Source organism: Alnus glutinosa, chromosome 7 (genome assembly GCF_958979055.1).
Source record: "Alnus glutinosa chromosome 7, dhAlnGlut1.1, whole genome shotgun sequence".
NCBI lineage: Eukaryota > Viridiplantae > Streptophyta > Magnoliopsida > Fagales > Betulaceae > Alnus > Alnus glutinosa.
In genome coordinates, this window is record NC_084892.1 from 19,954,161 (window position 1) to 20,026,249 (window position 72,089).

The window sequence follows — 72,089 nt, forward strand, 5'->3', positions numbered from 1 at the left end:
CAAAAAATGTAAATATGGGTAAAAATTACTGATCCTCCTTTTCTTTTGGGGCTGTGATTATGTGTATTGTGTACTATAGCGTCTATATACGAGTCATTACTACAAGAAAGCTGCATGATAATGTATTTCAAAATTGAAATGGTGTAAAGTTTGCTTAGGAAAAAAAGAAGAGAGAAACGGTGTAAAATTAGAAAATAGGAAAATGTACTTGAAAATGATGTAAAATTTGCTTACAAAAAAAAAAAAAAAAAATGGTGTAAAATTATTAAATAGAAAAATAAATAGAGACCTCCCATTTTATTCCCACCCCTTTACCCTTTCGATGTGGCAGTGCGATGTGGAGTGGAGGTGCTAGACCATCCTCCAAAATGCATTACTGTATGTGAGTCATGTGACGTTGTAACTTTGCATTGTCACGTCAGCCTAAATTTTTTTTTTTTTTTGCCAAACCTCTCTGATAGGAACCGTATAGGGGGTGCAGCAACTCTCTGACAATTACTATTAAAAGAGCCTTTTTAGTCAAGAATATTGTTTTAAATTGTTTACGCAACCGAATGAGAGAACAATGGATGGATTATTACCTAGTTACGTACATTGAGATCAATGGATAAATAGGATTAAAAACCGTTTACGCAATCGAATGGGAGATTAGTGTTGACGTGCAATCTACTAGTTGCGACCATTTTGTATGGTGGTTGGGGGTAGCGCCGACCTAAAGAGGGGATGTTCCTGAAATAATCAATAAGTACTACACATGAATATTGATAATATATGGTAATAATAATTATTGTCAATTGTGCACTATAGTGTCTATTACGAGTCATTGCTACAAGAAAACTGCATGATATTGTAGTTTAAATGGTGTAAAGTAGAATAGTGAAATAATCAATAAGCAAAGTACATAAAGCCTGATACCATATGGTAACAACAATCATTGTCAACTGTACACTATAGCAATACTGGAAAGTTGTGCAATACTGTACCCCCTTTTTTTTGTTTTTTGTTTTTTTTTTCAAATATTGGAATAGAGGGGTTCCTAAATCTAAAAGAAGAAATAGAGGGGGTGTAATATCCCGTCTCACAACTCGGATTAAGGAAGCCTAATAAATGCCTAACAGATGATAATTTAGGTGTTTAGGCGCAAAGTCCCAGAATGGAGGAAAATGGGATTTGGGAACACTTCAGAAAGTTTTGGCCTAGCCGCCTAGAGACGTTCAGTTCTAGCTTCCTTCTAATTGGATGTTGGCAAATGCCTCCACTAGTCGATTTGCCATTGCTTCCGATGTTTGGGTAGTGTCCAAGTAATTCCTCATCTTCTCATCAGGCTAAGAGGGCTCCTTTAACGAGTAATTAACGCCCTCAAAATAAATTAACTCAGAGTGTCACCACTAAACCATAATCATGAGTAAAGCAACATTTATTTATTTTTTATTTTGTAATTATCAACATTTATTACAACTAGAGCATCTACTAACTAACTATCGTATTAATTAAAATCATTGCACAATATTTATCATTGCCACAAAGTATATCTTAATATACGAAATCATCTTAAATCATTAAGTCTTTAACTTCACCCAAAGGCACTAGTTACCAAGAGTTATCTATGTGATTCCATAATAAGTCCTCAAGCGATATAAGGTTGATAATATCACGTCAAGCAGCCGCATCTACCTCTAGATTTCCCTTGCTCAAATTCTGGTGTTGGCTAAAACAAATTGTTTGTATAGAATGAAACAATAAGTCCACGACTTAGTAAGTAAACTCACGTGAAACTCTAATAAATGATTTTTTGACTATACCTATTTTGATATGAAATGTGCATCTTTGTATTGTCATGAAATGTTTAATGATTCAATGTTTTGAGCCTGAGTTTCTAATAAAGTTAAATGATTTTTGAAATAAATGACTTAGTGACTCTCGCATTGCTATTAAATAATGTGAAACTTATCATGAAAGAAATCAGTAGCATGTGCATACTAGACTATACAGATTTAACCTATGTCCAAGTTTTGTTAGGAATGACTTTTACTCTAGATCTGAGGGTTATTGTGATCGGAGCAACTACCTAAAAGGTGGGATCACTCCTTGTGGCATCACTAGTTAAGTGGATCACCGGGAGTCATACCTAGTCGAGCAACTAAAGGTGGCTGGCTATGTACTTGTAATACCCCAAACATTAATTAGGGTTAAGCATGTCTAATTATAACTTAAGGATGCTAGGATTTGTTCTCAGTTGGTAAAGTGTGAGATTTTGGACTTTTAAGAATTTATGTGCTTGCCGAATGTTCGAGTAGGACATTGAACGCTCAACGACGAACTTTCGAATTAAGTTTCAAATGATCAAGGAGACATCGAATGTTCGCTTATATCCCTAGACCCCAACGTTCGATAGTACAGCTAAACGTTCGCTTAAAACCTTAAGACCGTTGGTCTGATGGTACACCCGAACGTTCGATGGCTGGCAGTACTGAAAAATAACACCTCAGCCTTATCCATTGCGTTTTTTAGCCTATAAATACCCCCACCGTCGCCCTTTCACCTCATTTCCGCCCATTCCATTAGTGTGATCCTATAGTGAGAGTGAGAGAGGGAGCTCTCTTAGTTCTTGGTTCTTGTTCTTCAAAGGAGATAACTTTCCTTGCCTAAATTATTTTTACTTGAGCTATTAGGCTGTTATCTAATTTCTAACCTATTGTTTAGTTAGTTTTTCATGCCTTACCTCATGGTTTTGAATCTCTAGTTGGTTTTGTGGTTTTAATACAAGATTAACGTTGGATTAATGACCTAATGATGTTGGACGTAACATATTCTGCATGAGATTGTTGTTGTGGTTTATGAATGCGTTAGAGATCATGAAAGGATCTCAATTCATGTCGGAATGAGGCCTGATTGATATTTTGGTTTAGAATGAGTTTCTGTCCAGCATCGAATGTTTGATCCTCTCTAGGACAAACGTTTGTTGACGTAATTGAACGTTCGGTCTGTTATGTCTGAACGTTCGATGGTCAAGCAGTAAGCTTATTTTTAGCATATTAGGACTTAAGGCTTGATTTAGCTCGGTGTTAGAACTAATGGTAGGTCTTTTCTTAGATTTCGAGGTTGTGGAGCCCTAGAAAGACCTTGTGGAGCCTCATAAAGATTTTTGGTGAACCTATCACAAACGTTTGTGAAAAACCTAAGGCTAGATGATCGTTCAGTGTACGACCACGATTGTTCGTGTTACGGTCTGACACACGCTGAATGCGTGAGATGTACTTTATGATACACAGTATAGCACTTCAACAATCGTTCATGGTGGGGACCATGATCGTTCCTGAGGGGAAAAACATGAATGTTCCTGGTTCGGTCAACTCAATAACAAGTAAAAAAAATCCCAATTTCCTAATTAGGACCTAATAATCCTTGATAACTATATGGGGCACTACAAATTCTCTTATTGTCGCATATACTATATCTATATCGCATCCATGGACATTTTGTGAAATGTGGAATTATAATTGTACCTTGCTACATGTGATTTATATTTTAAAAATTTGAGTTCACCATATGATAACATATACATCATTCGTATTTATGCTCACTACGTCATGAACTTACGTTTGTATCTTTTCCACTTATCAAACATGTGTTACTCTAGAGTTAGTTTCGGTGATGACAATTCCAGAGAATATGATGGTACGTTTAGACAATTTGATACGAATTATCTTTGAGGAGCTGGACCCAGTTTGGCATGTGGGATGGAGATGCGGGCACCCATCATTATATGATTAAGATTGTTCATCTCATGTACCTCCTTAAAACTAGGCCTTAAATCTTTATGTTTATTTATGACCCTTATACTGGATTTGCAATATTTATGCTATGTTGGAGACTGGTCTTTGATCGTAACATTTGGAGACTTATCTATCTTATGATGTTTTAGTTTTGCTCTGGTTCTTCATATTGTGAATTGTGGGTTTTAATTGATATCTCTGTGTTATAAGTGAAAGTCTTCCACTTCAAACTCTTTTCGAAGAGGATGATACCTGTGGTCTATTTCTTATAGAATAAGAGTGGGAGACGAACGATGAAGTTAATTACTAGTTAGTTAATTTCACTGGGGCGTTACAAAGTTTTAGTTCTTCATTCAACAAGATTAGCATGAATGAAATATAAAATAGTATATATTGTAATAAGATAATCATGTCATTTTTCAACTCCATATAGTCTATCCAAGCCCTTAACCAATTTTTGGTAGGGTTAGCGTTGTCCTGAGGGACCCATAGTACAATACTGGTGCCCCGGATATTGCCTCATACTGTCATATATTAGCAACCCGACCGAGTCCGAGCTCGGGCGGCCCACGCTATTAGCAAAGCCATCTTGGTGACCACCAATCAAACATGGTTGCACTGGTCACAAACAACCATTGGATCTAAGGACAAACATAAAAGTAAATTCTTTGACCATAGGGTTAACTCAAATAATAGTAAACCCATGGCCGTTATCCCGCACGTGCTGGTGTACCATGTCATACTATTCAACTTAATATTCACCATCTTTTATGTTCATGCATTTACAAACTCATTATTTTTATTATCTTGTTATTCATCAATCATTTTCACAAAGTAGAGTTCAGATTAATTTAAAATGCATTTCATGTAAGTTGTAAACATGTGGATTTGATACATAAAATAATTATGCGATGCAAAAAAATAATAACAAAGTATCCCTGTGTTTCTTGTTTTAATTCTAGATTAGTGTTTGATTAGTAGATTTTACATACCTAGTACTGCATAGAAATGATATTGAGGTTAGGACTCTATTAGAGATCATGTTGAGATCCTAGAACTTGCTTACAACCGGTTTTATGGCTGTTAGGTTCGAATTTGAGGTCTGCACGAGCATTGAATATTCGCCCTTCATTGGACGAACGACGGCGTTTGAGATGAACGTTCGCCATTCATTGAACAAACGATCGCGAGACAAACATAAAGCTTAATTTGAGTTGATTAGGATTTTAGACCTGTTTTAGCTCAAGCTTAAGGCCGATGTTAGGTTTTTCTCAGATTTCAAGGTTGTGGAGCCTCAAGGAGATTTGTTAGACGAGCCGCGCGATACAAGTGTGTAATACTCACATGGATACTTTTTGTTATTATTTTTTCGCATAGCCCAAAATATGCATTACAACTCACGTGAAATGTCGTTTTTATTGTTTTGAACGTTATTTTGCAAAAATGTGTGATTAAGGGCAAGATAATGTAATGATGAAATTATGAAAGTATACATGTAAAATATGGTTAAGACTAAATTGCATCGTATGACATGATACACTATTTAATGCGATAAAACGGGCATGGGCTTACTATTATACGGGTTATTTTTTATGGTCAAATGTTTATAATGTGTTATGATAGGCCTTGGATCTAATGAATGTTTTGTGACATGATAAGCGCTGAATGTTGTATATTCATGCCCCTTAACTCACATATGTTCATTCTTTAGCGTTCTTATTTGTTTAATTTGTTTGTTATCATGTTTCAGGGCTTTATATGATAGTTGCAAGAATTCCATGAAAATTTGGCTTAAAATGACACTTTGAAAGCATGCTAGAGACCCTGAGATCGAGCACACTGGTAGAAAGGCTCGAGCGCACCTACCATCTAGGCTCAAGCTCATCAGAGCTCGAACGCCCCATCACTTAGGCTCGAGCGCACATCCTTTGTGCTCGAGTGCATGCGGGCTTACAGTACACTGCATGAGTCCTTTTTCATCTTGGATTGGAATTTTAGAAAAGAAAAAGAGTTGTTCTATTTCCACTCAGACTAGGAGTAGAGCATAATCATACATAGTAGTTGACGTAGGAAACTAACCATGACTCGTCTGACATTTGGCAGGAATCTTGTAGCACCCTGGCAGAGCCTACAGACGTGAGAATCACCAAACATGGGTATCTGCCAGAAGTCCTTGATCCCAAGTGTAAAATTCTGCCAAATCTGCCTTCCTTGGCTTCTGATTCCACCCAAGCTGAGATTCCAGAATGTAAATCACCCACCGGTGGAGTGGATTTGCAAGCTTATATCCCTGGAGGAATTGTAAATGAGGACCACGTTGAGGTCTTTGAAGATGTAAGCTATTCAACAGAAGCTTATGGTTCTCTCGTTGCCAAACAAAATATCAATGAAGAGGCAGAGGAAATAAAAGAGATTGACGAAGGAATATTGTTGTCGGAATTTGACGCAGTTGGGGACTTTAGTGTCAAAGAAGTTGTTGGCGGAGCAGAGGAAATTAATTTTTTTTTTGTAGACTTTTGTAAATGACTCGTGTCGCTTGTGACACATACATTTGTTTAGCCATTCTTTTGGGTATGTAAATAACATTATGATTTAAGTCTTAAACAAATAGATGATGTAATAGATCTTTTATTGTAATTAACAGTTGTTAGTTGTTTAAGAGTTGATTTCTGCTGTTCATGTTTATATTTTTCGCTGAATAGATAGATATGATATTTTGATATACCAGGTACATATTATGGGATGTGTACCATATGTTGGCTTTGTGACTAAACGCCATGTCATTGTAATGACTCCATTTGTATTTTGTATATAAAAAAAAAAAAAAAAAAAAAAGGGTCGCCACAACTTCGGCTCCCTTTGCAATACATTGTAGAAGCAACTTCGGCTCCTTAAACTCTTATACATAATCATGCTCGTGCTTCATGTTACTTTAGCTTTCATGTCTATGTTTCATTAAATCACAGTCCTCTTACATAAATCGTTAAACACATCATAAAAGCCTTTACTCATACATTTGAAATATACAATCAGATGAGAATATGTAGATAAGGATAGGTGTGCTATCCTTTATCATTTAATAGTTTGTTTATCATTTGATAACTAAGTGTTAATCAGTTGTTGATCTTCAGAAGATAACTAGGCGGCAACTGGTTGCTGATCTTCAGGAGGCACTGCCTTATCTAGTGCTTCAACAGAAACAAATTCGTCCTCTATTTTTTTTTTTTTATTTTTTTTTTTTATATCTTTTTCTTCGAGGGAATGATATCTTTTGTGTGAATGTGAAATTTGTGTATATATATTGGTACTTGGGGTTTTGATTCGTTTTTTTTCTTCACTATTTTTGTATTCTACATTTATAGTAAATTTCTTCGTGATCATCTCTATACGTGAACGTGACTCACATTGAAGAAATCAAATAAATTTGAAGTTCTTGTGTGCGATCATTTTATCTTATTTACCGTAATTGTAGTAGTATCTTATCCCTCATTCTGCTTTGTTCATTCCCATACCAGTAGCCAAAAGAGCCGTTGATCGTTCCATATAAGCTACGGGTCTAACCAGTAGAAACGAAAGTTGTACCCAAGTATTGGCAAAAACAACTGAATTTGGAAAAAGGGTAAAATAATATTCCTATCGAAGATGTGGTAAAACTTTAACTTACCGTACAAGTATCTTCTATCAGTAACGGTGAAATTATTCAATCGATCACATACACGCATTAAGACAATGATGGCAAAAAGTAAGTGATGTGGACACCCTAAAATAAAAAAAATAAAAAAAACTTTCTTCGAATAATAATAAAATTAGATGTTAATTAAAATTTGGGATCGATGATGATAACTTAGAATCTATGAATAAGATAATGCAAAAGCAGAAATTAAAGTTTAGTTTGGCGATAATGGGAGCAGGATATTGGGCTTGTTTGATAAGTTACAGAACAGATAAGCATAATGCTGATACTGTTTATGTACTTTTTTTTTTTTTTTTTAATCATTTTTTTATATTTTTAACCACCAATCAACATCAAAACATTTTCACTTTTTATATCACATCAATAATTTTTTATTACTATTCAAATTAAAAAATTCACTACAATACAAATTTTTTTCACATTTTTATACAAATTCTTTTTATTTTATATCATATCATCACTTTGTTCTGTTCTGTTCTGTTCTGTTCTATACAGATAGGAGTTGACGGCCATGACCTGTCCAAGCCAAGCAGGATTCAAATCCAAGCTGTCCCATTTCTTGAACCAGACCCTAAATCCAGTTCGCGGAATTAAAAGGCAAGCCCTGCTGCCACTACCGGAGGAAGAGAGACCTGTGGTACACCTTTTACCCGCATTGACAAGGGACGTGAAGCAGGAAGCTCCAGCTTCATGGGTGGCCTCTGTTTAGATTGTGAAGAACAGAGTGAAGGTTGCGGAAGGAGGCAACGTGGATGTGTTTTTTTAACCTCCTTTGAAACGGTACCGGTGTTAAGGTGTTTTTCATCAAAACGTTTTTCCACGACGTCATTTGAGTTAAAATATGTTAAAGATGAATCTGGACCGTTACCTTTTTCTACCGCAGACGTCCGGAAATTTTCTTTACAGCATGGATCCGTCACAAACGGAGCGTGCACGATAAGATATTCTTGTATTGTTTTGGTTTTAGGGGTCGTCTAGAGGGTTATTTGGGTGCCTCCAAGTGGCAAGCCTTCGTGCCTTCACGACTTTCTTTGTCGAATGTTTGACTTAGTTAAGGTAACACAGAGATGGAGACGACAAATTAAGGAGTAAGCATCTCTCGCTGGGATAAAATATACTCAACCACCTTTGTCTTCCAAATTCTATTTTTCCCATCTTAGGGCGACCTTGGGCTTGTGTAATGACTTTTAATGTCCCTGTAATGCCAAACCTAATTCCCTATTTTAATTGTCATTTACCTTGGCGTAAGCACTTGCATATTATAAAAAAAAAAAAAAAAAAAAAAAAAAACCAAACGGCTCATTTCAGTTGTATAACCGTTTACTAAATAACATTATTATTTTTCTTTGAGTAATACTATATTAAATATAATATTATATAACTATTATACAACTTGATGATGTAACAACAAAAATTAGCCCTTAGATCGATCTGTACTTGTAAAAAAAAATAAAAATATATTTCCAATATATGGCTTGTTTTCAATGCCACACGTCATGACAATTATATGACAGTTTATTAAATAATAATATTGTCATTTAAGTTGGCATAATTTTTCTTCTTCTACTTATGGATCTTGGTGTTCGTGTGTTACGATTTGAAGTATTTTATATAATTTAAGTATAATGTTAATCATGTGTTTATAAGTTGTTGGTCACCCTTCCTTTATAAGCCGATTTTTAAAAATAAGTTATATTCGAAGTTTGTATGAGGGTGATTCTCTTATTATTTGTTGCGGTTGATTGAAGACCCTATCAGCTGTTCTCAAAATTGAGTTTTTAATATCATGAATTCAGCTGGCTTAGATGCTTCATGGAGGTTTTTCAACGGTTTAGATTTAATTCTAAATTTTTTTATGAAGAAAAACTACAAAAGAGACTTAAGCCAAAAATAAAAAATAAAAATAAAGGAAGGTTAGATTAGTCATTTTGGGAATGTCAAAGCAAGGGTATACGAGGGAGAAAAAAGCCTTAATTGACTGATATTTTGTCCACATTACTAATGATTCTAACATAAGATGACAAGTAGAAAACAAAACCTGCCAATACGTGTTAGACCAACTGCTTATAGAAAATTCAGATATAAATCTCCATTAACACTCAAGCAAGAACATGTAGACGAGCTCTCCACTACCTTTTAGAGCTAAAATACTTTCTCTCCTTTTTTCTGTCTCCCTTCTTTAAATCGAAATCCTCTCAACCAGCTTATTGTCTCGTGGAAATCTGCAATGGAGATTCAATTCCAACAACAAAAGCAGCATATGAAAAAGGCAGGCATTCCAATAAGCAAAGAAAGCAAGTTCAAGGGAGGAAGAAACAGAAGCAGAAACACAAACAGGTTTGTCGGGGTGAGACAAAGGCCTTCTGGGAGATGGGTGGCTGAGATTAAAGACACGACACAAAAGATAAGGATGTGGCTCGGCACATTTGAGACTGCTGAAGAAGCCGCCCGAGCTTACGATGAAGCCGCTTGCCTTCTTCGTGGATCCAACACTCGCACCAACTTCATCACCCATGTCTCCTCGGATTCTCCTCTCGCTTGTCGGATTCGGAATCTCCTCAACAACAGAAAGGAAGCCAAAGAACAACAGGTTAACGTAGATGCTACCATTTCCACAATTACTAGCAGTTCTAGCAGTAATACTACTAGTTCTAGTACTTCCAGAAGCAGCGACGGAAAATCCGCTTCTTCTGAGGTATTCCAAGATACGCAGTTGTTTGATAATGCATATAAACCAGATTTAAGAAACTGTAGCGAGGAATTTGAGCTGGGTTCTTCTCAGTGTGGTCCTTCGTGGGGTTTTGATCGGTTTTTGTTTACTCAAGAAGCGTTGGATTTGCCAAAGAACATAGCTTTTCATGACGCGGCGGAATTGGAGATTTCAGAATTTGAGAGGATGAAAGTTGAAAGACAGATATCAGCTTCGCTATATGCAATGAATGGAGTCCACGAGTATATGGAAACTGTGCATGATCCTGCTGAAGCTCTGTGGGATCTTCCACCGTTATGTTCATTGTTTTGCTAAACGTGATGGGAATATTAATGGCCTTGAATTTTATTTTTCCCTGCTTCTCAGCCTTTAATTTCTTTTTGTTCCCTTTTAATTTGACCCAAAAGGTGGTATATGATATGGCTGAGGATGGGTTGCAAGATTACATTAACAAGAGAATTTTAAATATAAAAATGAAAATTTTATTTAATTGTTTGATAATGCAATTTGCTTTTTTTTTTTTTTTTTTTTTTTTTTTTTTTTTACATGTTGGAGGGGATGGAGGATTCGAACTAGTGACCTCCGCTTCATGAGGCGTGGTCCCCGACCGATTGAACTACCTCTTGGAAACAATTTGCTGTTAATTAGTAATGATCATTCAATCGTTAAGGTTTCTTATTATTGTGGTCCATTTATCTATTGAGTTTTCAATAGAGTTAATGTTTTTAAAATGCCTCTCGAAAAAAAAAAAAAAAAAAAAAAAAAAAAAAAAAAAAAAAAAAAAAGAAAGGTGAAAAAGTTGGACATGATTTTAAAAGGCCTCATCAATCAGCACTCTCAATCTCTATGAAGTTCAAACAATCATGTTGATTTAAATATTATCATTATTATTATTATTATTATTTTGTTTAAATCACCATCATGTTGATTTAAATATTCCCGTATTTCACATTGTTTAAAATATCTCCCTCTGATTGGGAGTGCAAAGAATATAAACAATATCTTACAAATAAAAAAAATACAATTGCATCTCAAATAGGAAAGTTTTAGAGCCTTACAGCCATTACCTACAAGTTGCAGTATTAATTTGCCTAAGTAAAAATATCTCTTACTATATATGCAGTTTACTCTTCTTCTAAATAATAATACTTATCTTCTGGTTGCCTTTTGGTCACTCGCACTGGGCATGGCTATCTAATCCTTATGTAATCCTTGCGTTAAGCATAAATAATCCATCTTATGTATCTTTCTATCATCCTAGGTATATATATATATATATATATATATATATATATATATATATATATATATATATATATGTTTGTTTCTAGGGATAACAGTGGCGGAACCACGTTCAAGACTAGGAGGGTGGGGGCCATTGCACCCACTGAAATTTCACACAGTTTTGGGAACTAGTTAAAATGTTTCTCAAGTTGTTAACTTGCTTCGACTAATTAAACCAGAAAAAAGAAGTAAAATAAAAAATTCAGTGGTATTCCTTTTTGAATTCCACCTTCAAACAAAAATTACTAGGATACCACTGTTTATAAAATACTTAAAAAATTAAATTAAGACCCATGGCGTGGCCATGGGTCTTAATACGGCTTAATATCAAACAAAAACTTGAAGAGTACGTCAATGGTCTCAGTATGTTCGAAATGAGACATGCATGATTCTTGCATGTGCAATTGTTGTGCAGGATTCAAGAGATATGGGTGGGTCTCACGTGAAACTCACTCGATCTATGTTTCTTGTCTTTTGCACAACTGTTGTACAAGAGACATTTCTAGTTCGAAATAGGCATTTTTATGAAGCGCTAGGCAGTTATGCATGCACAAGATCATGAAGTGAATGTTGAAGTTCAATTTGACAAAAACCCACTTCTATGTCATAGGACAAACGGTAATCAACTCATTCTAAGCCAAAAATTGAAAAGAAATCAATATATATAGTTGTCTCAGAAACACTACTATCGTGGCCCTTGACTGACTCCTCCTGGCGACGTTATGGCTCATCGTTGGCCCCGACCACGCAGTGGATCATTTTTTCCTTAAAAAAAAAAAAAAAATTAAATTAAATTAAGGGTATATTTGTATTCTTAAAACTTTTATAAGGGTATAAGAGACATTTCACGTACAATTTAAATATAAATATTTTTATCTGAATAAGATTATATATATTATATAATTTACTTGCTTCCACTAACAAGATTGCCCCAACTGACTCCTAGAAAAGGTGAGGATTGTTAGAACAGCTGATTAGGATTAGGGGCCGAGGTAATGATCCGAAATGCCTGAAAAGAAAGGAAAAGTTTATCACAAGAGCATAACGGAACGGGCCGACGGGAGATAACTCTGATACTTAAGACAAATCATACTTCATCTTAGTAGTTAGGTGGACGATCCGTGCCTACTGAAGATGGGTTATTCTTATTTCTTATTAAAAGTGTTTTCTTGATGATATTGTTGGGTGCTTGACAAGCACACACGAGTCATATCATTCATGTAAATGAAATTCCCATGTTAACTACGGTTTACTATCATTATGAGGTTAATAGTGAAGTCAATCCCATATATCTTCTTCATCTTATCTTTTACTTTTATGTTTTTATTTAGTTTCAATTGCAAAAGAAAATCAATTATCTTTTTCTGAATTAGATTAGAATTAATCTTGATAATTTAACAACTAAAACCTATAGTCTTTGAGGCTCGACACCCTCATATAGACATATCCTACAAAGATTCGTATTATTACGAGTGATAATTTTATTATTGATATACACATACACTTAAATCTACATCATGAGCTCTTTTGGGGTAAAACCCAAGAACAAAACCGTGCAAGCTTGGCCCAAAGTGGACAATATTATACCACTTGGAGAAGGCTATTACATAAACAAATGATATCAAAGTCACCTAGTAATGCCAGACCATGTGGTATTGAAGCATCGCATGACGTGGTCATGATGAAGACGTTAAAGGTTTAAGGGAGTGAGTTTGTAACACCCATGTTCCACATTGGAAAGATGATGAGTAGCCCCACATGAAGTGAGTTGTTTATAAAGATAGTCATGAATACTAAGTCCTACATTACTTAGTTACTAAATGAAATTGAGCTTTATAAGGGATTCTAGGAAAGCTCTAAATTGACTAGCCAGTTTGAGGTGATAGCGCAGATGTGGCTAGCTCTTTTCCTTGAGTCGTTAAAATCCTGAGTTGTGTTGGGATGAGCTTTTAAAAGGTATTGATAATAGCTTAAATGTACACATTTTCTTTAATTAGAGTAAGCATTATCATACATTGCTTTGTAGTAATTCTTGTATTTTATATTTAATTGTGGAATATTATTCAATTATTAAAGTTGAGCTTAAATAGATATTAATGCAATGTATTATGTTTTCATTGGAATTGAAAAATTCAAAAAAATACAAAAGCAAAGCAAAGCAAGGCAAATAAAAAAATGCAAGCCAAAGGGGTCTTTAAACTGGCGTTGCTTCTCTATATGCGTGGGAAAAGGAAATGTATGTGTGGGCTTCATAAAATCCAAAAGAAGAAGGAATAGCAAATAGTGTGGATCAAGTAAGAACTAAATGCAGCAAATTAGGAAGCCAAAGTCAAGCAACGAAGAAAATGTCAAAAGTTTAGAGGAAGGGATTTTTCGTTGGTCCGGCTCTCTAGGGTATCGTCGGTCTGAACCATAGCAGAGTTGCCAATTTTTTTGTCTCCTTCCTGCCACTGTGATAGGAGGTTTATGTCCCACCAATCACCACTGGTTTAAATCTAGTTGTCTACTGGATTTCGTTTCATGGCTGAGGAGTGTGGGGATCCTTATGGTTGTATTCCTTTAACAAAAGGGGAGCAGCAAGGTATTACAATTGGCGACGATGAGACGGAAGAACTGCGGGCAAAGGGGTCAAAATGTTTGGTGGGCAGGTTGGGGGTTCCCAAAAAACTCAACAAGGAGGCATTCAAATCCCTTTTATTGCGCATATGGAGGACAACATGAAGAGTTTTTTCAAAGAGATACAAGATAATCTTTGGCTTTTGAGTTTGATGAAGACAGTGATCGAAAATGTGTCCTGGAGGGACGACCATGGTGTTATGAGCGTTCTTTGCTCATTTTAAATGAATTTGACTGGAAAACTCCTCCATCCCAAATGGAATTCAACTCCACTCCGATCTAGGTGCAAATACATGATATGCCATTGGGATGTATGAATCGTGGTGTCGGAATGAGGATTAGAGGGTCGATAGGGAAAGTGGAGGATGTGGCCATTGCCAAGGATGATGCGGGCTGGGGCCGATGCCTAAGGGTTAGAGTATCCATTAACCTCTACCAACCTTTGGATCGTGGCCGTGCGCTAATATTGACTGGAAACTCCTGTTGGGTGTGTTTCAAATACGAAAAACTACCAGGGTTCTACTTCAAGTGTGGATGCATCCTCCATGATCAGAAGGGCTGCACTGTCCAGTTGGGGAAGAAAATGAATCATACAGAAGGTAAGGCAGCATGGGGATCATGGCTTGGGGATGAGGACTCATCCCAAGGTTTCGGTGCACCGAAGGAGAACAGAGCAGCGGGTTCCCCCTCTTCGATGTCATTGACAGCGAGGGGTGGAGGTACAGAAGCCTGGGCAAACCCCAAAAAGGAAAGGCATCATGCTAGGGATGCCGTACATGAAACGGATACCCCGGAGTGAGATTTTGGGGATATTCGTGATTCAAAACGGGATACCAATAAATGGGATGATACACAGGAAAGGAAAGAGGAGCTAGAGGGACAAGCTGAATTAGGAAGGGGAGCGAAAATCCAAGGGAACAGAAAAAGAAAGAATCTAATGGAGGCGGGAGGGAGCCAGAATACTTATAAGGTGATTTCAAATTCAAATCACTCACACGAATTGCTACCTATCCCCAAAGGGCCGAATCCTGGGCCGAGGCCCAGTGATAGAGTGACTCCAAAAGCTGCTATGTCAAACGAGAGGGAGCGGGCCCATGATGTTGTGGAGGTCACTAAGAAGCCCCGATTTGCGGATAAGCCAGCCCAAATCCGAACTATTCCACAGGAAGCCCAAGGTTGGCATCATTCTTTTGAGCTTTCTCTGGAGGATTCTTATTCAAAGTCCAAGGCACTATCTCATAGTGTAAAAAGAAGTATGTAGAAGAAGGTGATGTGGCAGGAGGACCAAACCCTGTCTCCACTGGGGTGGGGGAGTCTCCAATTGAGGGGGGAAGGCAGTGGAAGAAGTTGTCTCGAAGAACCTTGCCAGAAAACCCGAAGGAAGAGATTCCTTGCAATGAAAGTTACTACGGAGGATGGGTTTGTTATCGAAGCTTTGAGGTATGAACCAATTGTTTCCAAGGGTGACTGTGTTTCGGCAGTGGCTTCAGAGCAGCCCCGCCAATCATTCCGAATCTCCTATGTTGGAACTGCTGAGGGTTGGGGAACTCCTGGGCAGTTTGGGAGATTCACTGGTTGGTGAAAGTAAAAAACCTCGCTTTTTGTTTCTTATCGAGACAAAAGTGAAGTCAGATAAATTGCAATGGTTACGGTGCTCCCTCGGTTTCAAGGGAATGTTCCAGGTGGATCCTGTTGGACATAGTGGTGGTTTGGTTTTCTTCTGGAAATTTGAAAAGGAAGTGAAAATTGTGAACTATTCTCAAAAACATGTCACAGCGCTAATTACCATGGTGGGGGGGAATTTCCCTTGGACTTTTACTGGCTTCTATGGGCACCCTGATCGGGCACTACATAAAAGCTCTCGGAAGCTTCTATCACGCCTTAGCTCTCTATGCTCCTCTGCATGGCTTTGCATGGGTGACTTTAATGAAATTGTGAGTCATCACGAGAAGGTAGGGTGTGCGATCAAGAATGAAGCCCATATGAGGTTTTTTCTGTTAACACTGGAAGATTGCAATCTGAGTGATTTAGGCTATCGTGGCTCTAAATATACGTGGAGTAACAAACGGGATTTGACAGTTTTTGTCAAAGAAAGGCTGGATCGGTCTGTCGCCTCCCCAGACTGGTATGCCAATTTCCCTAACTTCGTAGTAGATGTTCTTCCAGTAAGTACCTTAGATCATCGTCTTCTTTGGTTACAATTCGATTCTAGAAGCCGTATTCCTCCCAAACTTTTCCGGTTTGAAGCTAAGTGGAATTTAGATGAAGAGTGTTTGGTGGTGGTTAATGAGGCGTGGAATAGGGAGGGGGCTGTGAGTAACCCCTTGGGTAGCATGTGGAATAATCTGGTAAATTGTAAAACTAGATTAAAAGAGTGGAGTAAGAGCAAGTTTGCTGATGCTGATAGACAAATAGCTACTCTTTCCAAGAGGCTTGACAGGCTACAAAATGCCGAGCACTTAGGGAACTTGGCTACCATAAAGCAAGTGCAGGGAGATCTCAATAAGCTCCTTAAGATGGAGGATATGAAATGGAGGCAGAGGGCCAAAAGAAATTGGTTTGCTGGGGGGGGGGGGGGGACAGGAACACACAGTTCTTCCACTCATGGGCCAATCAATGCCGAAGGTCTAATTTTATTGGTTCTACCAAAGACATGGCATGAATGGAATGGAGTACCTTGGAGCAAACTGGGGAGGCTTTCAAAGGATACTTCCAGTAGCTGTTCACCACAAAGGGGGTTGAAGGGATTACTGATTGCACAGACGCAGTTCTGGGTCGAGTATCTCCTAAGTTGAATGAGAAGTTATTTGCTGAGTTTGTTATCGAGGAAATCAACCAAGCCCTGGCACAAATACACCCCCTCAAATCTCCGGGTCCGGATGGATTTGGAGTGAGCTTCTACCAACATCACTGGGGAATTATCAGAGACCATGTAAGGGCTGCTACTCTTCATTCTTTAAATGGGGGTACCTTTGATTCTGCGATCAATGAGACTTTTATTGCCCGCATTCCTAAGTCCCCTACTGCTTCCTCAATAAGTGAGTATCAGCATATTAGCCTCTGTAATGTACTGTACAAGTTGATAGCAAAGGTCCTAGCGAATAGACTCAAATTGGTGCTGCCTTCTATAATCTCCCATAATCAAAGTGCGTTTGTTCCTGGCCGTCTGATCACTGATAATGTGCTGGTTGCCTATGAAGCCTTGCATTCGATGAATACCCGAATGAGGAGCAAGAAAGGCTTCATGGCTGTGGAATTGGACATGAGAAAGGCATATGATCATGTGGAGTGACCTTTCCTTGAGGCTATGATGTGGGCTTTGGGCTTTGAAGAGAAATGGATTGCATTGATCATGACCTGTGTGAAAAGTGTATCCTACTCGGTCTTGGTGAATAGGGTGCCGTATGGGAAAAATTTCCCTCAAGGGGGCTCTAGCAAGGGGATCCTCTATCGCCGTACCTGTTCCTTATTGTGGTGGAGGGGCTGAGCTCATTACCATCAAAAGTGGAGGTGGAAAAACGTATCACTAGAGTTCCACTTTCGGCAAGGGGATATAGACTAAGCCATTTGGCAGATGATTCTCTTCTTTTTTGCAGGGCTACCTCGGAGGAGTGGAGCAATATCTCCCGAGTCTTGTACACTTATGAGCATCCATCAGGGTAACAATTGAATGCAGCCAAAACTGCTATCTTCTTTAGCAAGAGCACCGGGGCTAATTGCAGGGATTCAGGTCTCCAATTGTTTTGAGAAATATTTAGGGCTCCCCTCGATGGTAGGTCGATCCAAGACACGTACTTTCGCTACTATTTGTATTTGGGTCCAAAAGAGGTTGGACGGGTGGAAAGAAAAATTCCTCTCTCAGGTAGGGAAAGAGATCTAGATTAAAGCAGTTCAAGCAATTCCAACGTATAGCATGAGTGTGTTCCAACTGCCAAAAGCTCTCTGCAGATCTCTCAACTCTATGATGACCAGGTTCTGAAGGGGTCACAAAGCAAATCATTCTAGAATAAGCTGGATGAGTTGGGAGCGTATGAGTAATGCGAAATCTAGAGGAGGATTAGGGTTTCGAGACCTTACTTTGTTTAATAAGGCGCTATTGGTGAAGCAAGGGTGGAGAATGTTGAATAATTTGGATTCTTTGGTGGGATCCTAAAAGATAAGTACTGCCCTTCGGGAGAGTTCTTGGTGGCACAGATTGGCTGACATCCTTCGTATGCTTGGCGCAGTATCTGCCAAGCACGGGGAGGGCTAAAATTGGGATTAGGATGGCATGTGGGCAATGGGGAGAGTATAAAAATCTGGGGTGATGCATGACTTCCAGCCCTGCATTCACGTTTATTGAGTCCTCCACATCCTTCTATGGATCCGAATGCCAAAGTAGCATGCCTCATTGATAATGCCTCAAGATGGTGGAACTTTGAGCTTATCCAGAGGTTGTTTAACCTAGGTGATGTGGCCCGCATTTTTAGTATAGGGATCAACCCCCATGGGAAACCAGATCGACTTATATGGAAGGGTGATGCCTCAGGAGTTTTCTTGGTCAAGAGTGCTTATTATTTGATGATGACTTGGCATACTCAGGAGACGAGAGAATGCTCTAGGGAGATAGGAGATGCATTGGTCTGGCAGTCAATATGGAGTTTCAATGCCCCCCCAATGGTTTGACATTTTTGCTGGAAAGTGTGTAATAACTTGCTGCCAAATAAATCAAACCTAGCTTTGAAGAAGATTGTTCCCATTCTAGACTGCCCTATTTGTCTTAGAGAGCCCGAGACAGTGGTGCATTGTATGTGGAGTTGTCCTGCGGCGGTGGCTGTGTGGCAAGAATGCAGTAGGCGGCTTTAGAAGATTGCGATGTCGGTCATTGATGGCCAGGAGCTAGTGCAAATGTTTTTAGAGAAGCTGTCTAATGAGGAGGCAGTGGAAGCTTGTACGGTGGCAAGGATGATTTGGATGCGGAGGAACTCCTTTGTATTTACAAGTGAGTTTACACCACCCATTAAAGTGGTTGAAAGGTCGAGACTAGCGTTGGCAGAATTCAGTGCAACACATCACAGTAGCACCATCATTCGAGATACCCCACCTATGACCCCTCCTAGATGGACCAAATCGCCAAATGGTAAATGGAAGATTAATGTTGATGCTGCCGAGGACAAAGTGGCACGGAAGATGTGAGTTGGGGTTGTCATTAGAGATGCGGGAGGAAGAGTTGTAGCGGCATGAGCCAAACACCTCCCTTATATTGTTGATCCTTTTCTGGCTGAGACTACGGTAGCTTGGTATGCACTTTCCTTTGGCAAGGAAGTGGGGGGTTCAAAGGTGATCCTGGAAGGGGATTCTCTAATGGTGGCTTCAGGCTTACTGAAGACAGGTGCATGTAATTAAGTTCATGGCCAGATCATAGAAGATATTCGGTCCAGTTTTAGTTCCTTTCTTTCTGTAGAGGTGTCTCATGTGAAGAGGAGGGCTAATGTGGCTGCGCATGTGTTGGCCAAGTGTGCCAGTTCTAAACTTCTAGACAAGTCTTGGATTGGGGAATGCCCTGTATCCATCTATGCTGTTGTGCTCGCGGAGCGAGATGAGTTGACCCAGTAATGAAATTCCCAAATTTCTTTCAAAAAAAAAAATGCAGCAAATTGATTTGTTATGTGGAGCCCAGTTAAAGAAAATAAAGAAAAGTTGACAGAGGAAATAAATGTCCTCATCTGGAATTTACAGAAATCAACTCAAACTTTTCAAAGACTTGTTGAAGGACATGCGTGGGAACTACAACGAAATGCAGGAAGAAGAAAAGCTTATGTGAATAGAATATGAGCGTTGAATTGCAGTGCATAGAGAAAAAAAAAATGGTGTGGAAAAAATTCCTTTCTTCATAAAGAGGAAAGGTCGAAATTTTTTCCTATAAATTCTTCAGGCGCAACAAGCAGCTGGGGGACTTATCAATTTTTTTTTCCCCCCAGTTCTCTCTTGCATAGGGAAGCACTTTTTTCCAGCTACTTTCTCTAGCACAGGGGACGGGTAGCAGGGGTACAAGAGAGAAGATGAGGGAACAAAGGCTTAATGCAGGGGATTTGTCCCTAAAATTCAAGTTCTTTCTTTTTTCATGTCTTTTATTTGTACTTTGTCATGTATTTTAATACATTGAGTGGCTAAATTTCTAACTAAGGCTAGGGGTGAAGCGTTTTTTTTTTTTTTTTTTTTTTTTTTTTTTTTTTTGTTCTTGAGACTATTTTATTTGTTGTTCTTCATACATTAATGATTGAATATTGAGGATGATTTTTATTTGGAAGTAATTTCATGTGACAAGTCTATTTTGATTCATTATGATTTTTATTTATATCAAATGCTTACTTTGTTTAATTTGTTATGATTCAAAAATATATTGAATGCTTAATTTACTGTAACATTTTAAATCAAATTTTTATCAACCAGGTTCAATCTATGTTTTATTTTTTCTTGCACTTAATTGTTTTATCTTCCAACTAGAAGAAGAGTTGATTCTCTACCCAGTTGAGAAAAAAATATATGTCTCAAGAATACGTAATAAATTGCTAAGTGGATCCCTGAAGCCTTAGTATTTTTCATTAATTTCCTCAAATCTCACTTTTATTAATTTAGTTTAGTTAATTTAATTTTAGTTTATCATCTCCTCATTGCTCCACTTTTTAGTGGAAAAACAACTCAATTTACTTTTCTATACGATAATAGGAATTTTACTTAGTATCTATCATTCCTTGTAGATAGACCTCGTACTTATTGAAAATTTATTACTTGTGAAAGCATACACTTGGGTTTGCATTCTTTTTTATGCAGCAAGTATTTTCATAAAACTATAGGAAAAAGGGCACGCATGCAATTGGATTATACACGTAAATACGTCGTTGTGCTGCACAAGTCCTTTGAAATATAGAGTATGAGAATAGTAGATTTCGGATAAACTAGGGTTTCTTTACAAATAAGAAAAAGTTCTACGTAAAAAGTTGGTATTTTTACATGCATGGGTGTTTAGAATACCACGAAGCGAAAACATAAAATATTCTATCGACATTAATTATTATAACCACAACATCTACTAAGCATCATCACATTAACATAAATCACACTATACATATCATCGATATAAAAATATCCAAAACTAATATTAATATACAACAGAGCTTCAAATGCTAAGCCTACAACATCATCCAAAAGCACTAATTACCATGAGTGATCTTTCAAAATTTTGCAATGATTCTTCAAGCACTAACCAGATCGATCCCGTTATGCTTGAGGATTGATTGCGGAATTGTGAATGCCGCTCATGGTAATTAGTACTTTTAGGTGATGTGACAGGCTTAACATTTGAGGCCTAATTGTGTATTAGGGTTTAGTTTCGATCTCTTATATCGATGATTTGTATAGTAATTTTAGTTAATGTGATGACTCTTGGTAGATGCTTTGGTTTTAATTGATGTGGATAGAATATTTTATGTTTCCAATGATCAGTATAGAATTCTATTTTTAAAGTGTAGAGATCCCTGAGTCTTATTTCTTGTGAAATGGGATTGGGAGGCAAACCGTGACGTTAATTACCAATTAATTTCTCAGGGCTTTACACTTAGGCTACTGAGGTGTTATTTTTTTCAAAACCACGGCCTGTCAAACGTTCGAGCTAATTGTCAAACAGTTTTGTACTCTTAGTGTTTCTACAAACATTTGGTGTATGATCTATCACACATACCAAACGCATGGGTATACTTTTTGATATAGGGTCGACTGTACCAAATGTTCCAATCATTGGGGATAGCTACTCGACTATTCGTTGAGTGGCAAAGGTTGAATGTTCGGCCAATACTTCGAACATTCGTTCAGAACATGAAGTCGAAAATTCACCCCCTTAACAAAACCCTAATAGTCCCATTAATTTAAATAAAGCCCACTTAACCCTATTTAATATTTTGGGGTATTATACATAAACATTGCAACGAACTAAGGAGGAGTTCTAGAAGTGTTAAAAATGGATTCATGGTTAATTTTGGGAGTAACACTCCCAGACATCCATCTAAACCTAGTGATTTTCAATCGAGACGTGATGAAAGCAGTAAGCCTCGTTTGGACTCATCCAGACGAGGATGGTCACAGATGTCTCGTTCAGTAATTTCGTTCGAACGAGCTGCCAGTAAAAGAATAAAAACGAAGTTTAAGTGGAACGATAGGGTTTGAAAAGTATTCCACTGTTGAATAACATGAGTACCATGTTGATGCATTGTAGATGTAATCTATGATATTTAATGTGAACATGTCATAATCATATGCCATATGGTCTACCCAAGCCCTTAACCCCTTCTCGGCTGTGTTTAAGTTGTCTCGTGAGAGCTGTAGTACAACATCAATGCGGTGATACCGCATACCGTCACCGCTAGTGGTCCGACCAATTTAACTCCGAGTGATCCACACCACTAGCGATGTCGTCTATTGTGACCACCACCTGTGCATGGTTGTGCTGATCACCTATAACCATTAGATCCAAAGCCAAACAACATAAAAATAAACAATGGACCATAAGTCTTCCTCATAAAATAGTAAGCTCATGGCTACTATGCATACATAACACGCCATGCCATATGATACAATTAATCATTGTCAATTACATGCATACGTTTATAAAACTCATACGATGAAACATTCCTTTATTCATCTCCGTTTATACAAAAGTAGATTTCACATCATTCTAAAATGTATTTCATGATAGTAATAAACATGCACATTTGATACATAAAATAATCATGCCATAAAGAATCATAATAACGAGTATTCATGTGAGTTTTACTCACCGTGGTCATAAAAGTCTCCTTGGTATACACCTTCAAATTATCCAAGTCCAAAATCTGTGTATATTATTTATTTAAGTAATAATAGTCAATATTTTATATATATTAATAGTCAATATTAATAATATGATCATATAAAAATTATAAATGTTAATGTTATTAACTTAATATATATGTTAGTTAATATTTATATTGACTATTATTACAATTTTCTATCATTAGATACTTAGAAAGCATTAGATCACATAATGTAAGATCTAAAATGAAATGATAATACTTAGATCATATGATATAATCATTAGATTTATATTAAGTATGTAAGTATATAGATTAATTAGGTATCTAGATTATATATTGTTGTATCATAATTCATAAATATATAATTAGAAAATAAACTATAATTTTGAGTTCACTTTATTATAAGTATAAGCTCACATAATTACAAATTAAGCTATGAATATTGAACAATTAAGCTATAAGTATGATTCCATAGTCATATTTATATTTATAGCTTAATTAATAGTTCACACTTCACACAAGCAAACAATTTTGATTAAATATTTATTGCTTAATTCAGAATTTATAGCTTAACTGTTATTATTATATCACTTAAGTATAATATATAACCAAATTAATAATATTATTATTATTTAGACATGATGGGTTTAAAAACGATCTAAATGGTTCGTGATTAAAGTATATTGTGTTTCAAAATTTTGCTTTTTATTGTATATTTTGAACTGTTGATTTGTCTGGCTAAATGTAAATTGTTCGATGATGATAGTTGGTTACAATGGTAAGGCATAAGCTATTCTAATCCATGGTCAAGTTCGCTCATTGGGTGATGTAGAGACGATCTTAACAGATGCGCATAGAGGGGATAATTTCTCAACCTCTTATCGAAATACCATTCGCATGACACACGTGGATTGATATAGGAATTGTTATGCTGACATTTCACGCAAATCAAAAATCACATTTTAGGACTAATCTAGATTGCGTGATTATATTTGATATGATAGTAGTCATACATTTGAGATTTGTTGGTTACAGCTATAACACACATCTAAACTGGAATGAGATTTGTTATTTGTACATATTTTGTACACACACTCATATTTAGTGTGGGATTTGCATATTGGATGGGTCCCAAATGCATGAGTTTCATACCAAATATGAGTGTATGTACAAAGTGTGTACAAATATCATTTACCAATTGAAATTCCTAATTGCTATGATGTTGTGCACGCGTGTTTGTTGTCCTAATTGAACAAGTATAATAAAATCATAAAATAACATATTTTAATCGGATCACTCATCAGGTGACTTTGAGCCGATCTCACCAATAGATGCTCGTGGAGGGGATAATTTCTCCCTTTTGTTTTTTCCATACTTTATTTTCACTATTTTCAAGTCATCTCTTCAAAGCTACGAAACCTTTCATCTACAACATCTCTACGCTATCCATTCCACCATCTTCTTCTTTTATATCTTTGTCTTTTTTAGACATTGCCTTGCTAACTTACAAAACCCCAAGGTAACGACAAAGGCAAATGATGTGTACGCAAGATCATATGGGGGGTTGGGCATGGAAGCAATTCGCAAAGAGCTCAAATCTTCTCCTCTTTATGCTCTTCTGTTATTTTATTTTAAATCAGAAAATAAAAAATCCTATTCTAGCTGAGCAGAGCCAAGTACTCATAAGCAACTCAACTCGGCTAATGGGAGAGCTCGAGCTCGCATAAGGTTTTTCCTTGGCGAGTCAAGCTCGAGCACAGAATCTAAGCTCATCATGAGCTCTTTAAAAATTTAAATGAGCCGAGCTGAAGCAAGAACTACTCGTTCAAGTTCGGCTCGTTTACACCCTTAAATTATATATTTATAGATGGGACATAGAACATACGTATACCGTTACAGCTAGTTGCATTTAATGTTTTATTGATTTCTTGCTTAGATATGCTCATATGCTTGTGTTTTTCGAAGTTTGTGGAATGCATGTATATGTGTGTAACTGAGTTATGTGATATACATATATGTATGACTTAGATGGGTTTATATGTGTAGGTTTCTAAGCAGGAAATTGGGTTGTGAACGTATATTCACAGCTAAGTAATATGTTTCAAGTGTTTTCATAACTACATTGTTTACTTCATTAGTTACGAAATGTTTTTAAAAGAAATGTAAAACCCAAATGCAGCTATTATTGTAAACTAATAGTAGAAAATGAAAAGTCGACTCAGTTCAAAAAGTTTGTAATTTTTATAGTTACTAAGACTGTGGACTTATCTATCAGCCTTTCAAATGTGGTGACCGCACAATCACATAGATGATGATGTTGATGCTGGTATAGGGAGTGTGGATGACGATCCGGTAGCCTTATACTTGGGCTACTATGACTGGGGCTTTGGGATGCCAGATGCGTTTTGTAGACTAATGCTTTAGTCTACCTTTTTGCATATCATCTTTTGTTATGTCTTTATACTTCATAGTGTATACAACATTGTGTCGCATGTGACCCTTTTGTATAATCATTCTTTTGTGATGTAATGGTTACGATTTAAATTGTTAGCTTTGTGTGTTATGCAAAATTTATTGTGTTGATGTTTCTGATACATGTTAGTGATCTTTGATATGATATAACATTTATACTCGTGTTGTTAGATGCTATTAGGTATACACATGTTATTGTGATGACTTGGCTCCTATTGCTACAGTAACGAGGTTCAGGAAGCCACAAGGTTCTGCCACGCCTTTGCACTTCATTTCCACTGCACATGTTGTTCCATTTTCTTTTTATTGTTCTCTTGCTGTCTTTTTAACCCTTTTGACTCTAGAGGCCTTTACCGTTGGTCTCCTGCCATGGCCCTTAATTTGGCCTTTGGGCTAAGTTTGCCATATAGGCCCGCATCCTTTACTAGGGTTCTTCAAATTTCTGCCAACTGACCCACCCGTCTGCACTCGTCCAAAACAACCAAATGGGTCGATTTGGGTGTCCGCAGAAAAAATCGACTTTCGATTAAGTTCAAGTCAAAAGTCCATTTTTTATGAACTGTTGAGCTATGCCCAAGCTTGATAATGACAAAAGTGAGGTCAGGCAGGTGGCACGGGAAATGCCTCAAGTCATTTGATATTTCAATTTCACTAAAGCTACCTTATTTAATTTCTACTTATCCAACTCACGGAAAAGCATGTGAAAGATATCTTCCATTTGGTGGCATTGTCCTTTAACTCCGTACATATGGCATCTACAAAACTGGAAAGTTGTTTTAAGTTATGCCGAACAGCTAAATTTGGAAGATATGAAGGAAATTAGCTGAACAAACACCTATCAAAGTGGGTTGTGCTTTGGCTCCATTGCCTGGCATTTCTTACGTAAAAGCAGACAAAACATATAATACCAATGAGATTAGCCAGTTCAGAAAAGAGGGCCAGGGAAACCTGAATCAAATTTATGTCTTACGTTAAAAGCAGACAACATATAGAAAAGGAGCAAAGTTATGACAATCCACATCTAGAGAGTAAAAAAAACAGGCGAGATGCCCGAGGATAGATAAGGAACTTCTGCCTCTAAAAGGCTACTTTCAGTAATCTTCTCCTTCATCTTCATCATCAACTCCTTCTGCCCCAACCTCCTCATAGTCTTTCTCTAGAGCAGCAAGATCCTCACGGGCTTCCGAAAACTCACCTTCCTCCATGCCTTCACCAACATACCAGTGGACAAATGCCCTCTTGGCATACATAAGGTCAAACTTATGGTCAATTCGAGAGAAAACTTCAGCCACCGCCGTATTGTTGCTTATCATACAAACCGCACGCTGCACCTTGGCAAGATCACCACCAGGTACCACTGTCGGGGGCTGGTAGTTAATACCACACTTGAAACCAGTTGGGCACCTGAAAGTACATGTAGAATAGTTTAGAGTAATTATATCATATGTTCTCCCCAATAACCCTGAATATATCACCACCAGTTAATATGCATGATTCCTACCATGTTACTTGAAAGCAAACCTAAATTTAACATGGGTAAAGTACATATAATCATTAATTACAGGAATAAATTAAAATTAACAAAAACAGCAACTGAGTTCTTCACCAAACACATTTCAAATTAATGGTGACCCACCAGTCACCATGGAAGAGGCCTTTTGGATTAACTTGATCTAATCATCTGCTAAAATGACAGTCAAAAGTAATGAAGTTTCCAGTAAAGCAGCTTTTTGTCATATTGTTTTTAGCAATCATCACAAAACAACATTTCATGCATATACCTAGATAAATAATATAAAATAAAATAACTATAGATTTCGTGCATGGCACTGTCATAAGGAATGGGGCATAGAACTAGCCTACTGCAAGATTAGAGAATTAGGGACAATCAGGTCTGCTTCAAGTACTTTTATGCTCCTAAATCAGTGAGTAGGCTACCTTCTAAATCAGGAGATTTCTCCATCGCTACAACGGGCAAATATTGAGTTGATTGTGCAAATATACTTGGTACCAATAACATTCACAAACACTATTTTGTTCTTGGCAAGCTATTCCTAACACTCTCAAACAAGAAACTGACCACTTTAATGGGCTATAAAGGTTATTCTCTGCATTTTCCCTGCAGAATAGCGACTGAGGGAGCAGGGATCATTTATTCTTCAAATGTGATTTGCAAAAGCATATATGAAAATTGATCTTGCAGAAGAGTGGCCTATAGATGGCTAACTGAATTCAACTGGCCTAAAATGAAGCAGCACCTAGGTGGTTTTACTTGAGCTATGTTTGATCGCTCACATTTACTAGATTACATGGGAAAAGAATGAGAGAGTTCACAAGAACGGCCATATAGATATCAATCTCTCTATATGCTGACCGTAAGATTGAATCGGAATGGGTTCTGAAAGCTTCAAGGTACTTAACAAAACATCTCTATAAAGCCTGGGGTGTTTCTTGTTCTACTCCTTCAGATTAGTTAAAATTGAGTTATAAGTTTGTAATAACAGAAAACTTGTACTCCTTCCATCCCATATAGTTTGTCCAGAATTTTCCATTTTGGATGTCCTAAAATATTGTCTATGTAAGAAAGCCAATGAACACAATTTTAATAACTTTCCTAACTTAACATTTACTTTCTTTAAAAGGTAAATGCCTCATTTGCATTTAAACTGAGGTGATTTTAGAAACCAGGAATAATTCAAAGACAATGCATTAAATGTTAGATTTTCTAAGATGGACAAACAATTTGGGATGGAGGACATAATTTGCAAGTTTAGATGTGCGACATGTTTCTTTGTAAACTGCTTGCAGCTATGTAAACTGGTTGCACATTTTTTTCTCTTTAATTAAAAAAATAAAAAAAATCTTTACCCATCCAAAAACAAATAAAGAACTAACCAGTCAACAAATTGAACTGTCCGCTTTGTCTTAATGGTAGCAACGGCACCATTCACATCCTTGGGCACAACATCCCCACGGTACATCAAGCAGCATGCCATGTACTTCCCATGCCTTGGATCACACTTGGCCATCATACTTGAGGGCTCAAATACCGCACTTGTGATCTCAGGAACTGATAGCTGCTCATGGTAAGCCTTTGCAGCTGAGATCACTGGGGCATATGATGAGAGCATAAAATGAATACGAGGATATGGTACAAGGTTAGTTTGAAACTCTGTAATGTCCACATTAATGGCACCATCAAACCTCAAGGAAGTAGTCAAAGAAGAGATGATTTGGGATATTAAGCGATTCAAGTTGGTGTAAGTTGGCCTTTCAATGTCTAAGGATTTCCTGCAGATATCATAAATAGCTTCATTGTCCAGAAGCACAGACACGTCTGTGTGTTCAAGTAAAGAATGAGTGGAGAGAACACTGTTGTAAGGTTCCACTACAGCCGTAGATACCTGCACATTTTACAAAGAAAAAAATTGCTGTATCAGTGATTTGTGTGCATAGCATGAGAACCATACAGCAAAAGAGAAATTAAAAAGAAAAAATGATGAAGGATTAACTTCGAAATTTGTCAGATTTGAAAATAGCTATCTCCCCTAAATTTCAGCCTATGTCCTGTTTCCAGCCTGAAATTATTTAAGTATTTTAACACTCTTTAAAATTCAGAATGCACCTTACTTAAAACCTGAAATACTCTTTTTAGACTCAGATTATTGAGAAGGCCATTTCTCGAAATTTATTAGTAAATCTCTACCTTCAGATTTTGATTGGGGAGGTAAAGACAACAGATTCTTTATGCATACAGAAAGAATCAGGTGCTGCATCAAATTTAGGGAGAAAAAGTAACTTTTAAAATATGTTTGGTTTACTATATATCTCTAGGAGCCAAAGTTCCCTCCATCTGGCTTTTCCTGTATTTTTCCAAAAGGCTTTTGAGGAAGTACCTGAGGAGAAGGATAGATGGTGAAGCCCAGTTTCGACTTCTTTCCATAGTCTACCGACAAGCGTTCCAAAAGTAATGAACCCAAACCAGAGCCAGTACCACCACCAACAGCACTAAATACCAAAAACCCTTGCAAACCAGTGCAATTATCAGCCAATTTTCTTACTCGGTCAAGGCATAGGTCGACAATTTCCCTCCCAACTGCAGCATACAACATGCAAGAAGTGGTTTATAAGCCAACAAAATAAGTATTCTAAAATTGCCATACTTGACAATGCAATAGAAATGCTTATACCAGTATAATGTCCTCTGGCAAAATTGTTAGCAGCGTCTTCCTTTCCAGAAATAAGTTGCTCAGGATGAAAAAGTTGTCTGTAAGTTCCAGTCCGAACTTCATCAATGACAGTGGGTTCCAGATCAACAAATATAGCTCTAGGCACATGCTTGCCAGCACCAGTCTCACTGAAGAAGGTGTTAAAAGCATCGTGTGCAACACCGACTGAGGTGTCACTGCATGAACATATTAATGGAACTCATTAGGTCAAAAAAGAAGAGCAAAAAGATCAGAAACAAGAGAGATCTGTTCAAAATCCTGTAAAGAATTTTCTTTGTTTGGACAAATGAGTTTTAAAGTTAGTATCTACAGGTACAAACAGAACAGTCTGTAGCAGCACTAAAGGAATTCTAGAAAGATGAATTTATGAAGATCTAACTAATCATCCAATATACAACCCAAAGAGGAGTGTTGAAAACGTCCCAAGTTAAATTAATCTTGAAGACCCTGTCAAGGTGCCACATCCTTAAGTTAAATGATAAAAGCAAACTAAAAATAAAAGTTTATACTGAACTAACCAGTTCATCAAACGATATTTTAGTGGTTGCGTTGCCTGGCCTAACCAAGCACAGCCTGTGGACCGTACACAGAGCGGTAGCAAGGCATTCATTAGGCGATGCCTAAGGGACACCAAAGCATCATAGAAATGGACCACCAAAATGTATTGGTCCACCAAAATGTATTTACTGGCCACATGGGTCCTAGTGATTTCTGCAAATTCAATGATGCAGACTCAAAACAGGAATTCCTATAGGACAAATAACAATGTAGTCCTGATGACTCTAGATTTATATATGTTATGGGCCTAAGCACATTTCTTCATCATGCTGACAGGTACATTGTGATTGATGGGGAAAGTTCCACTTCCATTCTTTCACCAAGGCAGGTCACTTGGGTTGGACAAACCAACAATGGTTTCAAAATAAAAATATTTGAAGGGTGTCTTACAAACGCTTATAATAGAAATAAATTGTGAACTTAACCTTTTTCATTATTTTTGTGACAGAATTCATATATGTTGTTTTGGCGGGTACAAGTGTTGAAGAGCAACAAAATAAATTCAAAAGTTAACTAAAAAATTAATTACCTTGGCTCACACTTTCTCAATTTGCACCAGATTGATGTGAATATGTAAACTCATTTGTAAATAAAGTTAAATGCAAATCTTTGTCGCAGGAACCATCTTTGCATGAGTAAAGCCAATTAATCCTCAAACAACCAATGGGATCAGATCGACAGAAGTTATAAATGACCACCAGGTAACACACCCACGGTCCTATTCCCCCAACTATCAAAGAAGGAACAAGAGAAATGACAGGAAGAACAATAGCCAAGTAGCCAACAAGAGAAAACAGGACCCACTTGATCTAAAATTCCAAAATCTTACTAGCAAATAGGAACAATTGGGAAATAGCCAAGTAGCCAACAAGAGAAAACAGGACCCACTCGATCTAAAATTCCAAAATCTTACTAGCAAATAGGAACAATTGGGAAAGTCTCCCACTATCAGAAGCAGCATAGCTTTCAAAAAGCCAAACAGATATCTCCATGGTGAAAAACAGAACCACTACTTAAATGAAAAACAACAGAGAACCGTCATCCATCAATGAATTTATGCCCTAACATTTCTAACCAACAGATATTATATGAGTTCTACTCTGTAAAGAAAACAAAAAAAAAAAATAAAAAAAATAAAAAAAAATTGTATAACCTAATTCATATCCCGAAATATCGAGCAAGAATACACGAAACCTTCAAGTCAAGCTAAACCAAGCACAACCATAAAAATGCTCTATAATTCCAGCGACCAAGCCAAACCAAGAACTATCGAGCAAGGATCACATAAAGTTGCTCTATAATTCAATTCATACGACCAAAACTAAAACCTTAACTCCGTAGATAAACATTGATTTCGAATTCCCAGGGATTTGAAATTTCTTCTTCTTCTCTCTCAAAAAAACAATTGAAAAGCCAAATCGATAGAAAAATCATACAAAGAAATAGATGTACAGACAGACCTGGGCATCATTCCGTCCGGCTGAATTCCATGCTCGAGGCAGTAGAGCTCCCAGCATGAATTCCCGACCTGAATCCCTGCTTGTCCAATGTGTATGCTTATGACTTCTCTCATCTCTCTCGGATCGGCGGCACGGAATTGGAAATGGAGGAGAAAAGGGTGAAAGAGAAGGATCTTTTGCTCCGAAATAGCAGGTTGGAGCCGGCGGATTAATGATTTTGATTGAAATATTTAATGCCCATTTAACAAAGCATCGGGGGCGGTTATTGTTGGGGCCCTTGGGGCCCGCCATTTCCAAGCCAGCTGTGTCGTGGGGTTCAGCATTTCTTTGTTTATTTTTTTCTTTTTTTGAGCAGTTATTTTGGGCTCTTTTTTATTTTTTTTATTCGTGAGCCCTAATGATAGTTAAGATACTTTTAAGTTTTTTTATTAATTCTATCTTTAATGAGAGTAAGGCTGGAACTACATTTACATTTTACAATTATTTTATGTGGGAGTTTCAATTATTCGTTGTATCACTCTTTTTATATATATATATTTTATTGTAATTAATGTAAGATAGTAGAAAAATGATATATATACATTCTTTATACATCTTCGTACAAATTTTAAAACTACTAATAAATTTGTACGCCCCAAATATGTGTCTCATAAATCTAAATTTGAAAATGAAATGTATAGGATATGTATTTATATCATTTCCAAAAATTTAAATCATTTAATTTTTTTTAAAATAATGATTAATATTTAAGAAAACAAAATTCTCTGAGAACTTCAAAATATTATAATTCCAAATTAGTATCCATGACAGACTACGTGATTTGCAGTATCTGCCATTTTTTACTAATAATTAGCTCAATTCTTGGGTCTATCTATGAATAGGATTCTCTTCAAGTCAAATGCCAAGGATATATTTTAAAGTCAAAAAATTGTTTCATTGTATTTATAAATTTTAATTTAGGAAAGCGACTTAAGAGGAAAACTTATTGCGAAAAATTAAAATAAAAAATAAAAAATAAAAAATAAAAACTCTTGAATTCCCCAGTCCCTCTGGCACTCCCAAAATTTCTCTTTATTGCTGTGTTTTGCCATGGTTGCGTAATTTCAATTTTTGTGATGTTGACGGTGTGAAATTGGCAATGCAAAAGATTCTGATATTAGATTGAATTGAGTTTGGTTTTGTATTGACATTTTCCCAAGTTTTTTAGGCTGAAAATTCTTCCTTTTTTTTTTTCTTTTTTTTTTTGGGGGGGGGCTTTGTTTTTCCACCCTATGATTGGAATTTCACCCACCGAAAGACGACTGCGGAGGAGGCAGTGGCGAAACTAAAATTTTGGTTTACAAAGAACAAGATTAAAATATTGAGTTAAGATTATTAAAGAATATAACTTACGAAATAAATAAATAATTCAACAAAACTACAACTATGTATTTCATATAAGATTAAAGTTTGACGACCTATTTCCTTTTTTTTCTTTTCTTTTTTTTATATACAAAATATTTCATAAACATTAATCTCTTAAAATACAAATGGATCCTCACAGTGGCACGAAGATGTGTCGCAAAGCCAACGTTTGGTACATACCCCATAATATGTGCTTGATAAATCAGAGTATAACATCTAATTACTATGCAGCGGAAAACATAAACTTAATAGCGGAAATCACATCTTAAACATCTATCATAAATTAATAACAACAAGAGTCATTTAACATTTATGTGTTTAAGTCTTTTCTCAATATAAATACATAATTGAAATAGCTTTATACAATAACAAGTGACATAGGCGTCACAAGCCATAACAAAACCCATAAAACTTAAGACGCCCATGGTTTCGCAATTACGACCATCGCGGTGAGCTTCGGTCATAATATCCCACGTGCACATCTATAATACCATCACTACGACCGGAGTACCTGCAGGCAGAGGAATATCATCTATACGGTTGTGAGGGTTTGCTACATCCATATAGGTGAAAGAGTGAGTTCACCGTCTCAGTACGTAATACCGCAACCTCAATGATATTAAACTAACTGAGTTTTCGCAAAGAACCAACTTTTTCCTTTTTAGTCTCGCGTACACTATAACAGCTACCAATTTATAAACTTTTGTTTGAAAACCCCCATAGCTGATATAGCGAACACCGACTATCAAAAAATATTTAAAACATACTATGTAGTTGGACCCATACGTAGAAGTTCCAATGGCTTGGAAGCAACTACGTACACACCCACTTACAATAATACTTTTATGTTGGTAGCTTAAATGCACAAAGATCTAACGTTACTAACTGTGATATCACCGTGTCTCAGGACATTACAACTTCATGTCTATGGCACTTAGTTGTCTATGCGGTTACTAGAGTAAAACTCTGATATTCAAGCACTTCTTACTGATGTATCACGACAATCTATCTACCTACTCGCAAGTCACACTGGTATCACAAACAATAGCGTCACAACTAAGTACATCAAGCTTAAAACATGCCATCTTGCTCTTTATTACGAGTTTACTCTCATTTTTCGAATATGGTTAATACCGAATCTTAGAGCATTACAACTTCATGTCTATGACACATAGTTGTCCATGCGGTTACAAGAGTAAAACTCTGATATCGGGCACTTCCTACTGATGTACCATGACAATCCATCTACCTACTCCCAGGACATTGTATTACTCATGCCGAACCATGACAATACCTTTGTACGTCCAAGCTCAATGTTCTTAAATCATACAACTAGACGATAGAAGTATACACAAGTTCTTTGCCAGTAAAATTCTTAAGCATACAAATACGTCTAGCATAAAAACTACAATATTCTATATCATGAAAACATTACATAATTTAAACAATGATATGCATGCTCATGATTGTCTTTTCATTCCTTGTGAGGCTTACCCTCCCTTTCATCCTTATGAGGCTTACCCTCCCTTTCATTCTTATGTTCATGCTTTATGCTTTACAGTTCAAACTCTATACTCCTATTCTTTGCAAATCATGCTTTTTTCAAATACGATAAACCAATCAACATGTAATTTTAACATTCTACTTTGCATAATTAAGATTAGCATTCTTACAAATAACATTGCCCTTACCTTTTATATGTCTCCTATGAGGAGTGACATATTTTGATGAGGAAGAATCTTCAACTTTACCTTTCCCCAGAGCATCCTGCTTAATCCAAGGTCTATGGGATTTCAACAAATAACAATTTGGCCTAATATGACCAATTTTCCTACAATTATGACAAGTAGGAACAAACTTACCTCGTGTTCCTGATTTCTTGGATTTTGGCATCACATGATTATTTAAGCAATAATTTTCTAAACAAGTTATATCTACTACCACAGACATATTATCTAATTCAGAATCAGAAGCATGTGAAGTAGAAGTACTCATATCATTAACAATAAAAGCAGGCTTGTTAGAAATATCTGAATGAATACAAAACATACTTTTCAAATTATCACTTGAGAATTTTTTCAAGAGATCTTCAGATTCTTTTAATTTATTCTCAAGTGTATCAATAATGTCAAATAGCATGGTATTCTCAGATTTCAAAGAGTCAATCAAAGCATGTGATTCAGACAATTAAACAATCAAAGACTCTTTTTCTTGGTTCACCTTTTTAAGCTTTTTATGAGAAACTTTAGAATGTTTAGCATTCTTCAATTTATTAAAAACCTTAAAGAGCTTAATATCAGAATCCTTATTAGATAACTGAGAAGAATTCATGATAAAAGGTGTAATAAAAAAAAAATAGAAGTCACAGAAGATAAGGATCACACTCAGGAATTAAATCATTTAAATGGAGTGTACCTGCTCTGATACCAATTGAAAAACAAAGAGACTCCTAATTTATACAAGTGTGTGTGAACAGTGTGCAACAAAATATTAAATGCGGAAATTAAAGGAGACAAATATTTTGTTGACGAATTGGAAACTCAATTAAGAGAAAAACCACTCCGAGACAGTCAAACCCAAGATATCTACTATTTAGAAGACAAAGCTAGTTACAAAGTAGTAGCACTCACATACCTCTGATGCAGTGGTCGTACCTTGAACTCTAACGTGTAACCCAACACGAACGTCTCCCAACCAGGTCTCCTACCTGAAGGGGTCTTCAATAGAATCATTTACCTTAGGGCCAACCCTTAAAATAGACTTCAGATTAAGCGCAGCAACAACACACATAGCAACGGCTTTAGAGAAATAAACTCAGCTCAATAATCTCACAATATAGCTCTCTAAGAACTAATGGAATTCAATACTGAATTATTGTTGTTCTCAAGCCTAGGGACCTCTATTTATAGGCTGACGGTTCAAATGAGCGTCTGGCTTGATAAAAACTGGGCGCCATCCGGACGGTAGTCATGAGCCATCCGAGCGGACAATTGTGCAATCAGTTGTCTGAGAATTTCGCTGAAATTCTTTCATGTTTCTGAGCCGCGTCCGGACGGTGATGCCCTGTCGTCCGGACGGTCGCACTTCTGCAGTTCCGCTGCAAGGAATTTCCATATGAATGCTTCGCGAGTCCGGATCGGGGGAATGGTCGTCTGGACGGTTGATTTGATGCACGCAATTTCCATATCTGATGCACGCGCGTTCGGACAATGCTAACTAGCGTCCGGACGTCTGGATTTGAATTGCGATACTTGCCTTATAGATGAGCACGTCCGGACGGGAATCCACGTCATCTAGACAGTTGCAGCAATCTTCCCATATCTGTGTTTTGGAAAGAAATACTGAAGCTTGATCGAACACTGAGAGTCGTCCGGACGTGCTACTGAAACGTCCAGACGGAAGCAAGCTAGAGCAGTTCGAAAACTTCTCGACACAAGGGAAGGTCCGGACGAAAAGTTCTCGTCGTTCGGATGGATGATGCTTTGGACTGATGTACGTCCGGACGGTATGACACGTCGTTCGGACAGCTTGTGCTTTGGACAGCTGGGCATCCGGACGGTATGACACGTCGTCCGGACGACTGGTAGGGAACCGAATTTTCTGCCTTGCAAACTGTGCAGAATCTTTTGGAAGCACTTCTAAATAGCGAAATCCCTGTTAAAAAACATCTTTACAAAGAAGTAATTTTGTCCAATAAAATGTGGCCAATTATAAACTAACAATATATATATATATATATATATATATATATATATATATATATATATTAGCTTTTTACTATTTGCCCACTTGCTACTCATTTTAAACCTTTACTTAGTTACCTTGTCTCCAATCACCCAAATAGTACAAGACTAAGACCTTAGCATCCACCACCATTACCTAATACAATCTCATAACATTCCATTCTCTAATTCAATCGCATTATCCATTTACACCAAATGATTTAAACACATTTGCTTCTCACTCTACAATCGCATTCATCAATTCATCACCATCATACTCATCAAATTTCTTCCCATAATCTCATAACAATAATCATCCTCAAATAACACTTAGAAACCATTAAACCATTAGTATTCCATATTCAATACTTAAAGGAACACAACTAAAAAAAATCAACTATAATTTTGGATTTCAACAAGAATCCAATCCATAATCTCAACCAACATTATCAACCAAATTATGCTCCTCAAAGCTACAACTCACCAAGAAAACAACCAAGCACTAACACTTTCCAAATCATCAATTTTACATGCATATATTCAATCATTTCCAAAAGAGAATTCAATAACCATGAACTTCTCTACAAACATCATTCCATTAACACCCTTAACACCATAGAGAACCATTCTATCAATAGGCATCCCAAATCAGCTCCCCATTCTGTTGAGCTAGGGAAATACCCATAAACAATAATACAAATCAAGATAAGAGGATTATACCCAAAAATTAACTTTAATCAATTATCCATACAAGTAAAATAAGGAATCCAATCTTTAATCACAACCTTCAATCTTCCAAAGTAGAGAAGGAAATCGAGCATTAAAGACCCAAAAACCCACTCGGCCAACATGGCAATTTAGAAATCAAAGAGACCAACTCCAACAAGCATTCTCATCAATGATCAAACTTCATCAAAGAATCACAATTTATCTTAAAATCAAACCCAAGCAATGCCTTAACAAAACCAAATTTCAGCCACCGAAAATCAACCCAAGGACCCGTTCGGTTAAAACAAACACCCAACTAAAACTCCAAAAATCCACACAACTAAAGCATGGGAAATAACTCAAGCTTCAAAATCCACACCGATTCAGCCAAGAACAGTAAATCACAACACCCATTTGGCCAACACAAAGACCCATCACTAATCTCATTTATCAACCACGATTCCTACTCAAAATCAACTCATAATAGAGCATAAATCATAGATTAAAACTACAAAACATTAACTAAATCCTCTAAAAACCGAATCCCAAAGAGGCTTGTACCATTCGGTTCACAAACCAAAACAAAGGAACCAAAACGTGATTTGAACACCCATTCAGTTTACCCATTGAGGAAGCCTACCCAAAATTCCAACAATTAACTCTAGAACCTTAAACACCACCAAAACCGAAACGCACAAAAGAATACCCATAATCTCCAACTCAAAGAAACCCATTTGGAAATTAAACCGAAAGCTAGAGGAAGAGGATTTTACCTGATTTCGTGGTTTCTCTCTTGATTTGGAACATCATGGGTCTCTCCATCTCTGCATGGATCTTTCCCTGCAACATCCCTCTCAGAATCTCTCGGGCTAATCTCACATGGCTAAGTGTGTGTGTGAGTGAAGAAGAAATGAGGAAGAGAGGAAATGGGAAGGAGTGTGGGCTGTGCATGAAAGGGAGAAGCAAAAATGGAGCTGTTGCCGTCGGGTGGAACTGAGAGGAAGAAGAAAAGAGAAGGAGAAGAGAGAACGCGTGGCAAGGAGGAAGAAAAGAAAGAAAAGAGAAGAAAGAAAGAGGTGCGGGTGAGGGAAGGAAAAGAAAGAAAAGAGAGAGAGAGAGGATCCAGATATGGGAAAAGAAAGAGGAAAGGGGGGAAAAAGAGATTGGGTAGCATGTGTCATCATGGGGTTGGTTGAGAGAGGATAATGTAATATTTTATTAACCAATCCGGTGGTGATATGTGGCAAGTTAAGATTTTTTTTTATTAAAACCCCTCAATAATAAAAATTATAGTAGGACCCCATCTTATTTTATTTCTATCTTTTAACAATTAAAATTTAACCCCACATTTATTCAAACCACCCTTTTATTAACGTAATTATTTATTTATTCAACTAGGACCCACTATAATAATTATTACCTAAAATATAATTATTAATATCTTCTATTTAATGAACACCATTTATTAATTGATTAATCTCCTATTTAATTTCTTGGTCTTTACATAAAGGATATGCTAGTATATAATTGGCTAAATTTACCTCTATCTCAACATGAGCTTGTTTAAAATGTGACCGAGGCTCAATAAAATCATTATTCTCCATAATTTCATGTAAATACAATTATATATTTCATATAACATAAATATATTTATATATATATATAAAAAATGAAGATAATTACAAAGTCGGTCTAAAAAGTTACTAAGATATCCTTGTGGACAGGGACGAAGCCAAAAACTCTTATGGGTAAGGGCCAGGAGCCAAAAAAATTTGTCAATAAGTTACCTTATAATTTTTTTTGGAATTGAGGGAGCCGTGGCCTAAATCCGTCTTTGCCTGTGAAGAATGAAATATAATTACAACTTTTAGTTTCATAAATGAATTTAAAAAGTTAGGTTAAGATAGAGACTTACGAAGAAGATGATTGAAACGGAGTGTTTAAAATTACAAAGAAGATGATTGAAAGTTTAACCGTAACATTTCATTAAAGCACCGTTTAAACGCATTGTTTCATTAAAGCTTGAGAAACAGTGAAACCTTTAAACACAATGTTACTTGAATGATTTCACAAACAATTAACAGAATAATTTGTTAGGTTTTGAAGGAACCTAAATCCTTTAGATTCATTGTAGGGAAACTAAACATTTTCAAACATAACGTTTGACATTAATTTTCTGCATACATTTTCATTATTTCATCACACTTAAATATAAAATATTACAACCATTGAGTTGGGAATAAAAACGAGTATCGTAATCATATTATTTGATTTGATTACCAACAATTACAATAAATCTTCTAGAAAATAATTATCTTATAAGGTAAGTATCAAATCATAACATACATTCTAGCATCCGCAAATGAGATAATGAGTGTTTTGGATTACTATCAAAATCTACATATAAAATTAAATAATGCAATTATTACTATATTCAAACTTAAATAAATTAAGATTTAACTTATTACAAAATTCGCGATTATCAGTCATAGATGGTCATTGTCTCATAAAGTAATTAAGATTTGAATTATCAGTCATAAATGGATATTATCCGCCCGTGTTTTCACTCCTAGTGTTACATATAAATCTCCTAGAAATTATTTGCTTGGTAAATAGGTTTTGGGCGGCACACTGATTTAATTATTAAGTTAATTAAATTTAAACGTTACAGAATCGCTACAACCAACTTTGTCAGCAGCTTTCCCTCTCACTTCTACCATCTCAAGGGTTTTGTAATATTTTTATTTTTATTTTTATATGACTTAAGGCGAGGGAGAGAAGAAATAGAGATTCGGACTAGTGACATTTGTTTCATAAAATGTGATTATCAACTGATTGAGTTACCCCTTGAGGTCAGATTCCCCGTAGTTTTGTTGTTAAGAATAGTTTTATTTGATTGTTCGATAATGTTTATGATTTTTGTATTTTTTTTTTTTTTTTAGTTATTGGTTTCCTCTAAGACTATGGTGATCTCATCTGGAAATAAATAAGTACAACTTGATGATGGTAGCAAGACAAAACCAATTCCGAAAACTTCAACTCCACCAATTAAAAAAAAAAAAAAAAAAAAAGACAAATATTGTTATATTTAATGATGTACATAATTTTATATTATTTAATTTTTATTTTAAAAAAAAATGCCAACAATAACTTCTTATTAAAAGTTAGAGACACAAACTCTTGATGATGAAATCAATGGCTCGATAAACATTTTTGATGAGTAATTATTTTTTAATAGCAATCAAAAGTGATTTAAAGTAGTAAGAAGTTTGTAATTTTTTGTATGGAAAAATGAAAAAGTTTTTTTTGTAGTTTATTTTTATTTGAATAATAATTAAAAATGATTAATGTAATTAAAAAAAGAAAAAAAGAAAAAAAGAAAAAAGAGAGTAGAGTTGTTTATGTAAACAGTGCCAATACTATCAACTTCTTCGAAACACTTTTATATATATATATATATATATATATGAACAAAAAAAAACCCCTTCATTCGAAACGGAGCTATCCTATTCGGTTTAAGTCTGTTTAAGATGCGGCTGCCACTCGTAGGAATTACACACGCAAGCCCGCGCACGCGCACGCGCAGAACATCGTTTAGCAATGAGTGCTGCGAAAGCGGTGGTTGTCATCTCCGGGAACAACAGCATTAGAGGCTCTGTCCAGTTCATCCAGGAACCCAACGGTCTCTCTCTCTCCGCTTTGTAGGCTTGGTTGAATTTGTGTTTTTCAGCTGATTTTTCTTTTTGTCATTTTTGTATGTTGTAGGCGCAACCCATGTGAAAGGGAGGATTACAGGGCTCTCACCAGGCTTCCACGGCTTCCATATCCACGCCTTTGGCGATACCACCAATGGTTGCAACTCCACTGGTATTCCTCTCTCGCTGAATTTTGGCTTGAATCTAAATCTTTCGCGCACTATTATTTTCTTTTTGGCTCATCCTATCTGTATTTGTTAATGGGTATTGTTTAATTTGTGGGTGGATGCTATTTTTCTAATTTGAATGTATTTAGGCCCTCATTTCAACCCCCTGAAGAAGGATCATGGAGCTCCTACTGATAAAGAGCGCCACGCTGGTGATTTGGGTAACATTTTTGCAGGCCCAGATGGTATGTGCAGTTTATGTTTTCTGCAATATGTAATTTGATGTGATAGAGTAAATGAAGTAGCTTCTCATATATACCTTAAATTTACACTCTTTAGGAGTTGCTGAGGTTTCCATTACAGACAAGCAGGTAATAAATTTAAGTTCTAGTATCGGGTTCCAGATATCATTTCTATCAAATTTCTTCTGTTTTCTATTTCTTTCCTTGATTTCCTTGCGCAATTCAGATTTTTCTGGTGAATAATAGGTAAATAAGGTGATTTACTATCCTAAAAATCATTCATTTAATAATTTGACTCGTCTGTAATGCTGGGTAAGTCACAATGGGATGAATTTATGTTCTTGGAACCTGCCTTAGTTGTTTTACCTTTTATGGTTCCTTGGTGTCTTTTTTTTTTTTTTTTTTTTTTTTTTTTCTCAGCTTTTATTTGTTCCTTGGTGTCGTTACAGGTTTTAGTTTACTTGAGTTGTTTTCAAGTATCTTAATTTTCCCTCTCTCGCTTTACCATCTGTAGATTCTGCTCACTGGACCTCATTCTATACTTGGGAGGGCAGTTGTTGTGCATGCTGATCCTGATGATCTTGGTAGAGGTAAGTATATTAATGGATGTGGGGCTTGCACATGAAGAATAGAAGATATCGCTTCGAACTTACTTATGAAAAAGAAAAGGGTTTCTAGCATTCGAAGTAACCTTTTGTCAAAATGATTAGAACCCGAAATTGGGAACTCAAAGGGACTTCAAACTCTAATATTATGTTAATTATAATCTATCCCTAAAGCTTAAGCTAGTAGCATGTGGACCAAAAATGTGTACCAAGCTTTGTAGCTTACCTCAACATTATGCACAATAACTTGGTTACTCTATTATAGTGGCTTTATTTGTGTAGAATATGTAGACCTTTGAGAAAACAAGTACTTTTCTGGAGATGCAATGCTGGGTACTCTTTTGCTCATGAGCCAAAAAAGCTCAAGTTGTGAAAGCAAGCTTCTAAGGCGTTTGAAAATATGTTCCTTTGTGTCATATATATCTGGAGGTTATTATTGTGGACAGAAAGTTGCAGCACTGCTTGCACAGTATTAAGTTTAGTTCATAGTTCATGTGTACACCCAATTGATTGAATTTATGACTTTGATCTGAGGGTAGAACTCCTTGCATGTAATGCTGGATTTAAATTCAAATCCATAGATCCTAGCATCTGTACTATCATCCCAAAAAAATTAGTCAATTTGGAACTTCTTTAAAATTACTTATAAAGCTTTGTTTCACCTAGTAAATAAAAAATGTGGGACTTAGCACCCATGAATGTCTTTATAAACCACACACTCTATGTGAATTATTCATCTTCCTAATATGGGACCAAGGGTGTTACATGTGGTTAGTCATTTTTGGGTAAAGGAAAATTCTTAAATTAGCTGTCAGCGTATTTATGTTTACATGTATATCATCACATTCTTCTTGGAATTTAGGTAATTATACGGACTAATGTAACAGGTGGACATGAACTCAGCAAGACTACTGGAAATGCTGGTGCAAGAGTTGGATGTGGTAATTTTTGTTCTTTAGCTTTATGTTAGTCAGCAAAACTAGCACACTTAGTTGGGTAGGTTAAGGAATGCAGTAGTGTAACCCTATGGTGGCAGGTTCATCACACCTTTGTTTTATTTGAGCTCTCTATCCATTATTCATACATACAGAAGCCTGACATTTGTTTATCAATTTTGGTCAGGTATCATTGGGCTTCACTCGTCTGTTTAGGCTCGATTGCTCGTGGATAATTGATAGGTTCATAAAAGATACATACATGCAATGCGTAACCATGTTGACAAATACCATAACAGCGCTTGTTATGTACATGATAATGAAGCAGAAATAAATTTCAAACTTTTTTCTCCTGTCTGTGCAAATTTGGGATTGGCAGGCATGGTCATCTAGATTTATAGTTTGTACTCTGGAAACACCAAACTTTTATCATTTCAACATTTGATCTGGCTCTGATACCTTGATAGTGTTAATTGTATGACCACCAATGCTTGATCTCAAGTCTCAACTAGCCTGACAACATTGCAGATTCTATGGGAGGTGGCGTTAGTTTGCTTGACCTTTTCTCTTTTTTCTTTTGGCTCAAAAATAGAGGGAACCAGATTGTTGGGGGGTTGTTAAAAGGCAGGCCAGAATATTGATTAATAGTTATGAACTCAACCAAGTTGCATATATGGATCGCCCAGCATCCGATTCTCTCTGTAGAGAGTTGGTGCATACGGGTTCCTTTGTTATTTGATTTTCCAGTGCTCGTATAATGATTGCACACGTATCTATTTGGAGCTTCACCAAAGCTATTGCTTGCAACTTCATTGTAGATACAAATAGTTAGAGAGTATTTATCTATTTTTTTTTTATTGTCGTATACCTTTGTATTCCAATATCCATATATTTTCTTCTCCTGTTCCTTGCTCTGCCTTATGGCTAAGATAAAGTTCTCATAGTCTGTTCTAATGCAAGTGAATATGCAGAGAAACTATTCTTAGCTGATTTCGATAGGTCTGGGTACATTGAAGCACCAAATTCTAGGCCAGCTCCGCCTCCCCTACGAAAAACCTCTCTTCTGTACTCTCCTTCAGTGAACCAAACGTAGTGCTTCTCTCCCTCCCCCCTTGTTTACTTCCACCAGTATGCGCCCCTCCACTGGCTTCTCCGCCCCCAAAGCTACTACAAGCCGCTTCAGCCACCCTTTCCACAGATGCGTGGGGGTGGTTGTAGCCAAATGCCATTTTCCCTCCCTTTTCTTTTGCTCTAATAGTTTTTAATAATGTAAAGGGAAACTTTATTAAGCTAGAAAAAGAGAGTTAGTACAACTACGGGTTGCCGAAGGCCTGGGACCCCAAAATGGACCATATTGCGTAAGAAGGGAGGACATTAAAGCAAATACAGAGACCTTGTTTTATTCTTCAGCCACCTAAAGCTCTCCAAACTTCTTAGCTTCCCTTACCCAAAAATTCTCTTTTAAGTTTGCTCTCCAAATGATGTGTCACAATTCACCATTTCATAGGATTGTGACACATCATTTGGGGAGCAAATTTGGGAGAAAATTTTTGTCAAGTGTAGCATTTTTCCTGAAATATTACCTTAGCTCAACGCATTTGATCTTTGTATTAAAATCATACTATTGGTTATCGAAAGTAATAGTGAAGTCTATCTTGCAATTTTCATGATTATTCAGCTCCTTCAAAGCAGCAAGAAAAACTTTTATTTCTCTATTTTTCTTCTATGTTGGAAGTAAATATAGGGTCAAAACTTTGGGGCATATTTCGGGACCATATCAATTCGTATTAGAGGCTTTAGAGCCTAGGTATGGATCAAGGGTCGGTTTGATCAACTAGCACAAACGATGCAAGTCCCTTTCACCAACTACAGTTTTTGGAATGATTCGCTGAATTGTTCCAAATCCTCTCCATCCAGGGAGGAAATATGCCAGGATCAAAGTTTAGAGAAATAATGCCTCGTTCACAAATTGTAGCGAAGCTCTCTATAGTTTCAATAACCAAGTAATACCTTCCATTTTCTGTTAGTTTGGCCAAATGAGAGTGACCGAAACCACCTCTTGAACATTTAGGAATGACCGAAACTATTTACAATAGCCATGAGATGAATTCAAGCACCCTCAAATATGCTCATAAGTGGCTGAACCATCCTCAGATAGGGTGACCAAATCACCCTTATAGCCTTAGAAATGATTCGACCACCTAACATTTGGCCAAAAAAAGTGACTCGATCACTCACTTTTACATTTTAAATTTTTGTATTTGTTATATTTTTTTTTATTGCGAGTAACATGTCATAATATTATTTATGCTAACATGACATTTAACAATTTCTATCAAAAATTTGGACGGCAGTTGGTACAAGGATCTATTTGCTTTTTTTGCCTACCATAGAAAGTTTTCAGCAACTTTTTATACGATAAGAAACTAATTGCAAATCGGTACAACTACAAGAACTAAGGACTGATTTTGCATTTATCTTAAAATAAAAAAAATAAAAAAAAAAAAAAAAACCCATACGAGCCATATGCAAGATAGTAAGATACCATTAAATTCATTATAAAACCAGTAATTAATACATGAAACTGATTGTAAATTCAGTTGAGATGAGTGTTCTTGCAGTTCAACCAAAGGATTGGCACCAATAAACACCCCACATAGTTGTTAGATTGTAGTGCGGGATTAACAGATTGCAATCAGTGAATGAACTTCCTACATAGCAGTGTTGTTGACAGGAAGCCTCCTCAAATTGCTCCTCTGGTTGCATAGTGAGAGAATCCAGCACAGAGCTCTACCCTCTCAACCATGTGTTTCTGTAGGATGAGTTGTCACGCAGAGAAGCATCATGAGGCTTGTATTCCATAACATAGCTGTGAGGAAGCTTTAAGTGCCGTTTGATCGCATCTCTTAGAGCCATTACAGCCTGGTACGAAAAGAGCAAACCAAGGTCAAGATATTGCATAACCATTTTGTGCATGTATTGAGAGAGAGAGAGAGAGAGAGAGAGAGAGAGATTACAAACCACCAACCTGATTATCAGATGCATTGCGGTTCCACACGCTTAATATATCCTCGTTGAAACGAATGCTTAGTACCGCACCACAGATGTTATCTCCATAATCAAGTTGATCACCTACTAAGGCAAGAATCTGCACAGGCAAGCAGGACTAACTTACAAACCCCGACTTCCAAAATACGGGAAAATTCACTTATTGGCTAGAGGACCAAACCAAGGGTTCTAAAATCCCTAAATGGGGTAGCCTGGAGTAGACACTTAAAAGTGATATCTGGCTCTGTCTGCAACTACTTCAGAGAAAAAAAAAAATTGAAGAAAAGAAAAGATAGCACGTAGTTCAATGCTGATAGCTTCTTGATCCATAAAAATATCCTACTTTTATTAGGAGACAAACTCAACTTTGTTACAAATAAGATCCCCAAAAGTATCATGCACGACATACATGCAAAGTTGAAAAAGCCCTCATATTACACCGCATAAGTGGAAGACAACTGAGAGTCTTCAGTTCAAGCAAAAAAAGACAAGACAAGAAGAAATAGAAAAGATGTTGTATTAAAAAACATAAGCATCAGCCTAAGACAAGATTACACAAAACAGATCTCTTTATTTATTCACATTTCATGACCAGGAAAAAAAAAATGAGGAAAAGCTCTTGAAAGTTGGACAGGCAGATACTGATCTGTTCATTATTCTGTAGTAAACAGCATCAAAATAAAAAAGAAAAAGAAAGAATAAAGAAAACAAAAAACAAAGACTTTACAATGGAAGTCTCCAAGTAGATTGTAGTATCATACAATTAAGTACAGACTCTAACATCTTTACAATTAAGTACTAGACAGGCACTGTGGAAAGAGCACTCACAGTCATTTTAGGAGCAAAAAGGAACTATAAGTTCTATAAAACCATAGTGGCTTGGCCTCACAGACCAGCTTGTAGAAAATAATTTATAGGGAGCCAGCTTCAGAAGGCCAAATCAGAATTTGAAGCCATGAGACCAAGCTCAAAAACACTACACTATGTTTCGATTTAATCCAACGATCAGAGAATCAGAGCACTTCACATTTTCCCATCTATAGCTTGTTCTTATAAGTGCAAGTGTGCAAATAGGCTTCTGAAATCAACACCTTTTTAAATTTCATGATAAGTCCAGTTAGCTCAAACCAATGCTGCTTGTTGTAAATGGCCACAAGGAACATTTTCATCACAATGTTCTATATGCACAATCCAAAATGACTGGCACGACTGAGAACTTCCCAAACATTAAATACTTTTGTTACGATAACAGGAACAGGGCTCCAAAGATCAATTTCAGTAATTTTCAAAATCAACAATGAAACTACTAAATTGCAAGTAAATCATATTTCAATAAAACAGTCTAAATACTTGGAAGTCAACATCCCAAATTTATGAAACAGATCAAACGAAATAAAATGTTAACACACCCAATAGCAACTTATAGATAATAGGAAGTCATGGCAACAACTGAAAATTATAGAATCAAAAGTAGAGAAAATTAACAAGAGTTAATATGAATATAGCATGGAAAACTGAACACTTAAGAGAAATAAATTATTTCAGTCTTTCCCCCTTACCAGATCTTCCCAGTAGCGACCTGACACAACCTTTTTGAACCGTATTATCCACTTACCACCATTGCAGTTAGCAGAGTCCTGAGAAACTCATTGAAGTTAAGCATATTGTTGACAAAATTCAAACCTTTATAACTCCTGAATAATCACAATATAAAAGGACAAGAAAGAAGGAAAGAACTAATTCAAGCTTAGGCTTTAGATGTGTACCTCCCATAGAGGGCGGATTCCCTCCTTGAAAATATGCAAATCTGTTGGGCTCGGCAAAGAAGAAGGGCGGGCCAAGTGGCAATAGCAGACCCAGAAACCTTCAACCTATGTGCAAGTAAATGTTCAAAGTGCAAATGAAAATAATGAACCAAGAAAGTGAACTTAAAATGAGGTAAAGATTCAAACTCATCTGGTATTTTTCAAGATCTTACCGTACTGAAGTCTACAATTTTCTTTATGTTGTCCTCGTATGATGTTTGTGTTCGAACTCCAGGGTTTCGACGAGTGTACCAAAATACAAACTTGTACTGATCATAAAGATATCAAAGAAAAATAAGTGCTAATAAACCATTGTGATTATAAATTGCCTAAAGAAAGCTTTGAATTCTAGACAAGAAAAGAATAACCAAACCAACTATAAATACTTTATCAAATAACTATAGCAAACATTTACGAGCATTCAGTCAAAATTTATAGAAAAAATCTCACCCCTTCAAATAATTTGAAAACTTTACAAAGGAAAGGTAATTGCAGTCAAACTAAATCTAAGGTAGCCAAAATATAAAAGCCTAAAGGAGAGGCAATAAGGAGCCGCCTTAGTTGCCTTACACAACTAAGGGACAGAAGACATTTCAAAGCCTGATCATGGTAAAGCTCCTATTTCAGAACTGTCATCAGTATAAGGTTTTTTAATGATTACAAATGTATTTGCTTCAAATAATAATAATAAGACCAGTTTATTACTTATTAAAAAAAAAATCATTCTAAGTAAGAGCTGGAAGAGCGAGAGAGATGAGTCATGACACTTCTGATAGTGGACACAATGACAAGAAAGAGAGTAGAAGACAAAATAGTAACAAGGTGTAAATGGTTGATATGTGGACACTTCTGATAGTGGACACAACAAGAAGAAAGAGAGTAGAAGAGAAAACAGTAACAAGGTGTAAGTGGTTGATATGTGCTAAGTATAATATATCCTTGATTTTGTTTATAAACTCAAGCATAACAGCAGAACTGTAAAAAAAATTCCCCACCCAAGAGCCACATGTAAGCCTCTAGAAGTGCGACAAATGCATATGTTCTTTTTCAATAAGCAAACACCCAAAATTGAGGATGGTTGAAAAGAATAACTAATTAAGCTCATGATGCAAATGGGCTGGAAGCAACGACTCCTTACCTGCTGCATGTATATACTACATATGCTAAAACAAAGTTACAGGACAAACATCATTCTGATAACAATTAATGTCTGGCTAATTATCAAGAAAAGTTAATTTTACTCATCATTTCTTATCTACAAGGCAGGGCAAACCTATAGGCTATAGCAGACCATCTATTCTAAATTCTACATACCCCTTACATTACAACCTTTAAAAGGTTTTTCCAGAACTGAAAAATGATTTGATAAGTTAAATTTAATTAGTCCAAACATATTAAAAATAACTTTAAAGTTCTAGTTCTGCGATTAGGGGAATTTTAGTTTATTTATAAGCTTCATGTACCAAATGTAAGACAAAAGACTGCAAAAGGAAAGTTTTTCATGTCACTATAAGTATATACAAAAAATGTGGTCTAACTGCAAAAGGTTTTCAATGTTACTTATTAATCAAGATGATATTAGAAAAAAGGATTAGGGGAATTTTAGTTTATTTATAAGCTTCATGTACCAAATGTAAGGCAAAACTCAGGGCCAAGGGTTTCTTGCCTTATGTATGTAACAGGCTACATATCTCTAAAAGCATCAAGAAATTGAAATCTATCAATGCGTGCAAAGGCCTTGCAATGTAGCAAACTCATCGTGCCATCTCTCGACTCAGCAAGATTAAACTTTCACATTCCATAACACAAGCATGAGTTCCAAAGCTTCCTTTTTGATAGGTGAGTTCCAAAGCTTCCTAACTCAAGCAGCTTTCAACTGCTCAAGATTTACGACCTAAGCCTCACATAATTCAAACAATATGTTAAAAAAAAAAAAAAAAACTAAAAGAGAATTCAGAAAAAGCTAGAACTTTACATTCGCCTTGACCCACTTTTAAGTTTTCGGAAAATTTGGTGAGCTTAATTCTTCCACTTAGAAGGGAAAATCTGACATTCTTTCTAAACCAACAATTCACTACCCTCCTAAAATCTCCCAGTCATCAAGGTCTTTCTAATCTTGAAATACTAAAACTATGTTTCTTTATCCACTAGATTGGCAAAGAATCACATCTACATCCTTAATTGGTCAATCATACAGCTTAGAATTTCTCATGAATCTAGCATTAATCGAAACAATACGAGGCCTTCTGAGACAAATTTTACAATCGCATATCATATCCGACACTACCCAAAAGCACCAAAAGAAATTCATTTGCAATGTATGTATGTTGTGTGTGTGTGTGTGTGTGTGTGTGTGTGTGTGGAGAGAGAGAAAGAGAGAATGAGAGAGGAAAACCTTGAGGGGATGAAGGCCAGCTTTGAGGTCGTGAGCTTGGCGTTCACGGAAATCTCGGGCTTCTTTGTTGTTGTTGTTATAGGCATTGGTGTAATCAGCAGTGGCTGACAATGGAGAAGAAGAAGAAGAATCGAGAATTGGCTGTGCGTTATCACCGTTGCTGTTGTTGTTATTCTCTATTTCCTTCTTCTCTGCCACCGACTCCATTTTCAGCTTGTTCTTCTCAAAAGCCCTAGCTCTCTCGCCAACCACGGTCCACCGACTGGAAAGAAAGCAAGAAAAAGAATGCGGAAACGAAACGGTGCGCAGCCTTTGGGTTTTTCAATTTTTCCGCAGGGAGAAGGGAGTGACGTGTGCTACTGTGCTGGACAATTGCAATTCAATTTGATTAGGCTTCCCAAGTATCTTCTTCTCTATCCGAGAAGTAGCTCAATCGGCTGTGACTACGCTTCATGAAGTAACGATCACTAGTTTGAATCTCACTTTCTCCTCTTATGTGGACATGTCAAAAAAAATATATATTTTCTAGAGCTTTACTCACATAAATACTGTACAATTTGATAAACTGGAAATAAAAATTAGTCTTTAAATCAGTATTTATAGAATAAAATTAAAAATAAATTAGAGTTAAATTTTATTATTATATCATTTTAATTATAAAACAATCGTATAATAATAATTTACTAAATAACATTATTCGACTGATTCCAAGCACATAAATTCTATTCGACGATTAATGAGTCCCAGTGGACCCTAGTGCAGCCTCAGAAAGATTATTGCATAAGCTCAAAGTTTTCATAATGATTGATTTTTCTCAAGTACTTTTATTGTCTCTTCTTTTTTGTTGTCTAAAATCTCTTCTCCACAACAATTGTTTAGGAATAAATGAAAAATTGGTCCATGTAATTTAAGTTCTTGACAAATAGTTCTCTTGATTTAAAAAGTAAATAAATACTCCTTGTGATAAGAAAAATAAAATAAAATAATATATATATTGGTCAATGGCTAGCACACCAAGAACTATGTATTATTCACGCGTTTCATAATCACTTTAGGGATGCAGAGCGGTGCAGCCACCATGCCTCGGAGAACGCAAGGTTGGTGGTGGTTGAACCACCCCTCTCTTTCTTTTTCTTTTTTTATTTTATAGATTTTTATTTTTTCAGTTTTTTTTTAAAAAATTTTAATTTACATTTTTAATATAAAAAATTATTATTATTATTATAATATGATGTGACAAAAAATACAAACAAGGCTTAACGAATGTCAATTTATTGGACAAAAAACACTAAGAAATACCCATTTAAAATATGCAAAAAAAAAAAAATCTAAGGAGTCAGATTTAATTTTAAAAAACTGAGTGAGTGAACGCAAATAACACGTTTACTCAAGAATTTATTTTAGATTTACAAAAAAAAAAATGGCAAATATATGTTATGATTTATGAAAGTCTCTCAAGAGACTTAACTAAGAAAGCAACCACTATCAAGTCTGAACCGAAATTGTTATTGAAATTATTATGTTCATCAGCTACTTTATATGCTTCTAGTAAGAGAAATGATACATGTACATTTAAGTAAGGCTGTTAATTTTTTACACGATTTGCAAATCTGATATAAATCCAAAACAAAATTAAATGGTTAAGGTTGAAAAGTCTGATACGTTTAATTAAATGAATTGGGTTAAGTTGACCTATATAGTCTTATACACATGCTTCAACACGATCCGAACCCGGTACGCAATATAATAGCAATCAATTTTTGACATGATCCACGAACCTGACACGAACCCAATACAAAATTAGAGGGTTAGGGTTGAGGGGATTGACTCATTTAATTAAATGAGTCGGATTAGGGTTGACCTATATAGTCTTATACCCATGCATCGACACGCGAATACGAATTGTCACTCCTACTTTTAAGTACTTACTCCTCAATGTGGCAGTAAAAATTACTATTGATATATTAATCACAGATTAACCAATCCAAAATTCAATGATTATCTTCACTGCCATACCAAGAACTAAGCAAATGAAAGATTTATCCGCCTAGTAATTGAGGCTTAATGATGAGGAGAGGATCCTTGTGCTTTGCCCTGACCAATGTTGCTTCTCTAGGTTAAAAAAATTTACCGTCTGCCAGTGATTGTATTCATCCCAAATACTTCAGTTTGTTGAATAACAAGAGGAATGTATCTCTAATATTTTTTTTTTTAAAAAAAAAAAAAGGAAAAAAGAAAAAAGAAACACAGATCAGAGGCCAATTACCTTTAAATAACACATGTACAACACAAAGAAATAGAAATAAACTTATATTTTTTTTAATTGAAGTTATTAAGGAGTAATCAAAAGACACAAGGACAAGCGCACAAGCTATTTATCTAAGCAAGATGCGGGTCATTATATCAGTTTTTATGAAGCGTTTGGGAGCAAAAATAGCACCCATAATGTTAAAAAAACAGTGGAGTACTAGAATTTGTTACCAGCTCGCTTAGCGAATTCGAACCAACTCCCCAGAGTGGAGGAACTACATAACACATGCAATGCAGCTTCATATCGATGGAGGTCTTCTAGATACCTCATGAGCCACAACATGTTGATTTCCTTGAAGCAGCAGCAGCAGTTGAGCTTGTGGCTGGATCAAGTTTGCTGATCTTCAGAGTTTGGGGTTGCACGACGGAAACATACGTCAAATCTGCAATATCGCTCTGCGTTTCCCCAGTTGAAGGTGCGGGAAAACAAATCTTACATTAGCTTTGGAGTCAGTTTCTGCAAGTCTTTGCTTTATATCTCTAGCTATTGAAAAGAAGACCTACTCCACATTGAAAATTTGTTTTTGCACTCTACACAAAAGTGTTTGCAAAATGTTAGCATGCCAGAAAGAATCATCTCCACCCCCCACAGGCCAAAGGCTAATAAGTACCTCATCCTCAGCGAAAGAAATCTAAACAGTATGAAGGTTTTCCTTGATTCTATGCAGAGATTTGCAACACACCTTATATACTGAAATGTACATGAGTAAAATAATGGACTTTTAATTACAAAGGAAGGTATTCCTGTCCTTGCTACCGTGAACCATGGGATGCCTAGTGTGGCTTGAACTAAGGGAATGACTTGCAGTATGGTTGATAGGATCTGCAGTATGGGCATGACTTGTAATTAGGTTCATGAGACCTGCAATAGTATGGGCACCTGCAGGGGGTACTTGAAGATAACAGCAGGTCTTGTTTATGTATGTTTAGAATGCAGGTCTTAAGTTGTACATGCTGCATTTTCTGAGTGACGTGCTACATTTTCCAAGTGAGAGATTGGTTTAACAACCCCACTCAAACTAAAAGGGGATGAAATCACAGGTAGCTTGGACTTGAGAAACAGAAACTGATCCGAGGAGAGTCCTTTAGTAAATACATCAGCAACTTGATCATGAATGAAGATAAACTTAATCGAGATGTCATGATTGAGAACCTTTTCCTGAACAAAATGATAATCAACTTCAATATACTTTATTCGAGCATGATAAATTGGATAGGATGCTAATGCCAAGGCACTAACATTATCACACCAAATTGTAGGAGTAGAAAACAGAGGAACTTGTATGTCATGAAACAACATTCATATCCAAAAGATTTCAGCAGTATCAATGGAGAGTGAGCGATATTCTACTTCTATGCTACTTCGAGATACAACAGGTTACTTTTTGGCACTCCAAGAAATTAGATTGGTACCAAGGAAGATAGCAAAACCCGTGGTAGATCGTCTATCGTCCAGATTCCTTGCCCAATCACTATCAAAATAGGCAGAAAGTTGTAGATTATCTTTGAAGAAAAATATGCCATTGTCCACAGAGGATTTAAGATAACAGAGAACCCTCTTAGCTGCAGATAAATGAACAGATGTGAGAGCATGAAGGTGTTGACACAGTTGGTCAACGGAGAGGGAAATATCTGGACGTGTCAATGTACAGTATTGCAAGGAGCCAACGATGTGTTGGTACTTTGTGGGATTGAGGAAAAGATCACAATCAAAAGAGGAGAGCTTAGACCTAGAAGAACATGGAAATTTAGCAAGCTTTACACCTTCCATATGAGTGTCAGTAAGTAAGTCAAAGATGGACTTTGCTTGACAAAGATGTAAGCCTGCTTTGGTACGTGTAACTTGAATGCCCAAGAAAAAATGGAGAGGGCCAAGGTCTTAGAGTGGAAACTCATGCTGCAGTCAAGTAATCACAACATAGATGAGAGCATTATTAGGTCCAGTGATGATAATATCATCAACATAGACTAACATACATACAGGAGTTAAACCAGAAAAGAAAGTGAATAGAGAAGTATCCACTAGTGAAGCTGTAAATCCAAGTTCTAATAAAAAGGATGAAAGAAGATGAAACCAAGCTCTATGTTTTAAGCCATAGAGAGCTTTGTGGAGTTTAAAAACAAAGTCTGGATGTTGTTTATCAAGAAAGCCCTTTGGTTGTTCCATGAAAACTGTTTCAGTCAAAGAATCATGCAAAAAGGCATTGGAGACATCCAACTACCTAATGTTCCAATTAAATTGGACTGCAAAGGAGAGTAACGCCCTAATAGTAGAGGGTTTGATCATGGGACTAAAAGTCTAAGTGTAATCGATTCCACACTGCTGCTCATATCCCTTAGCAACAAGCCTTACTTTAAATCTATCTATTGTGCCATCTGAGCGTTGCTTGATCCGATAGACCCATTTGTTGGAAATAATATGTTGATGTAATGGTTGAGGACACAAAGTCCAAATTCCATTAGACTGTAGAGTTTGCAGCTCTTCTGCCATAGCTTGTTGCGAGCGTGGATCTTTGGTGGCCTTACTATAACAACTCGGTTCAATGTCTTGGAAGACAGTATGAAAGACCTTTGGAGGATATTTAGAAGTGTAAAAGAGTTGATAATCAAGAAATGTCTTTGGTTTGAGAGAGTTAGTGCGTGACTGCGTAGTCATAGGATGACAAACATGAGGTTCACTAGCCTGAAAGGGAGCAACTAAGGGAATAATGGAGGTTGTAGGTACAAAAGTTGTCAGAATAGAGGGTAGCGCAGGGGCAGATGAAGAAGCAGGGGAGGTATTAGGTATTGAGGCAATAAGAAGTGCAAGAAAGGATGCAGATATGAAAGGAGTATCATTTAACTAAGAGGTATGTGAAGAATCAGTAATAATTAAAGATGCAGGAAATTGAGCACAAGACATGGGAACACTTACCAGGAGTAAAAAAGGCACTGATCTTGGAAGGCAGAGGAGAAGGTGCTTGATCTTTGGTAGGAAAAGAATGTTCATCAAAGACAACATGCTGTGATAGATAAACATTGTTAGTAATAGGATCATAACACTTATAGCCTGCAAAATTATAACTAAGAAAGATGCATGGTTTGGAACGACATTGTAATTTGTGAAGACCAAGAGGACACAATAGAGGATAACATTTACACCCGAACACCTTTAAGTGTTGATAATCAGGTTCTTTGTGGTAAAGTTGAAAGAAATAAGAAGTGTGATGGAGAACTGAACTTGGCAGTCGATTGATAAGGTGGACAGCAGTAAGAAAAGCGTCCACCCAATAATGGATTGAGATATGAGAATGAGCCAATAAAGTCAGTCCAATTTCTAGTGTATGGCATAATTCCTTTCAGCTAAACCATTTTGTTGAGAGATGTAGGGATAAGATTTATGGTGAACAATACCATTGTTAGCAAAAAAAGAATTGAAAGCGATGAGACATGAATTCTCCTCCACCATCTGATTGAAGTTGCTTGATGGAAAAGGAAAATTGCTTTTCAACAAGGAGTTTGAATTTTATGAAACATTCACAAACAACAGAATTGGTATGCAATGGATAAAGCCATGAATGCCGAGAGAAATCATCCACAAAAACTACATAATATTTATACCCACTGACTGAGAGAACTGGTGAGGTCTAAATGTCAGTCTGGATTAAATTTAATGGAGTGTTTGTGCATTGATTTGAAGTAGAAAAGGGTAACCATTTGCCTTTGCCCAATTGACAAGATTCACAAATCATCATTTTATTGGATGCTGGAGAGACAACAGGAAGGTTAAATGATTTAACAACCCGTGATATAATGTCAGTAATAGGGTGTCCTAATCTATAATACCAAATTAAACTAGTTCTTATCCCTATCAAGGCTACTGTAGCATGTCGTAACTTGAGAGAACTTCTTTGGAAGCGCAAAGGATAAAGACCATTCTTACTCTTGCCAACCAGGAGGATTGCCTTGGTGTGTTTGTCATTCACAAAGAAATGAGTGTCAGTAAGAATGAAGAAGCAATTATTGTCTTTGCAAAAACGTTGAATGGATGAGAGTTGAGTAGATACATTTGGACAATGAAGGACATTATTTAATTTTAAAATAGAATTAGAGGCTTGAACAAGAGTTGAACCAGAGTTATTGATGGTGAGGCCTAATCCATTGCCGATAGCCACAGTATCAATACCATCAAATGGTTGCTGAATGGTAAGGGTTTCCAAATCATTGGTGATGTGAACATTTGCCCCACAGTCAGCAAATCATTTTGAATCATCAAAGTAGTTATTGTTCTGAGCTACTATAGCGGCTAGTTGTAGAGGAGGATGCCAGCCTTGGTAAGCAAAATCCATGCGATGGAAACAATCAAGAGCTTGATAACTTATCTTGCCGCATATCTGACATGGAGCACGGAGGAGAGGTCTGTTGCTAGGCTGATTTGGAACAAAGTGCTGTTGAAGGTGAGGCTGTGGTGAAGTCGAGAATGGTTTAGGAGAGAAACCATTGGAATACTGAGATGAGTCTCTATTAGGATACTGAGATGATGCACCTTTGGGATGTTGAAATAATCCACTATTTGAGGACTGAGATGAGCCTCGAGGAGGATACTTGTGGAATTGTTGCTTGTGCTTGGGATAGTGCGGTTGTTGAGTGCTTGATTTGGGAGTACCTGGTTTGTGAGAAAATAGAGCAAATGTAGAAATATCAGGAGCAACCAGTTGTTATTGATTCAATAACATTTCATGGCTAAGTAGCTCATTCTGAAAGTCATCAAAAGGAGGCTTGTCTCGAGAGAGCAGAAGAGTAAAAGTAGTGATAAAAGCATTGAAGGTGGGATTAAGTCCACTGATAATAAAATTAATAAGGCCATCATCGTCAATTGGTTTGCTAATAACAGCAAGTTGATCAGCCCAAGATTTGGCGTCAGTAATGTATTTTGGGCATGTCTTGGAGCCTTGGCACAAGCATTGAAGTTGGCGCTTGATATGAGAAATATAAGATTGCGACTGCAAGGCAAATTTGTTTTTAGAGCAACCCAAATAAGTCTGGAAGTGTCCAAGCCATAGATTTGAGATAACACCTTCTCAGAAAGTGTCGCAATAATCTAGCTTAGTAGAAACTGGTCCTTCCTAACCCATAAGGTATAATCTGGATTAAGGACATTCTGTCCACTTTCATTAGACAGAAGTTAGGAAGCACAAGGTTCCTCCCCATCAATAAATCCCATGAGATCATTACTTCGAATGACAGGTGCAACATGAGACAATCATGAGATATAATTTGGTCCCTCTAATCTCACAGAGATTGGTTGAGTGAAATTGGGAAGAAAAAAGGTTGAGGCAGTGGAAGAGGATGTTAAGGAATCAATTGAATCCATTGAAGAAGAATCGAAAAATGGCGTTGGCCTTTATGGCTCTGACACCATGAAAGAAATCTAAATAGTATGAAAGTTTTCATTAATTCTATACAGAGGAGTGCACCACACCTTATATACTGAAATGTACACGAGTAAAATAATGGATTGTTAATTACAAAGGAATGTGTTCCTATCCTTGCTATCGTGAACCATGGGATGTGCAGTATGGCTTGAAGTAAGGGAATGACTTGCAGTATTGTTGATAGGATCTGCAATATGGACATGACTTGTGATTGGGTTCATGAGATCTGCAATAGTATGGGCACCTGTAGGGATACTTGGAGATGACAACATGTCTTGTTTATGTATGTTTGAAATGCAAGTCTTGAGTTGTACGTGCTGCATTTTATGAGTGACGTGCTGCATTTTATGAGTGTGAGATTGTTTTAACACTCAGGGAGCTAGATGCTTTTCATGCCATTGCAATGGAGTTTCATGACTAGAAAAGTTAAAAAGTAATTATATATAGACTATGTACCAATGTGGCCATTCTACAACATACATACCATCTCGAAAAATTTGATACCATATTCATCAGCCAATGCTTGCCCCCTCACTGTTTCCACATCCTATAAGAAAAATTCTACCTTAGTGATGAATATGTCGGGAAAAAAACATACTCCCAAGTTTTTTTTTTTTTTTTTTTGACAAATTTCATTCATTACCCTTTCGCTCTCATCTATGTCAACTTTGTTACCCACCAATATTTTGTTGACATTGTCAGAAGCATGCTGTTCAATGTTCCTGATCTAGTTCTTGATGTCTACATAAATATTGGATCAGGGATCATGAATACGTAAAGTTTCATGTTTCACATTTTTCTTTACAGTTAATCTGGCTCACCGACACTATTTGAGCTAAAAAGCCTCATAAAAAGAGCAAGTGAGAGGAAGAAGAGAAAATGAGATACTATTACAAGATGATTCATCAATTACATTGTAGACCAACAATATACCTATTGCTACCCTGTAATAATCTACAAGAAAAAATTAACAACATCAAAAATTAAAATAAAGAGATCTGTCACAAAAAGATTATATATATATATATGATTTTTTTTTTCCTAAGAAAATCTAGATGATTGTTGAAAAACTATAAACCTAGAACACGACTATATACATGTCATTGGGAATCAATAACATTAAATACCAAATCTTACGCTTGATTATCCATTTTGCATGCAAAAGGACCACGAAACTATGTTCGAGTTTCTTAATAAAATTTGTCAATACATTTAGGGTCCAAACAAGTATCAGTCACAGGTTGAAACAGTATTGCATCCTCAAGTCTACGACAGGTCAAATTGATATAAAACCAAAGTTTAGACCTACACCTAACTTATAAGTAGGTCCTCCTCACTGACCAATATTTCCAGTTCTTTCACAAAAAGTTTGTTTTGGAATCAATAAATGACTAAAAGAAAATACTTCATCAGATAAGTACGTACCTATTGTAATTGTATGAAAATGTTCTTGGCCAGTAGTATCCCATTTTGTAGTTTGATCCGCTTCCCATCAAGCTCAATGGTCCTAATCTTAAAGTTAATTCTGATAAAGATATTAAAACTTCAGGAAACTGCAAAACCTATGAAATAATAAGAAAACAAATTTTAAGGTTTTGAACACGCACCCAATCGTGGTAATGAAACTCGTTGTAAGAGAATCATCAGAGAAACGTAATAGCAAGCACCTCTTTCCTACACTTGCATATGCAGAATAACAAGTGATTAAAAGAGGGAAATGGTCTAAAAACATATCTTTATCATGAGGACATGGAAAATCTAATAATCTATTGTGAAAGAGAAGAGGATCAGATTAAAGGCTACGTTTTTAACTGTAGAAAGGTAGCTATAGAGGACATGCAATTCAACAACTTAGGAGAATAAATTGTAATAACATATTGTTAAAATTTGCAATACGCACAAGAAAAATATCAACGAAAAAGAAGAAGCAAGAATTAAGGCACAAAAATTTAATGTGGCTCGGCAAGATTGCCTACGTCCACAGGTAGCAACAACGATGTTTCTTCTTCACTAGTATAAAGGAAAAAAATACAATGAACCTCTCTCCATCTCTCTTATGAATTCCCACACTACCTCTAGGATGCAATATGTGGAGATGCGCCTAAGCTTAATCTAATGATATGGGCTTTCTTTATAGGCAAAACTAATGCTCTCCTAAAAAGAATCTAGGATTCATAATCGAAAAAGAATAGGACTCAGAATCTCAGTATGATACACAATCCTACCGAAAAGGTATTAGGGTTTCTATTCCTAAAAATACTAAGGGTCCAACATTCTCTCACTCGAAGACTAGTTTCAAGATTACCACAACATACATGTTGCCTTTATCACCATTTATCAAGTGACAACAAGCCCGAGAGAAGCTCTAGAGCAGACAAACTTCTCTCTTACTATAAGTTTCATCTAAATATCTGCAATTATCACTAGTATGGATCTTCTACAATACGATCAACCCATACTCTGCTGTCTCGCGAAGGAAGTGATATTGAACATCAATATGTTTAGTCTTTACATGAAACATAGGAGACAGTTTATAGCCAATAGGAAAATGGGTACTAACTGGCTTTAAGTTTTGCATATTGAAGCAGCACAAAACTCTTTCCACATAGCTCTTTTGAGTTATCCAGATTTCCTTGTTTGTTCTATCTGTATCTGTGTACTATCATCCCAAGCTTCTGATTAACTGCCACCAGATTCTTCATGTTAAACTCTCTACCTAAATAAGCTTTTAATGCTGCAACACTTTGTTTGCTTGTGCCTGCAACAATCATATTCATTCATATGGTAGCAAAGAAATGAAACCACCATTACCCAAACTCTAAAAATAGGCATAATAATCAGCTTCACATCTATGGAAGCCCAAGCTCTCATTGAAGGAATCATATTGCTTATACCAACATCTAAGTGCCTGTTTCAAACTTTAAAGCGATTGGTCAACCGACAAACCAAATGCTTCTTGTTTTCTTCAATAAAGCCATCTAGTTGAGTAATATAAATTTCTTCTTTGAAATTAGCATGCAGAAACACAAAACTGCCCTAGTTCTAAATCAATTACTTCTGCCAACCCCAAACTCAAGTGAACAATTAGAGAAAATGTTTCATTGAAATTAATGTCTGATTTTCTTAGCATAACCTTTCACTACAAGACGAGCATTATATCTATCAATATTACCATTTGCATATCTTTTAAGCTTGTATACCTATTTAAAACTAATAGCCTTCCTTCCTTCAAGAACTTCAACTAACTCCCAAGTTTTGTTTTTATGAAGAGGCTCCATATACTATCCAATGAATAGAATCCATGGATTTACAAGCTTCTTGAGATGAAAATGACTCACCTTGTTATGTGATACAAGCAAAAGATGTTTCATAATCATGAAGCCAAGTAAGAGGTTTATGAACTCTTTTTTTTTTTTTTTTTTTGATGAATAATTCAAATCTTATTGAGAAAAAAAGGGTTAACCCTCATACACAAAAAGTATACACTAGAGACTTTTTGGAAATTTGATTTTGATGTGCCAAATAGCGATTTGTGACAGCAAAGTTGAATTCATTAAGATACAACGATCATTGACGCTGTATACAGTAATCTTGTTTCTTTTTAGATCATTGAAGTTGTCCTAAGAGCTTGAATTAGCTTCATGAATTTTCTATGAACTCTCTTAGGACAACTTGGATTACTCTAGAGCTATGATTGGTAGTTACCTATCAGGATTCTGAGCAAGCAATCAAAATAAGTTCTTTTCTTTTATTTTTTTGGAAGAGAGAGAGGGTTGAGTAATTGAGACTGTTAGTCGGTTTGTTTAGGTATTGATGAGAGCACTAGCAGTAGATACCTAACGATTTTTCCTAAATTTAGGGAACCAAACTACTTTTTACTTTCCTATCCAAATACATTCCACAATAGATTCCCTTATTCTTTCCCTATATCATTAAAATATTATTTTTACTCTTACTTTTTTTTTTCCTCTTTTTATTCATTTCTTTTCTTTTCTAAAAATCTCTCTCTCGTCTCCCTTCTTTCGTCTTCTCTGTCTCGTCTCTGTCTTCATCTCCTTCATTCCCATTAACCACTATTTCTCTTTTTCACTTCTTCTTTGACACCAACCTCTGCCTTTGGTCCAGGCTTTAGAAATGGGAATTCAAGCTTGAACTTAGGGAACAAAGAGAATGGTGTTCTTTAATTCTTGATAATTCTGAAGCCTTTGGTCATGGTTTTGGTTCTGCCTTTCACAAGAAGTTTGTTTTGGAATCAATAAATGACTAAAAGAAAATACTTCATCAGATAAGTACGTACCTGTTGTCATTGTACGAAAATGTTCTTGGCCAGTAGTATCCCATATTTGTAGTTTGATCCGCTTCCCATCAAGCTCAATGGTACTAATCTTAAAGTCAATTTTGATAAAGATATTAAAGCTTCAGGAAACTGCAAAACCTATTAAATAATAAGAAAACAAATTTTAAGGTTTTGAACACGTACCCAATCGTGGTAATGAAACTCATTGTAAAAGAATCATCAGAGAAATGTAATAGCAATCAACTCTTTCCTACCCCTACATATGTAGAATAACAAGCGATTAAAAGAGGGAAATGGTCTAAAACCATATCTTTATCATGAGGACATGGAAAATCTAATAATCTGCTGTGAAAGAGAAGAGGATCAGATTAAAGGCTATGTTTTTAACTGCAGAAAGGTAGCTATAGAGGATATGCAATTCAACAACTTAGGAGAATAAATTGTAATAACCTATTGTTAAAATTTGCAATACGCACAAAAAAAAAATATCAACGAAGAAGAAGCAAGAATTAAGGCACAAAAATTTAATGTGGCTCGGCAAGATTGCCTACGTCCACAGGTAGCAACAATGATGTTTCTTCTTCACTAGTATAAAGGAAAAAAAAATACAATGAACCTCTCTCCATCTCTCTTATGAATTACCACACTACCTCTAGGATACAATATGTGGAGATGCGCCTAAGCTTAATCTAATGGTATGGGCTTTCTTTATAAGCAAAACTAATGCTCTCCTAGAAAGAATCTAGGATTCATATAGAAAAAGAATAGGAATCAGAATCTCAATATGATACACAATCCTACCGAAAAGGTATTAGGGTTTCTAATCCTAAAAATACTAAGGGTCCAACATTCTCCCACTCGAAGACTAGTTTCAAGATTACCACAACATACATGTTGCCTTTATCACCATTTATCAAGTGACAACAAGCCCGAGAGAAGCTCTAGAGCAGACAAACTTCTCTCTTGCTATAAGCTTCATCTAAATATCTGCAATTATCACTAGTATGGATCTTCTACAATACGATCAACCCATACTCTATTGTCTCGCGAAGGAAGTGATATTGAACATCAATATGTTTAGTCTGTGCATGAAACATAGGAGACAGTTTATAGCCAACAGGAAAATGGGTACTAACTGGCTTCAAGTTTTGCACATTGAAGCAGCACAAAACTCTTTCCACATAGCTCTTTTGAGTTATCCAGATTTTCCTGTTTGTTCTGTCTATATTTGTGTACTATCATCCCAAGCTTCTGATTAACTGCCACCAGATCCTTCATGTTAAACTCTCTACCTAAATGAGCTTTTAATGCTGCAACACTTTGTTAGCTTGTGCCTGCAACAATCATATTCATTTATATGGTAGCAAAATAATGAAACCACCATTAACCAAACTCTGAAAATAGGCATAATAGTCAGCTTCACATCTATGGAAGCCCAAGCTCACAATGAAGGAATCATATCGCTTATACCAACATCTAAGTGTCTATTTCAAACTCTAAAGCGATTGGTCAACCGATAAACCAAATGCTTCTTGTTTTCTTCAATAAAGCCATCTGGTTGAGTAATATAAATTTCTTCTTTGAAATTAGCATGCAAAAACACAAAACTGCCCTAGTTCTAAATCAATTACTTCTGCCAACCCCAAACTCAAGCAAACAACCAGTGAAAATGTTTCATTGAAGTTAATGCCTGATTTTCTTAGCATAACCTTTCACTACAGGATGAGCATTATATCTATCATTATTACCATTTGCAACTCTTTTAAGCTTGTATACCTATCTAAAACCAATAGCCTTCCTTCCTTCAAGAAGTTCAACTAACTCCCAAATTTTGTTTTTATGAAGAGCTTCCATCTACTATTCATTGAATGGAATCCATGGATTTACAAGCTTCTTGAGATGAAAATGACTCACCTTGTTATGTCATAGAAGCAAAAGATGTTTCATAATCTTGAAGCCAAGTAGGAGGTCTATGAATTCTTTTTTTTTTTTTTCTTTTTTTTTTTTTCTTTTTTTTATGAATAATTCAATTCTTATTGAGAAAAAAAGGGTTAACCCTCATACACAAAAAGTATACAATAGGGACTTTTTGGAAGTTTGATTTTGATGTGCCAAATAGCGATTTGTGACAGCAGAGTTGAATTCATTAAGATATAACGATCATTGAAGCTGCATAAAGTAATCTTGTTTCTTTTTAGATCATTGAAGTTGTCCTAAGAGCTTGAATTACCTTCATGGATTTTCTATGAACTCTCTTAGGACAACTTTGATTACTTTAGAGCTATGATTGGTAGTTACCTATCAGGATTCCGAGCAGGCATTCAAAATAAGTTCTTTTCTTTTATTTTTTTGGAAGTGAGAGAGGGTTGAGTAATTGAGGCTATTAGTCAGTTTGTTTAGGTATTGATGAGAGTACTAGCAGTAGATACCCAACGATTTTTCCTAAATTTAGGGAACCAAACTACTTCTTACTTCCCTATCCAAATACACTGCACAATAGATTCTCTTATTCTTTCTCTATATCATTAAAATATTAGTTTTACTTTTTTTTTTTTCTTTTTTTTCTTTTTTTTTTTTTTCATTTCTTTTCTTTTCTCAAAATCTATCTCTCGTCTCCCTTCTTTCGTCTTCTCTCTCTTGTCTCTGTCTTCATCTCCTTCATTCCCACTAACCACTATTTCTCTTTTTCACTTCCTCTTTGACACCAACCTCTGCCTTTGGTCCAGGCTTCAGAAATGGGAATTCAAGCTTGAACTTAAGGAACAAAGAGAATGGTGTTCTTTAATTCTTGATAATTCTGAAGCCTTTGGTCATGGTTTTGGTTCTGCCTTTGGTCCTGGTTTTGGGGCCTCCTTGAATTTGCTACCTGCTTTTCCACCTCCAGATATCAAAAGCTCAAAAACTCATTTTCTTTTATTTTTTCTTTCTCAACTCTTTTTGAATATGTTTGCGGGTGTTGATGTTATTGTTTATTTATTTATTTTTTTTAATGCTGATTTTCTTTGGGTTGAATTTTTGGAGTGTGTAACTTGATCTTTTCTTCTTTTTTCTGTCCTCTGTCAAGAGAGAGAGAGAGAAAGAGAGAGAGGCGTGCAAGACGAAGGAGGCATGAGAGACATGAGAGGAGAGAGGGTACATTATTTAGGATTATAATAAATCAATGGGTTACCCAAATGTGGGTAGCACTCTAGCTACCCAATGGTTTAGAGAAATTTTAGAATATCTGCTGCAGGTGTTTTTTTCTTCTTCCCTATATTTAGGAAATAAAACAAGCTTTAGGTATTTGCTGCTAGTGTTTTGAGTAAATGAAAGGAACGAGAGCAAAGCGCAGAGTTTCAAAACCCCTGCCATAGTTAGACACATGCAGGTAATAAAACGTGTGTCCCCCCTAAAACGTTGCCCGGATTTTGAGTAAATTCTATACTGTTACTCTATCAAATACTCACTGGATCCGACAAAATCATCAACTAATACAATCAACCAACAAGAATGGTTCGTTGTTAGACCATGATATTTGATTTGCCAAATACACCTCTAAAACCAATATTAGGCAATGATTTGATCAAGATCTACAAGATCTGGTGTACCTACTTATACCAAAGAGACCAACAAGAGCAGCGCCACAATCTTCAGAAGAAAAACAAAAAATTGACATTTCAGCAAGCATTTGGTAAAGCCTACTCGCATGCCGCAGCACCTACAGCAGCTTCCAGAATACTCCTAGCTTCTGTGCCTGGATCAGCTAGCTCAATTGGGGTCTGCCAAAGCAATGATTAAGTATAAACTAGGACAAGGAAGAAACTAACTTCAAACTTCCCCTTCAAATGCTAACCTTTCCACAAGTGTTTGATTGTGTAGGAGAAGCCCCAGAAGATAATAACAACCTTACAACAGCAGCGTGCTCACCTCTTGCTGCATGATGCAGAGGCTGTAAAAGTAATGTCAATATGATGATCAAAAACTACTAAAAGTAAGGCCCGTTAGAGATAAAATTAAATCTGTGAATCTTTGAACCACTGTGCATTCTTCTATGTCAAGCAGACAGGGCTGACATGATTTTAACAAAGATGTCACCAGCCAGTTAAACAGCGGAACCTCTCGTTAAAACTTCGGAAGAGTGTTAAGGTTTGATATACACTCACAGTTTCACCTTCTGCATCAACTGATTCTAACATCCTCTTTATGCACTCTGAGTCTTTAGCAGTATTCAACAGAAGCTCGGCTATCTCGACAAATCCTGCAGTAGTCAGTGGAGAAAAAGAGAAAATAGAATTGACATCAATATACAATCATACAATTTGTCAGGGAAGAAATAGTTTTGACACGACTGTTAGGAAGTGGTTAAAGCCTAACCCCCTGCACAAGCATCATGAAGAGGAATTCCACCGTCTTCATCCTCAGCCTCTAAGTTTGCTCCTCTTTCCAAAAGTAGCTGTATTAGAAAAGAGAATCCAAATTTTTTACAATTGTTTATTGAGACAGAAACATAAATAAAAAGAACACACAGAAATAAGAGTAACTGACCTGGACACAGGGCAAATGGCCATAGAGACAGGCCAGATGCAGAGCCGTGTCCCCATCTTCCACAGGTTCATCAATGCTACCGGTCAAGTTATCTGAACTCATTCAAAGAATAAGAAAGCATTAGCAGAAAGCTGACCCAAATAGGGTATTTAGATGTCACGCAAAAGCAAAACCATCATGCAGTTCTCCATAGCATTTGAAGACACAATTCCATGTGATAGGGTCATTTCTAGAAATCAAAAGAAGTTTCCTACCTAATACTGTTTAGACTCATGTAAAAATGTCATATCTAGTACACATCAAATGCCACAGAAGAATTCGAGTTCCCAGGGACATCCAAGCACCCTAATTTTTTATTCAATGTAATAATAATAATAAAAAAAATCTGCAGCAGGATTTAAAACATAAAAACCCAATTTAACTTACATGACAGATTGTCAAGTCTGATAGACAAACCAGTCGTTTCTACCGTGTTTATATTTTCTTCCTGATTGGTGGGCTAGAGATTATCATCTTTAAGAAACTAGTTACAAATACTTAATAAAGGCCCCATTCTACTTTCATTTTGTTTCAACAAGAACCCCCCCCCCCCCCCCCCCCCTGAAATTAAATAAATCCTTAAGGAAAACATAGAAGAAAAAGAACTTTTGAACTTCAAGTCATTGTAATCATGGGAATGGAACTCAAAGGACTGAATTCATCACTTGAAGTTCATGATCTACTGAGTGGCAGGTTCATCATGAGAATAACAAATTTCCATAGTGTATTTAACACATAACCACTACATTTTTTATATAGAAATAACTCATTTAGTAAGCCATTGCATAACCCCCTAGTTTAGGCCATGATATCTAAACATGCTTAAGTCAACAATCCATACTATATAATTTTAATACTCCAAACCTTTGTGTTGGAGCAACTCCACCAATGTTGTACAGCTCCTTCTGGGATCATGCTTTTCTTTTATATGTAATTCAATCTTAATAAAGCGCAAATGGACTCAATCCAAATACACGTAGAATATACAAAAGAAACACTCACTCAGGGAGAAGAAAAGTAACACAAATTCAGAAATTCTACAAAGTTAGCAAAAGGAGAACTATTGATAGTAACCACCCACCTATAAAGAGTTTTGAACAATGTCTTTTAACTCTACCACCGTTCCTCTCACCGTCTTTCAAATTTACGGAATTGTGTTCTTTCTAAATGCACCACATCACGCAATGGGGATTTTAGGGTTTATGTCCTAAAAGCCAATTCCTATTAAATAAAGTTGTTTATTTTCTTAATTATATGAGAACATTGGGCATATTATGTTTTACATGTGCATATTATTTTGTGTATATACATGTAGTCCTTAAATTATATTGAATATAGTTTGATGCGTATTAATGAGATTATCACACAGAAGATCTAAATCATAAACCTCATAACTCATAAACTATTGTTTACAGTCAGTAATGGAATTGGGCATTTCACTTGATAAGACTATAACATATCAATAATGATGATTTATCTTGATCATGGAAGTGAAGACTTCTTTTTGATATGTTGGTGCAGTAGCAATGCACTGAATGAAACATGTGAGTTGTTATTCTAAAGCGACATGAAATATCCCTTTGAGATAAATTTAATGAGAATTGATTAATTTGAATATTTGGCTGGAATATTATAGTAAGGAGTTACTAAAATTAAATGTACTAAATGAAATATGATTTTAAAGAGTACATGAATAATAATAATAATAATAATAAAATGGATACTCAAGAATTAAGAGATAATAAATTAAAGTGACAGTTTATTTATGACTTTAATTTAACTATGCATATTTCATAGAGGAGTCAACTACAATTATAATATGTCACTTATACTTTGATTAATCAAAAGAAATACGATATAGTACAATTACAAGTTTTTAGTGGAATATAAATTGTCATTAATAGTAACCTACATGAGGTGACAAGTGTCCTAGGCTCATTGGAACTAGTTTTATTTTTCCTTTTGGTCCATTCTTAAGTTGATTATTATCTCTTATTGGGCTTGACCTAATTACACAAGGAGTACCCTAGTGGCCGTGTATATTGGTGAGAGAATCTAGGTTTTCCAAGTCCTACTTTGATAAGGAAACCTAGTCCTACCTTCAGATGGAAACACAAGCCTAGTTAAAGAGGTCTTGTGTTAGCACTAGAGCCCACTCTCTTGGTCTCATAATCAGAATTGAGGAGAAGACTTAGAGGTCTCTAAACCCTAGTTCTACACGTGTGGATTAAGGAGAAGCAAGAGAAATCAAATCAACCACATCACCAAGGTAGCCGACTTTGTGCAAGGTAGTGTTATAGCCTTTGCAAATTTTTGTTTTGCATAATCTTTTGCTATGCTTTTATGATGCTTGTTCTTGGATTTTACCGTTGTATCTTTGAGATATATTCCCAATAGGGGAGCTCTCCTCCAGGTTTCTAAATTACGGTGACTACAAAATTCGGCACACCAACTAGCCAAAAACTCCACCACCTGATTGGGCATTACCCACTCTACCATGAAAAGACAAAAAACTTATACCCACAATTCTCTAGCAACTCCACGATGAAACAAAAGATGATCGATGGATTGCCCATTGTTCCTGCACATGCAACACCAGTCCATCATTATTTTGTGCCTCTTAGATTATCCAAGGTCTGGATCTCCTCTAAGACTATTGTCCAAACAAAGAAAACCACTTTTGTAGGCCTTATTTTTCCATATACTCTTCCAAAGGAAAGAAAAACTAATAGGGGGCGAAGCACATGATGTCTGCCTTTCAAAGGGGAGCCAGCAGATCGTATCCTCACCACCTCGATTCAACCTAATAGAGTACAAGAGATTGAAGAAAAAGGTGACCATCTCTATCTCCCAATCATGCACGAATCTGATGAAAGGTGATATTCCACTGACAAGTGTCGTTCACAACCAACATATGGTTTGCCATCGAGGCCTCCTTGAAAAGGGCAATACTATATAACAACGAAAGAGCTTCCTTAAGGGTCTAATCTCCACACTAGACATCAAGCTAGAATTGAGTCTTAAGCCTAAAGCCCATCTCCCACCTCCTATCTCATTGAACCCGAAACACCCCCACCCCCCCCTAAAAAATAAATAAATAAAATTTGCTCCTAATGTTTTTCCACACCCCTATCCGATAGGACCCATACACCGCATTGGGGCACAACCCTCTCCCCACATGCTTTCATATTTAGCTTCCACCGTCGATCTCCACAAAGCTTTCTTCTCTGTAGCGTAACACCAAAGCCATTTCCTTAAGAGAGCTCAATTAAATAGAATCATGTTTCTAACCTCCAAACCTCCTGAGGAAATCGAAGTACAAATCTTGGATCAACTGACTAGATAGAATCTAAACTCATCACCTACTTCGCCCCACGGGAAATCCCGTTGAATTTTCTCGATACTGTTAGCAAAACCAACTGGGAAGGGAAAATGGGACTGAAAATACATAGGCAAATTGGAGATAGAATTTTTAATCAAAGTGATCCTAGAACCGTTTGACAAATAAAGCCGCTTCCAACCTGCCAACAACGTTACATCTTTTCAATAATGCCATCCCAAATAAATTTTGTCTAAAACGGATCTCCCAACTACAATCCCAGGTACTTTATAGGAGGATACCGCCGCCCAAGACTCCAACATCTTCCACAACTCTGATGGGGGCTAATTCTGATTTGGACAGGTTAATTTTCAACCCTGAGACAACTTCAAAATAGAAGAAAAGACAACGCAACTTACAAAGATGATTAAGATTGGCATCACAAAAAATTAAAGTGTCATCCACAAATAACAAATTAGACAAAAGCACATCGTTATCCTTAGACCCCACCAAAAGGCCTAATAAAAGCCCCCTATCCACAGTGGCAGACAACATTCTACTTAACGCCTCCACGACAACCAATAGAGGGGATAAAGGATCCCTTGTTGAACTATTAAAGATGCCAGATAGAGATTCGTTAATCAAGACAGAGAATCGCACCATCAAGATGCAATGAGCTATCCATCCACATCATTTTTCCCTAAAACCACATCTCCTCAACATTTACAATAAGAATTCTCAATTAACATAATCATAAGAGCAGTCCTGGAACCCCTAATCTAACTTTACTATTGAGACATTCATTTGCGATGATGACTGTGCCTAAAATTTGTCGCCCCTTGATAAAATCAATCTGAGACCTGGATATAACCTTTTCCAACACTGCCTTCCTATTAGCTAGGACTTTGGAGATAAATTCATAGCCGCCACTCACAAGACTGATAAGGCGAAAGTCCTTAATATCCACCACCAGTACTTTCTTGAGAATAAGGACAGTAAAAGTGGCATTAAGACTCCTTTCAAACTTACCCTGAGCATAGAACTCATGAAAGACGTTCATTGCATCTTTTAGAACCTCCCAACAAGACTAGAAAAAAGCCAAGGAAACCATCAAGACCCAAGGCCTTATCGCTAGGGTTGGCAATTTTTTACATGACCCGCAAATCCGACACAAACACGACAAGAAATCATAGGGTTTGGGTTTAGGCTTAGGCTAAACGGGTCACCCGTTTATGACATGTTTATAAACGGGTCGTGCCAGGTCAACCCACGTCAACTCGTTTATTAAAAAAAAAAAATTGAAAGACAAAAGAAAAACCGGAAAGTGGGGAACAAGGAAAGTGAAACCTAGCCGTTAGACGCTCATCTCATTCCATTTCTCACTTTTCCATTTCTCAAATCTCCATTTGCGAAGAGTGTCTTCAACAGCGAGCTTTCCCATGTTTGCTGCTTCCACTCTGTTTAGAGCTTCTTCCAATGCTTTCTTACTGGTTTTGACTTCCTCTATAGCTTCCTCTACCCTTTTTAAGATTTCCATTTTTAATACATTTGCTTCATCGACATGAAGCATAGCATTTATTACTCGGTAGCGACGGCAAGTATTTCCTTTTTTCTCTTCTTTGACTGGTTTCCTAGAATGTCAGGTCGTGTCAACCCGACATGACCCATTAACTAAATAGGTCCATCGTGTCGTGTCGCGTAACCTGGCTTATAAATGTGTCGTGTTCGGGTTTCGTGCCTCAACTCGTTTAACTAATCATATCGGGTTCGAGTTGGCCTAAACGGGTCGGCCCGAACCCGACATGGTAACCCGTTTTGCCAATCCTACTTATC

The 72,089-nt window shown here is 36.4% G+C and overlaps 6 protein-coding genes and 1 pseudogene across 6 annotated transcripts in view; 3 read left to right on the forward strand and 4 right to left on the reverse strand.

Moving 5' to 3' along the window:
- Positions 1–9,568: 9,568 nt before the first annotated feature.
- LOC133873057 (ethylene-responsive transcription factor ERN1-like) lies at positions 9,569–10,670 on the forward strand. The gene has a single exon (XM_062310772.1). The coding sequence runs from the start codon at positions 9,698–9,700 to the stop codon at positions 10,493–10,495; it is 798 nt and encodes a 265-aa protein (XP_062166756.1). The 5' UTR covers positions 9,569–9,697; the 3' UTR covers positions 10,496–10,670.
- Positions 10,671–15,017: 4,347 nt separating this feature from the next.
- Positions 15,018–17,372, forward strand: LOC133873303 (uncharacterized). The gene is made up of 4 exons (XM_062311024.1): positions 15,018–15,255; positions 15,360–15,520; positions 15,562–16,566; positions 16,800–17,372. The coding sequence occupies exons 1-4, from the start codon at positions 15,018–15,020 to the stop codon at positions 17,370–17,372; spliced, it is 1,977 nt and encodes a 658-aa protein (XP_062167008.1).
- Positions 17,373–26,304: 8,932 nt separating this feature from the next.
- On the reverse strand, positions 26,305–31,861 carry LOC133872624 (tubulin alpha-5 chain). The gene is made up of 5 exons (XM_062310201.1): positions 31,628–31,861; positions 29,571–29,785; positions 29,277–29,476; positions 28,276–28,784; positions 26,305–26,784 (listed from the first exon to the last, which is right to left on the reverse strand). The coding sequence occupies exons 1-5, from the start codon at positions 31,738–31,740 to the stop codon at positions 26,472–26,474; spliced, it is 1,350 nt and encodes a 449-aa protein (XP_062166185.1). The 5' UTR covers positions 31,741–31,861; the 3' UTR covers positions 26,305–26,471.
- A 9,119-nt stretch (positions 31,862–40,980) lies between these two features.
- LOC133874225 (superoxide dismutase [Cu-Zn] 2) lies at positions 40,981–43,606 on the forward strand. Its single transcript, XM_062312096.1, has 7 exons — positions 40,981–41,143; positions 41,227–41,328; positions 41,473–41,568; positions 41,663–41,694; positions 42,080–42,155; positions 43,058–43,111; positions 43,293–43,606. The coding sequence occupies exons 1-7, from the start codon at positions 41,062–41,064 to the stop codon at positions 43,319–43,321; spliced, it is 471 nt and encodes a 156-aa protein (XP_062168080.1). The 5' UTR covers positions 40,981–41,061; the 3' UTR covers positions 43,322–43,606.
- A 2,024-nt stretch (positions 43,607–45,630) lies between these two features.
- On the reverse strand, positions 45,631–50,685 carry LOC133874266 (eukaryotic translation initiation factor NCBP). Its single transcript, XM_062312146.1, has 6 exons — positions 50,354–50,685; positions 48,132–48,227; positions 47,920–48,024; positions 47,713–47,790; positions 46,134–46,253; positions 45,631–46,027 (listed from the first exon to the last, which is right to left on the reverse strand). Exons 1-6 carry the CDS (start codon positions 50,558–50,560, stop codon positions 45,896–45,898), a joined length of 738 nt encoding a protein of 245 aa, XP_062168130.1. The 5' UTR covers positions 50,561–50,685; the 3' UTR covers positions 45,631–45,895.
- A 2,245-nt stretch (positions 50,686–52,930) lies between these two features.
- LOC133873304 (ras-related protein RABE1c-like) lies at positions 52,931–63,652 on the reverse strand (annotated as a pseudogene).
- A 2,168-nt stretch (positions 63,653–65,820) lies between these two features.
- LOC133872293 (uncharacterized) overlaps positions 65,821–72,089 on the reverse strand; it is a 9,355-nt gene continuing 3,086 nt past the window's right edge. Inside the window, exons 2-6 of the mRNA XM_062309771.1 lie at positions 66,899–66,990; positions 66,728–66,806; positions 66,517–66,611; positions 66,207–66,302; positions 65,821–66,132 (exon numbers count right to left, since the gene is read on the reverse strand). Coding sequence (XP_062165755.1) covers positions 66,052–66,132; positions 66,207–66,302; positions 66,517–66,611; positions 66,728–66,806; positions 66,899–66,990 — 443 coding nt within the window. The 3' untranslated portion in view covers positions 65,821–66,051. The remainder of the gene's footprint in view (positions 66,133–66,206; positions 66,303–66,516; positions 66,612–66,727; positions 66,807–66,898; positions 66,991–72,089) is intronic.

Bases quoted from the DNA above. Each gene is read 5' to 3' on its own strand.
- LOC133873057 (XM_062310772.1), top strand. From the start codon at position 9,698: ATGGAGATTCAATTCCAACAACAAAAGCAGCATATGAAAAAGGCAGGC.
- LOC133873303 (XM_062311024.1), top strand. From the start codon at position 15,018: ATGGAGGCGGGAGGGAGCCAGAATACTTATAAGGTGATTTCAAATTCA. The intron at 15,256-15,359 runs GTTGGCATCATT...GTGATGTGGCAG, and splicing joins TATTCCACAGGAAGCCCAAG to GAGGACCAAACCCTGTCTCC. The intron at 15,521-15,561 runs GTATGAACCAAT...GTGTTTCGGCAG, and splicing joins TTTGTTATCGAAGCTTTGAG to TGGCTTCAGAGCAGCCCCGC.
- LOC133872624 (XM_062310201.1), bottom strand. From the start codon at position 31,740: ATGAGAGAAGTCATAAGCATACACATTGGACAAGCAGGGATTCAGGTC. The intron at 29,786-31,627 runs GTCTGTCTGTAC...ATGTTCATGCAG, and splicing joins CCGGACGGAATGATGCCCAG to TGACACCTCAGTCGGTGTTG. The intron at 29,477-29,570 runs GTATAAGCATTT...TGTATGCTGCAG, and splicing joins TGCCAGAGGACATTATACTG to TTGGGAGGGAAATTGTCGAC.
- LOC133874225 (XM_062312096.1), top strand. From the start codon at position 41,062: ATGAGTGCTGCGAAAGCGGTGGTTGTCATCTCCGGGAACAACAGCATT. The intron at 41,144-41,226 runs GTCTCTCTCTCT...TGTATGTTGTAG, and splicing joins GTTCATCCAGGAACCCAACG to GCGCAACCCATGTGAAAGGG. The intron at 41,569-41,662 runs GTATGTGCAGTT...TACACTCTTTAG, and splicing joins CATTTTTGCAGGCCCAGATG to GAGTTGCTGAGGTTTCCATT.
- LOC133874266 (XM_062312146.1), bottom strand. From the start codon at position 50,560: ATGGAGTCGGTGGCAGAGAAGAAGGAAATAGAGAATAACAACAACAGC. The intron at 48,025-48,131 runs GTAAGATCTTGA...ACTTGCACATAG, and splicing joins AAATTGTAGACTTCAGTACG to GTTGAAGGTTTCTGGGTCTG. The intron at 46,028-46,133 runs GTTGGTGGTTTG...TTTTCGTACCAG, and splicing joins GCAATGCATCTGATAATCAG to GCTGTAATGGCTCTAAGAGA.